Source organism: Kogia breviceps, chromosome 1 (genome assembly GCF_026419965.1).
Source record: "Kogia breviceps isolate mKogBre1 chromosome 1, mKogBre1 haplotype 1, whole genome shotgun sequence".
NCBI classification, from domain to species: Eukaryota; Metazoa; Chordata; class Mammalia; order Artiodactyla; family Physeteridae; genus Kogia; species Kogia breviceps.
In genome coordinates, this window is record NC_081310.1 from 56,739,891 (window position 1) to 56,810,734 (window position 70,844).

Sequence of the window (70,844 nt, forward strand, 5' to 3'; positions counted from 1 at the left end):
ACGTCAGTCCTAGTGAGAGAAGTAACCACTTTCTCGGCCTAAGGCCCTGGCACAGCCTATTTATCCTCTGATGCCCTTTGTGACCTATCACTGTCACATAGCCCTTTGCCTCATCCCCCAGCTGCCCCGCCCCGCCCGCCCAGTGCAGGGCCCCCATCCTCTCCCAAACGCGCCATTGCCCCCGCGGAGGACAGGCCCATCCTGCCAGTGACTGAGGTGGCTACTAGAATAAAAATGTCTTCAACTGGGAAAATTTTGTGTGGGTCCTTTTTCTTTTCCTCCCCCAGATTTAGCTACTGGATGAAATCTATAGGAATGTATGATGATGGGCTAAATTTGAACCATTTAAGCCCATGGTTTAATTGTATTGAATAACGTAGAGCTGGCAGTGGCGATCCTTAGTCTGTCCTTTCATAAAATCTCAGTAAACGTCGATGGTGATTTTTAATAATAACATTAAAAATTGGTAGGAGGAGGCAAGGAAAGATAGAGACAGACAGAAGACTACATTAACTATTTAGGGGTTCTGGCTGCTAAGATCAGGAAAGGAACCTCAGATCCAGAACTGCCCTCCAAGCCCAGAAACCGTGAGGTCTCACCAAAGATTTCTCTTCTTGTTTTTTTGTTTTTTTTTTTTTTTTTTTCCCACTGCATTGGGTCTTTGTTGATGCACGAAGGCTTTTTCTAGTTGCGGCAAGCGGGGGCTACCCTTCGTTGTGGTGTGCAGGCTTCTCATTGTGGTGGCTTCTCTTGTGGCAGAGCACGGGCTCTAGGTGTGCATGCTTCAGTAGTTGCAGCACGCGGGTTCTAGGGTAGGTGGGCTTCAGTCATTGTGGCGCGTGGGCTCAGTAGTTGTGGCTCCTGGGCTCTAGAGCGCAGGCTCAGTAGGTGTGGTGCACGGGCTGAGTTGCTCCACGGCGTGTGGGATCTTCCCCGACCAGGGATCGAACCCCATGTCCCCTGCATTGGCGGGTGGGTTCTTAATCACTGTGCCACCAGGGAAGTCCTCACCAGAGATTTCTATGAGACTTCTCTCCTGGACAGCTGCACGTACAAGCCCCTTACCTGACTGAGTGAGATGGGTTGTAGTTTTTTATGCTCAGCAAAGCCTAAGTAAATCAATGCCCACGTGGGAAGTCCTCAGTCATCTTTCAACTGCCCGTTCAAATGGTACCTCCTTTGAGGAGCCTCCCCTGAATTACCTAATCGAACCTATTCTTCCTTCCTCTGTGCTATTGTAGAATCTCATATGTGTCTCTTTTACAGCATTAATCTTATTTTATTCAATTTTAGATTTACTGTATTATTTTTAAAATTTCATATTAATTTAGAATTATCTTGTCATTGTCTAGAAACCACAGTTGTCTTCAAATGTGGTTGCATTAAATTTATAGGTCAATTTGGGGAGAATTGACATTTGATAATGTTAAACCTTCTAATCCATGCGGGTGATACTATCTAGTCTTTTATTTAAACATTTTAAATATCTCTCGGCTTATACAATGTATTATAAAAATTCACTGTAGATGTGTTGCACATCTTCCAGTAAATTTATCCCTAAATATTTGATGCTTTCTGATATTATTGTCAATGGGATTTGTAAGATTGTAATTTTCCAGTTGTTCGTGCTGGTTTATTGGTTTTTGTGTGTTGATCATGTGTCCTTTCACCTTGCTAAATTCACTTACTAATTCTAGTTTTGGTGTTTTTTTGTTTGTTTTTTTTTAAGGATTTCTTGGAATCTTCTCTGTAGACAATGATGCTGCCTGTAAAGAAAGTTTTACTTTTTCCTTTCCAAACTGTGTGACTTTTATTTCATGTTCTTGCTTTATGCATTAGCTAAAGGCTCCAGCCTAGAATTTAATAGATGGGTTAAGAGCAGTTATCTTTTCATTGTTCCCTCTCTCAGGGGAAATCTTCAATCTTTCACCATAAAGTATGTTGTTAGCTGTAGTTTTATTTCAGAATTGCCTTTTGTCAAGTTTAAGAAATTCACTTCTAGTTTTAGTTTTCTGGGCATTTTTATCGTGCAGGATTATTGGTGTTTTTCAAATGCTTTTTCTGCATCTATTGAGCTGAATACTTGATTTTTTTTTTATTTTTTTTTTTTTTTTTCGGTACGCGGGCCTCTCACCGCTGCGGCCTCTCCTATTGTGGAGCACAGGCTCCGGACGCGCAGGCTCAGCGGCCATCGCCCACGGGCCCCGCCACTTCGCGGCATGTGGGATCTTCCCGGACCGGGACACGAACCCGCGTCCCCTGCATCGGCAGGCGTACTCTCAACCACTGCGCCACCAGGGACGCCCTGATTACTTGATTTTTAATCCTTCATTCTGTTAATGTGGTCAAGTACACTGATTGTTGTTTAGATGCTGAGTTGGCCATTCACTCCTGGGAAACCCCATGTGGTCGTGGTGCATTATTTGAACATATTGCTGGATTCAACTGGCCAGAATTTTGTCAAGAATTTTTGTATCTGTATTTATGAACGATGTCGGTCTGTGATGTTTTTCTTGAACTGTTTTTGCCAGAATTGATATAAAAGCTTGTTTTTAATTAAAATTTATTTTTTAATCAAACATATACATAATTTAAAATCATCAGATAGTGCTAGAAGGCTGATGGAGTAAGTAGCATTAGTTTCAACTACAGATAATTTGGAATGCCAAATATTTGCACTTAAACAAGATATATATGTATTCTCATTTAAAAGCAGTCTGAAAGGAAGGGAGTCAAGCTGGTATGGCAGCTCCACTGTGTCATCAGAGACCTAGGCTCATTGTCTTTTCCTGGTTATCCTTAGGGTCACTTCATATTCCAAGATGGCTGCTGGAGCCCCATTCATCAAGTCCATATTCCAGGCCATCAGCAAGAGAAAGGGGAAGGAAAGAGAAAGGTGGTCTGCCTCTCACTTTTACAGAGCCTTCCAGAAGTCCCACATGACCCTTCTAGTTATGTTTCTTTGGCCATCATTGTATCATATGACCACATCTAGTTGCAAGGAATGCAGGGAAGTGTAATCTTTTAGCTAGGTACATTGTCCAGGATTTACTGAGGAAGAAGAGGAGGATGGATACAAACATTATGCTGAGGCAAAAAGGCCAAGACACAAAAAGGGTACACACTGTATGATTCCATTTATCAGAAACTCTGGAAAAGCCAAATCTAATTTCTAGTGACATTACTGATTGCAGGTCAGGACAGAATGGGATGGGGCAAAAAGAAACTTTGGGGAATGATGGAAATGTTCTGTAACTTGATTACATGGGTGTATGAATTTGTCAAAATTCATCCAAATGTATACTTAAAATGGGTGCGTTTTTGTGTATATACTTCAATAAAGTTAATTTTTATAAGGTTGGAAAATCTCAGCAACCATAAGAAAACTACTCTTAAAGTTTGTTCATGTCCGTCATGTCTTCATTCGTTTGCTTACCTTTGCATGACTGAAATCAGAACGTACCTAATGACTTTGAATCTTGCTTTTTTCATTTAACATTACATCATAAAATTTTCCATATTGCTTCATTAATTTTCATAATCACCATTTTAAATGACTCTATAATCTTTTGGGAATTGAAAATGTAATCTATACTTACAGTTAAAAAAAAAAAAAAAAAAACACAAACAAACTTCGGAGACCCCCTACACAGTAAGAGCTAACTCTTCCCCTGAACTCTGACCTTTAAGGCCCCTTACTTAGAAGTAGTGGACAATCCAGTTTCTAGTATGTACATTCAGAAATATTCTATGCATATAAAGACAAGATGTGAACGTCTTTCCCTCTCCTTTTAGACATAACTAAGACAATACAAGATGCTTGCTTTTGCCCATAATACAGCTTGGTTACCATCTCATGTTCATACATCAAAAGGGGCCTTGTTCTTTTTAACCACTACATGTATTCTACAGTGTACTGAACCAATATTGATAAGCACTTAGGGTTTTCCCAGGTTTTTTTTTCTGTTTCCCATACCACAAGGTATAATGTTAAAGTTTTGACTCAGCTATCAATTTACAGTAGATGCCACTTTCCAAAGGCAGTGCTAGCCTGTATGCAAAATGTACCACAAAAGTAGCTGAGAGCTTGTCACATGATCATTGAAACCTCTCAGCTAAGCTGAGGATATAAAAGGGTGGAGAGGGAAGAGATTGTGAAGGGATTTGGGAGGGCTTCCTCCACCCGTTAAGGTCAAGAAAGACTTTCTTCAACAGGTAACTCAAAGGGCTCAGTATACGTCCCTACAGTCAGGGGTCTGACTTCTGTCTAGGAAACACCGAGGAGGAAAGAAATACTAGAATGATCTCTTAAGGGTATAAAGTGGTGTGGCTCCTGCTGTGCTCATCCTGTGGGCTCAGGATTTTTCCAGAGAAAATTACACAAGTTTTCCCGTGCAGCAGTTGGCTCTAAGTCGGTGCCATCTACACCCCCCTCCCCCTCCCACTGGCTTCCTCTGGTCTGTCAGCTGGAGGCAAGGCCAGCTTTGACCTCTTTGCCCATGAATCACAACCTGTTTCTCTCATATGCTCAGCACAAGTCAGGGGCGGACAGGCCAGGACATCTGGATAAGGTCTGGGTCCAGTTCTCAGGCTGGCTCCTTGCCTTTGACCATTCTTCGGCCCCTAGCCCACCTACCCTGTGGGCTGGGCTGAAATAGAGACCCCGTGGGTCACTGTGCTGAGCCTGAAGGGCTTCTCTCTTCCTTCCTCCCACCTGCATCAAGACAGGTGCTTCTTCTCACCCCGCTGCTGCCCTCCCGGGAGAGCCTGCTTTCTGGGCTTCTTTCCCCTCATTTGCTCCTCTTGATCTAGAGGCCAGTTGCCAAGGTCATGACATGCACACACTCCCTACGTGATCTGTCCTTGCAGTCCTTGGGTTGTTCTCTCTCTGCTCCTCCCGCCCTCAACTCTGCCCAGGGCTGGCTGTCCCCAGAACAAGGCATACGCTCAGAGAAGACGAGCCCCTGTTAGCATCCTTGGGAGCAAAGCAAAATTCTGCAAGGAAAGTCACTGCCCATGAAGATAATATCCAACAAGGTGCTTCTCAAACTTTAATTTGCATTGGAAGCATCAGAGGATCTTGCTGAACCGCAGACCCTGACCCAGGATATCTGGATGATGAAAGTGTGCATCTCTAACAAGCTCCCACGTGATGCCAGTGCTGCTAGTCTGTGGACCAGACTTTGAGTGGCAAAGACTTAGGACATTCCAAAGCCAAAGTGACTTTTAAAAAGTCATTCTTTGGGGTCATCTCATAGGTAGAGAGAGCAAACAGAATTAAAAATAAATTACTGGGACTGCCCTGGTGGTCCAGTGGTTGAGAATCCGCCTTCCAATGCAGGGGACGCACGTTTGATCCCTGATTTGGGAACTAAAGATCCCACGTGCCGCGGGGCGACTAAGCCCGCACGCCACAACTAGTGAGACCGCGTGTTGCAACTACAGGGCCCATGTGCTCTGGAGCCCGCACACCATAACTAGAGAGAAGTCCACACGCCGTAACCAAAGATCCCGTGTGCTGCAACTAAGACCCGATGCAGCCAAAAATACATAAATAAGTAAATAAATATTTTTAAAAGATACATCCTCAAAAATAAATAAAATTAAAAATAAATTATTTAAATATTGTAAAGCACAAGGGCTTTTATTTCTTTCAAGGATACGTATTATCATGGAGTGGAGTGACAGAGGGCTAAAAAAGAGGGTCCTGTGAATCTGCCGCAACAAAGAGGGAAGCACTAAGATTCACAGGTCTGTTTTCCTGCTACATGTGAGGGCTTCGAAACAGCTTGAAAATGCCTGATTCTCACCCATAGACCAGGGTGCTATGACGGATTCTCTTATCCATTTTTTTTTTTCTTGGCCATTTTTAGGGCGTTTTCTAACCCTCCTTGAGTGTGTTCTTATCTATGCATTGAACAAATGAACAAAGAATTGGATTAGTTTGCTAAGAAATTAGTTTCCTCACTGTACAAAAGTAAACTCTGGTCCCATCACTATGTTGTCACAAAGTCTGTGCACTGTTCAAGTTAATGATGCTTTCCCCAAACCTAAGCCAGGCTCACGCCTGTTTCCTTCTATCGCCGCTGCTTGCCCAGGGGTTGCTCGGGGTTACATGAATGTGTTTTCCTGAGCAAGGCTGGGCAGTCACTGTTGCTGTCCTGCAAGGACAGCCAGAAACAGCTCTTCTGTGATCACCTCTCCCCGCCTGTGCCGGGTCGGGGTGGGGATGCAGGAGGATTGGCAGGGAAGCTAAGAGGCTGCTTTGAGAGGCTGCCAAGTAAAGTACTGCATGGTTCTCTGAGTCATCAGGGCAGGGACGAGCTTGGAGGAGTGGGGTTTTCCTGCCAGTATTGTGGTGTCTCTGGGTATGAGCAGATGCAATTGGCTGTGTGGACTGGCAACCAGCCCCGTGGCTACTGCCTCATTTGCATCATGATTTACATGGTTGGGTCTTAGACACTCATGGGTAGGCGTTTTTCTGAAAGGTTTAGACAGACACATGCTTTATGCCTATCTAGGCAAGTGAAGAGTTCTTTGGAGTGAAGAGCAGATTTTTGGCTGTTTCTTAATTTGTGCATTTCTACCAGTGGTGCCAGCTGCTAATGCAGTGATAGCTGCATTAGAAGCTGGAGCATCTCACTAGGGTCCACCTTATGAAAAGCTTCACGTGGGGCCCTTGGCGTTAGAGAGGAGAGGCCATAAAGAGAACTGGTAAATACAGCCCTGGTTTTTGAGGAACTGACAGTCTGAGGCAGGTGGAGAAGCAAAGAAAGATCCTGAGAAATCATGAAGGAACTTCTGTGCAAATGGGTTTAGGAAGCACAAGGGCACGGGGCGGTGACCGCGGAGAGAGCAGAGGTGCTGCAGCCCTAGGGGGCGGGGGGAAGCAGAGGGGAATTCGCTGTGTCCTCTAGGGAGTTACTTAACCTCTCTAGGCTTTAATTCCCACCCCCATCCCCACATCCCACAGCGAAATCCCACAGCAACTGCCAGCTCAGTTGCTTGGAGGATTAAATGACAGAATGCATATAAGATGTCTGGAGCAGCACCTGCTGTCAGTGGCATCTGTCACAATTATTATTGTCAATAGGATGGAACCGCGGACCAACCATGATGCTGTCTTTCACATTTAGCCTTCCACTGTGAGGAAGGCCTGCCCTGAGCTCCCTCACTCCCTCAAACCTTGGGTTTTCCTTGGAATCGACAGCACCAGTGAATGGCTGGACAGAGGGCAAAGTGCCATCTGTGGCCACCAAACAGGACAGAACAGAATGAGGCTGAGAGGTCCACTTGAGGGTAAACGTCAGAAGTGCAACCTCAGGGACAGAGAGCATCACTCACTTTCTACCCCCAGCCAGCTGGCTGGAACGGGTTGGCAGACTGAGAGGTTGCATGATGAGTAGTTACGAGCATAGGGCCAAACCGGGTTCAAATCTCAGCACTGTCACCATTCATATCCCCTTGGGAAAGTGACCTTAACCTCGCTGCATCTCTGTTCCTTGATCTGTCAGATGGAAATAATCATAGTGTTGTTGTGAGAATCAGAGAAGTTAACACATACAAAGGGGTCAGAACAGTGTCTGGCATGGAGTCAACACACTATTCTTTAAAAAAAAATGAAAAATTATTTATTTATTTTGGCTGCACCGCATCGGTATCTTTGTTGTGGCACGCGGGATCTTTAGTTGCGGCGCGTGGACTTTTAGCTGCAGCACGCATGTGGGATCAAGTTCCCCGACCGGGGATCGAACCACGGCCCCCTGCATTGGGAGCGCGGAGTCTTTTACCCACTGGATCACCGGGGAAGTCCCTGCTATTCTTATTTAGCAGAGATCCTTGGGTATGACGTTCTGGGTTTTGTCCCTCTGCGATAATTTTTGGGGAGGTGGCTGGCCTGTGTATGGTAGTGTGAGGGGGGGCTGTGGCGGCAGAGGACTGAAGACACCCAGGTGGGCAGGCAGAGCCCTGCCTTTGCCCTGGTCTGTGGGTTGTCAGGGAAGGGGAGGATAAGGCTGCTTGCCAGGAGGGAGGAGGATGTGCTTGTCCAGGGTCTTAAAGTTCCTTTAAAGGACTCTAACGAATTTTCTAGGAACATCCATGAGGAGCTCGGGGCCCTGCCCAAGGTGTCATCTCCTCTTGCAGGTGGAGAGTGGCTGTGTCTCCATGACCCTTCTGGGGCACCATGCCCACCAGCTGCAGCCTCTGCTTCCCAACCCGCCAGCAGCCCCTCAGCCCAGGCACTGGTGCCTAAACCTTACCCTGGCAACATCTGACTTTTCCCACCACTACTTTCCCCTCTTTCGTGTTCCTTCTTTACTGAAACAAAACAAACAAACAAACAAACAAGCAAAAAACCCTTGTTGTGTCATATCTAGTCTTGTAAGTCACTTTAGGTTGCTCTTGGAATAGGCAGAGTATAAATAAATAAACTTGTTCCTGGAGTTCTCGTTTACCTTTCTTCAAGTTTTTACAGCAGTGATTTTCAAACATTTTTTTCAGAGAAATCCCCCCTCCTCCGCTTTTTTTTTTTTTTTTTTTTTTGATGTGGACCTTTTTCTAAAAGAAGATGTTGGGTGTAGGAGTTTATTAATTTATTTTATTTATTTTTGCTGTGTTGGGTCTTCGTTTCTGTGCGAGGGCTTTCTCTAGTTTGGCAAGCGGGGGCCACTCTTCATCGCGGTGCGCGGGCCTCTCACTATCGCGGCGTCTCCTGTTGCGGAGCACAGGCTCCAGACGCGCAGGCTCAGTAATTGTGGCTCACGGGCCCAGCCGCTCCGCGGCATGCGGGATCCTCCCAGACTGGGGCTCGAACCCCTGTCCCCTGCATTAGCAGGCGATTCTCAACCACTGCGCCATCAGGGAAACCCGATGTGGGCCGTTTTTAAAGTCTTTATTGAATCTGTGACAATATTGCTTCTGCTTTATGTTTTGGTTTTTTGGCCATGACGCACGTGGGATCTTAGCTCCCCCACCAGGGATCAAACCCACACTCCCTGCGCTGGAAGGCAAAGTCTTAACCACTGGACTGCCAGGGAAGTTCCGAGAAATCCTTTAGAAAAATTATTTTTTTAAATTTTTGGCTGCATTGAGTCTTCACTGCTGCTCACGGGCTTTCTCTAGTTGCGGCGAGCGGGGGCTCCTCTTTGTTGTGGTGCGCAGGCTTCTCATTGTGGTGGCTTCTCTTGTTGCGGAGCATGGGTTCTAGGCGTTTGGGCTTCAGAAGTTGTGGCGCACGGGCTTAGCTGCTCCACGGCATGTGGGGTCTTCCTGAACCAGGGCTCGGACCCGTGTCCCCTGCATCTGCAGGCGGATTGTTAACCACTGAGCCACCACGGAAGCCCCCGAGAAATCCTTTTTCAAAAATGAAATATTTCGGGCTTCCCTGGTAGCGCAGTGGTTGAGAGTCCGCCTGCCGATGCAGGGGACACGGGTTCGTGCCCCGGTCCGGGAAGATCCCACATGCCGCGGAGCGGCTGGGCCCGTGAGCCATGGTCGCTGAGCCAGCACGTCCGGAGCCTGTGCTCCGCAACGGGAGAGGCCACGGCAGTGAGAGGCCCGCGTACCGCACACACACACAAAAATAAATAAATTAAAAAAGAAAGAAATATTTCATAGAAGCTCTACATATATTATATATACCTCGGGTATTGTGGGCTTGGTTCCAGATCACCACAATAAGGTGAATATTGCAATAAATCGAGTCTCACAATTTTGGGGGTTCCCCAGTGTATAGAAAAGTTATGTTTACACTGTACTGCAGTCTATTAAGCCAAAGTAGTATGTCTAAAAAAATGTATTAAAAATATATAAGGGGCTTCCCTGGTGGTGCAATAGTTAAGAATCCGCCTGCAAATGCAGGGAACACGGGTTCGAGCCCTGGTCCAGGAAGATCCCACATGCTGCTGAGCAACTGAGCCCGTGTGCCACAACAACTGAGCCTGTGCTCTAGAGCCCGCGAGCCACAACTACTGAGTCCACGTGCCACAAGTACTGAAACCCACGCGCCTAGAGTCCGTGCTCCGCAACAAGAGAAGCCACCGCAATGAGAAGCCTGCCCGCCGCAATGAAGAGTAGCCCCTGCTCGCCGCAACTAGAGAAAGCCCGCAAGCAGCAAAGAAGACCCAATGCAGCCATAAGTAAATAAACAAATTTATTTAAAAATAGAGAGAGAGAGAAAATAAAAATTTATTAAAAATATTTTATCACTAAAAAGTGCCAAAATAATTACAATAGTAACATCAAAGATCACTGATCACAGATCACCATAGTGTAATAATAACAAAAAAGTTTGAAATATTACAAGAATTACCAAAATGTGACACAGAGACATGAAGCGAGCAAATGCTATTGGAAAAATGGCACCAATAGACTTGCTTGATGCCAGGTTGCCACAAACCTTCAGTTTGTAAAAAACACAATATCTGTGAAGCGCAATAAAGTGAAGTGCAATAAAAACTAAAATGATATATATATATACGTGTATATATATATATATACATATGTATGTATATATACATATATACATCCATATATATGTGTATATATATATCTTGCTCAGTTAAAGCAGGAGAAGGACCCCGAGCACCCAGGCCCTGGCCGTTCCCTTTTTTTGAGGCATCCTTACCAAGCCTTAGCTCTGGGGATCCCTGTTTGTAAACCACCAGTCTGCTCCATGGAAAACATGCTGCAATACTTAGTATGTCATTTTGATGCAAAAAATAAGGAAGTGAGATGGTTTCTTATGACCTTTTGGACAATTTGCTAACTAGTGGTGGAATGCTAAAGAATGAAATGCTAAAGAATTCACTAGTATCTAACAGAAAAGAACTGTGAACGAAAACAAGTCTTGGGGTTTGCCTGGTGGCGCAGTGGTTGAGAATCCGCCTGCCGATGCAGGGGACACGGGTTCGTGCCCCGGTCCCGGAAGAGTCCACATGACGCGGAGCGGCTGGGCTTGTGAGCCATGGCCGCTGAACCTGCGCGTCCAGAGCCTGTGCTCCGTGACGGGAGAGGCCACAACAGTGAGAGGCCCGTGTACCAAAAAAAAAAAAAAAAAAAAAAAAAAAAGTCTTGTTGACTCTTCTATTATAAAAGATAATCATTGTGAGTTTAAGTAACAATTTGGTCTTAAATATTACTGATGGAATGTCACAGTTAAATGTGGGTCCTTCATGTGAAATGTAGAAGAAAAAACTTCAGAAGTCATGATGGAACAGAGTTTTAACTGATAACTGACACAACATCTCTATCAGCTGCCTCTGTCTTCCCCATACCAGTGAATTCCCCATTCCTCAAAATGCCTCCACTTTCCGGTCTCCCTCCTTAAAGAGGGTTTAACCCTCTTTCTTCTCAACTCCCAACTCCATGAAGCCTTTTGTAACCTACCTAGTCCAAACCTTGTAGCACTATGTCAAGCACAGGCTGCTCTGAGTTAGGATGCGGGCCTGGCTCCCCCAGGGAGGGGATAACGTGGTGTCTGAATCACTTTGCACTTAATGGTCAGCCTACACTAGGGCAGTGGCACCAAATAACTGCCACCGTTATGCTCTAATTCTGCCTGGTACCTAACACAGTGCCAGCTTCTAAAATAATTCAAAGTTTTACGGCCGTGTTGGTATAAGTCAAATATATTAATATCATATGTCAAAACATCTTCTTCAGACCTAAAATTAATTTTTTTCTTCTGATTAAAAAAAATTGCAGCATTTTTTTAAGTCCCCCCAAATTCTGTAGTACTTGGTACTCGGCAGGTATATAAGACTGCTGCTTGCTAGCTATGTGGACTGGGCAATTTACTTAACTTCTCTGGGTTTAGTTTTCTCATTTGTAAAATGAGGATAATAATAGGACCCAATTTGCCAAATTAAATGTTATCTATCACTTGTTTTGCACAGTTAAAAACTGGGAAGCACAAAGGAGAAAATCTTAATTTCTTCTTGTGCTCTGATCCAACCTCAAATCTAGTGTTTCACTGTACTCTTGGCAAAAACAGACTTCCTATTTCAAAGGAAAAGCACCACAAAAAACAAATGAAACCAAACCAAAAGCCCTTTCTGAGACATCCAAGGACTCTTGCCAAGCACCAGCTTGATGAGTTCATAGTAAATGAATCAGAGACACACGCTTTAGATTTCCCTCTCAAAGTCCCAGGAGAGAAACAGGAAGGTGAGGATTTGAGAGAGCTCCTGGCTGTGCCAGCCCCACTCCACCAGCTGAGCTAGAGATCAGAGTGTCCAAGAGCCCCTCAGACATCCTTCCCCTGGGCTCAACTCACATTTCTCATTTGAATGTGTCCTGTCCCAGAGAGTAGATGCCATCGAGGGGCCCTGACAAGAAACCAGATAGTAAACACGGCACCCCAAACCCACTATTTGGTTATTGCTTAATCCTCCATCTCTATTCCGTTCATTTCTAGCTGCAGACAGGTAGGATTTCTAAGAAAGATCTGGGGGGTGGAGGTGGTGGATTGGCTCTCTGTGGGTGATGTTCTCCAGGAAACTCAGCTAGCTTCCTGAAAGATGTCATACACTGGAATGTTCTCAGGGGCTGGCAGGGGAACCCTGGAATGACTCAAGTGAGGACCTGAACCAGGAAAGGGTGGGTTATGGCCTAAAACCACACTCTCCTCTCACTTTGTCAAACTGCGTCCATTTTACTCACAGCTTCATCTCCTACCCCAATAACCAGGAAGACTTCCTAGATGAACTAGAAGCCATTTCCACCCCAGGTCCCGCTCACACCTCCAACACCCTCATTTGCATATGCCGTTAGATTTTATTGACAGCTGAGTGATCTGTGAATAGCTTCAGCAGGGTCCACTAATGGAATGCAATGAGTTGGATCGCAGCTTTTAAAAAGATCTGCTCGATATCCAGTTTGGTTGAGCCCCCCCCCCCCCACCAGAGCCAATTTGTCAGAAAGTCAGTCAATACACGTGGAGTGATCGTGCACTGCTAGCAAGTCCTTTTGCCAAGCACTGGTTAGTGCAAGACCGAGACAGATGTTAAAGAAAGACCTGACCCTGACTCCTAGAGATGGAGAAGTCAGGAAAAATATAAACGGAAGCCACAAAGAACTCCAGACGCAAACATCTACAACCTGACTTGTTAACCTGTGTGGTCATGCCCAGCAGAGGTAAGTGTTCCCCACTGTCTTAATCTGGCTAAGGGTCTAGAGGCGGCTTCTTCCTCTCTGCCCAAGCAGGCCTTTATATGGAGCACACAGTATCTCCAATCCTAAGTGGAAACAAAACAAGTTTGGCACTACCGCTCACCCGCTCTAGGCATCCCTCCAGCCCCAGGAAGCAGGAGGGGCTTCCTGCCTAGAGGAGAGTAAAAGGCTCTCATCACTCAAAACTGGGCACCACGCATCCCACAGCAGAGAAGGGGAGCACTCAGCAGTTGCATCAGCAGATCTGTGTAAGAACCCACCACCTGGAGAAGACAACATGAATGCAGAATTGTAGCTGGAGGCTGTGGTTTGCGGTGACCACTGTGACCCACTGTAATTATCATGCACCAGGAGAGGGCCTGTGCTGGGCGTTTTGGAGCACAGAGATATAGAAGACAGCTCTCTGGCCTTGGGACATCCTATATGAAGAGTCAACCAAAAGCACAAGGCTGTCTGCATTCAATGCCAAATGGCTGATGTGCGCAGTGTATCAGAGGAAAAGAAATAATAATGGTAACATTTATTGAGCGCTTCCCAGTGTCAGAGCGCTATTCTAAATGGTTTATATATACTTAATTTTTCCAACAACCCGTAAGGGGGGTACTAGTAGTATTCTCATTTTATTGATGAGAAAAGTGAGGCTCAAGGAGGTTAAAGAATTCACTTGGTGTCACATGATTTTTAATGGTAGATCCAGGATTTGAACTCAAAATTCCACTTCCACAAGCGTGTTTTTCTTAAGAGATGGGAAAGGACTCTGGGAATGAGAGGTAACAGAAGGCACAGGACTCTGACTCTTTTTTTTTTCTTTTTCTTTTTTTTTTTTTTCTGTGTGTGTGTCTGTGTGTGTGTGTGTGTGTGGTACGCAGGCCTCTCACTGCCGTGGCCTCTCCCGTTGCGGAGCACAGGCTCCGGACGCTCAGGCCCAGCGGCCATGGCTCACGAGCCCAGCCGCTCCGCGGCATGTGGGATCTTCCCGGACCGGGGCACGAACCCGTGTCCCCTGCATCGGCAGGCGGACTCTCAACCACTGCGCCACCAGGGAAGCCCTGACTCCTATTTCTGTTACTTATTTTTGATATAGACAGGGAAATTCAATGGCTGAGTTTTAAAGTAGGAGCATGCCTTAACAGTCGAGAGATCGTTTCTGATGTTTAGTTTTGCAATATTTAAAATCCTCAACTTGTGAGCATGGTTTTAAATTATATATTCAGTATCTTGTAATAATTCTCTCTATATATATGAATCACTTTGCCGTACACCTGAAACAAACACGATATTTAAAATCAACTATATTTCAATTATAAAAAAATTATACAGTGCGAGATCAGTGGGCTGGGACTGGCTGGCTGGCTGGGAAGGGGAGGAGCTGAGGGGCAAAGAGGAAGGGAGGGCCGTGAGGGAGAAGCAGCTCTCCTGGGGGCTGCCTGCGTGTCGCTGCGGAGTCCCAGGCTTGCCTCTGCATCCTGGGCTCCCTGATGCGGCCTCCGTGTCACAGGCGGGAAGGAGGACGGAGGGGAGGGGCATCCCGGTCGGGTGGGCGTGGGAGAGCGTCCTCAACAACCTCTTTCTTCCTCCTTGGGGTCGAGTCGTTCGCGAGGCAGCTCTCTTATCCTGGTGGGTCCCGTCCCGCAAGGGTCCCGGGTCCTGACCCTCGGTCCTCGGAGACCGTGTCAGGCAGGACCCAGAGTCTCCTGAACCACAGCGCCATCGTGTGGCCGCTGACAGGTGCCTCTGGGGCTCCTCTGGCTCCGCTCTCCCGCGCTCTACCCACCTGTGCTGGTGGGTTTCAGTTGGCTGTCTTCTGGGGCAGGGAGGCGAGAGGGAAAGTGGGCCTGCCTGCCGAGGCCGGGAGCAGATTTGCCTGGCTCTGAGAACTGGCTTCTCAGAGCGTAGCATATTGGAAGGAATGATCATTAGAGCTGGGCGGGCCAGAGCCCTGCCCCCTTGCTTAGGAGCTTTTGTCCCTGAGCCTCTTGGGGCCTCAGTTTTCCCATCTGTTAAAGGGGCATAATCATACCTGGTGGAAGATAAATCGCGAAGCCTCTAGAAGCCTCCACCTCCTGCAAGCGGTGGGAGCTCAACGTGTCATTGATGGTGCCATAATCCTCAGTCACCCCAACAGGTCTCAATGCTGCTGAGACTCAGGCTTGGCAGACGGCAGGTGTTCGGGGTGCAAACCACTAGGAATGCCTTCTTAGTGCCAGCTTAATAGTGGGATAGCCCCAGGGCTAAATATTTGCCTATTCTCATAAAAGATAACAGTCCAGTTGGTCTTGCAAACCACATAGGAACAGCTGGCTAATCTGTTCACCAGCCCAGGGGAATGCTCCGTCTTCACCATTTACTTCTGCCTCCCACGTCTGCCCGAGGGAAGCCCTCTGGGAACAAACACATCCCACTTCTGAGAGGCACTGCAGTTGCAGTGGTGAGGGGGAGGCAATAATGCAGGGGATCCCGCAGACCCAGAGTTCACTTGCCAGGTGAGGACCTGGGGCAAGTCACTAACTTCTCCAAACCCCTGTCTCTCACCTGTGAGTCAGACATCTTAGCTCCCAATTCCTTAGGCTTTGTGGAATTAAATGAGGTATTCATGTGAAACGCTTAGTACACTGGATTTAGTATGTATTAACAACACCAGAGAACTTATTAAAATACTAGTAACCGGGCTCCACCCTGAGTTTCTGAATCAGTATATCTGGGGTGCGGCTCAAGAGTGTGCATTTCTAATTTGCATTTCACGAGATGCTGCTACAGTCTGTCCCAGGACCAAACTTTGAGAAGGACTAATCTCGCATATACTAGACCTGCAATTCATGTTCACGGGGACTCCCCAGCCATCCAAGTACAAATCAAAAGGGAGAATGACAAGATATGGGGGAATGTGAACCCAAACCCTATCAAGCAAAAGCTGCAAGCCCAACATCCAGCTAGTAGTAAGAAGAGTTCCATTTAACAAACGTAAATTGAATGTCTTCTCTCCATTGCTTCCATATGCTCCGTTGGACAGTGCTTTGCTCACATGCACCGTCTCATTTGATACTCATCCTAGCCTTCTGAAGTGTGTGACGATCAGGAGGAAGGGGCTCTCGGAGAGGTCCAGTGATTGCTGAGGGCACAGAGCTCTGGAAGGCAGAGCACAGGCAGCTGGAGCCGGCTGACTATGATGGGGGCCCTTTCAAGCTGCCTCTCAGACACCTGAGCATGCTTGGCCGAGACTGGGTGGGCCCCTGTGAACCTGCCTCGGGCCCTGCCCTCTGACGGCTTCTGTCCCGTCTGAATTCCCATCGCGAGCACACTCTCTTAGCCAGCTGAGTCTGCTCTGGGGCCAAGGGCCGAATCACCTCGCCCTTGCCAGGCTCATTGGCTCTGCCTCTCTTCTCACCCACAGGACACTTTGTCCTTCTAAGAGTGTGGCATGTGTCCTCACCTCTGGCTGTTTGCTCTGGGCTCCAAGGCTCCCAGCAAAAGGAGGAGGTCCTCAGGGTTTGGGGTAGAACCAGTAGGCCGTCCCTTGGCAAGCAGCACATACCAGGCCCTGCAGGTCTCAGAGGGAGTCCTCCCTTCCCTATCTTGGGCATCTGAGAGGCTGCAGAGACCCAGCCATAGCAACACCCCAGGAGCGAGCCACCTCGAGAGGCTCAGATGGAGGTGCTGCTCTCCCCCACTCAGCCTGGGTCGGGGAGGGAAGGGGCACTAACTGCACGGACTTCAGGATGCCAGGGTTCCCTCCTCCAGGCCCAAGATCCATTTGTTTTTATGGTTGCTGGAGGGAACAGGGGCTTGAGAGCAAAAGGCCGTCATCTGAAGCAACGCTGGGTCTCTGCTACCGAAATAGCTGTGTGGTCTAAGGAAGTCGCAACGTCTTCGCCTGCATTTGTTTCCTCCTTTGCAAAGAGCTGAGGAGGACCCGCCTCCTAGGGCCGCTGGGCGGGCTGAATGACATGGGTGTGTTCGAGCTGCTGGCACCTAATGAGCAGTGAATAACCCCATCTTCCTTCCTTTGGTGAGCCTGTTCCTGAAGGTACACAGGCCGTGAGACAAAGACCCCACCTGCTAGGAGCTTCTACCCCACAGTCTTGCCCAAACAGGGCAATGGCAGGAGGTCTGAGACTGGACCCGGCTGGGGGCATTGGGTTCAGGAGGTTGAGGCTGCTGGTCCAAGGGATGGGCACCCAGTGTGTGAGCTCTGCAGCTGGGTGACTGAAGCCTGCTCCGTGCCAGCTGGGCTTGAATCAGAGCTAATGGCCTGCTAATGGTTTTCAGAGCTTTGCCTTGGAGGTGTGGAGAGCCGTGTGACTCACTGAGAGCCCCGTGTGGCTCACTGCCGTGGCAGCCGGTGCGACTGGAGGCTCTTCCATCCAGCAGCCTCTGCTCTCAGCACCTTTCGTTTCATGTTCCTTCATTTATATTTATTCATTCTGCAAACACTAGTCAGGAACCCAGAATGTGCTTGGCCCTGGGAGCACAGGCCCGGCTGAGGAAGACAGACTTGAAGGGGGGAAGGACTGAAGGTGGGTGACCTCCCACCCATCACCCCCTCTCCTCATCAGGCTCTGAGTGGCGGGGGGTGGATGAGTCAGAGCTTTCCTCCAGGCTCCCGAGGCTCACCCCCTTTCTCATGGGGTCACAGGAAAGGCCTGATGAAGGAGAAGTGTTTGAGGTTAATTGTGCTGAACTTGGCTCCTGAAGGGATGTGGGATGGGGAAGGAGGAAGCATGGAAGATAGTGCCCGGGGGACCAAGAGAAGGTACCACTGACAGCTGCGGCCATAGAACTGCCTTGGAAGGGGAGAAGATCAACTTGGTTTCAGTTTGTTTTCTTGAGTTTCTTTTCTTTTAGAAGATGAAAAGGGAGTCAAGAAGCCCAGTGTGAGGATCCTGGGGGATAAAAGTGAGGACGGAGAAAGGGTAAATGAAATGCTTCCTTGGCCCCAGCTCCCTCGAGCCTTCCTTCCCGGTTTCTCTGTCTCCAGCATCTCCCCACTTCCTCTGGCCATCCTCTCTACCCTCTTGTGTCTTCAGTGCCTCTCCATCCCAGACTACCTCTGAAGCTCCCGAGGAATAACTGAAAAGTACAGCGACCGCCAAAATTGCTTCCCCGGCCCTGGCTCCACCTCTGCATCTGCTGTCCAGATTTTGCTTCAAAGTTCTGCCCGCCACTCACAACCAGAAAAGAAGTACTGATTAGAAAAGAAAAAGAAGTTGGGAATTTGAGTTGGAAAGTGGAAGGAGCAAGGGATCTCTTTCATATTCAGCTAATGGCACTGTGGCTAGTGAGCTGTAGTGGGACATCAATACCAACTCCAAACCCCACTCACATCCTGCTGAACTGAGGTCTGAGTAAAGGCTAACTGATGGATGGTGACAGTGAAGTGACTTGTCTAAGGGTATTCGATAAAGACTAGTTCTTCTCTCCCTCTCCTCCTCCAAATTTCCTGGAGGTCCCAGGACATTCCTAAGACCCTCCCCCCCCATCTTCTCTGTGGCCTTTAACTAGCTTCTAACCTCTTGTCCAATTGCCGGAGCCTAGAGGCGGTTGGGAGCTTTGGAGTAACGAGCCTGGGCTCTTAGTAGCTGTGGGAACTTGGGAAGTACGTAACTTCTCAGAGTCTCAGTTTCCTCATCTTAAAAAGGGGGGCAATAATATCTACCCAATGGGATGCTGTGAGGATTCAATGAGATCATGAGTTTGAAGGGCTTAACATGGTACCCAGAAGGGAGTATGTTCTCAATATGTGTCAGTCAATAATGATTCCAATAAAATCTCTACTTGGATGACCTACGAGTACCTTACACTCAGTATTTCTTGCCCACAAACCAGCTCCCTGGCCTCACTTTCTAGTTCCCTTACTGGAGTTAGCATTCCTCCTACATGTCCTCGGTGGTCTGGTCACCTGGATTCTATTCTGTTCTTTCCTCGTGTGAACTTTCTACCATCTCCTCATGCCCGAGTTCAGCCTTTCGTTATGTTTTCCCTGGGCCCCCTGACATCAGCGCTCCTGTTCAATCCCTCTCCACAGAGCCACCAGATTTAGCTTTTGGATTATGTCACTCTCTTCCTCAGGAACCTCCGGTGACTCCCCAGTGACCACTACTAATGTAACTACACACTCCTCACCCTGACGGTTCAGGTCCTCCACACTATGGCCTGATGCACCCCACCCCCCTCCTCCCTGTCCTTTCCCTCTCCCAACTCTTCCCCTCGGATGGGACATCACTGTCCCCACCACCCTCTTGCTCCCCAGGGTATGCTCTGTCAACAGAACAGATTGTAGAGACTATCCTAGGCAAAAAATAAAATAAAATAAAGGAATCTTTTGATGCTACCCTCAACCCACCAATACACTGGTCTACTCAGTCAAGGTTCTCCAGAGGAACAGATTTATATATAGAATGTATGTATATATACATGAATTGGCTCATGCAATTATGGAAGCTGGCAACTCAGAAATCTGCTGAGCTGGCAGGCTGAAGACCCAGGAGCACCAATGCTGGATCCATCCTGAAGGACATCTGCTGTAGAATCAGGATAAGCCAATGCTGCAGATGAATTCCAAAGGCCGTCAGTTGGAGAATTCTCTCTTACTTGAGAGAGGCTGGTCTTTTGCTCTATTCAGGCCTTCAACTGATTGGATGAGGCCCACCCACATTATGAAGGGCAATCTGCTTTGCTCAAAGTCTACCAATTAATATGTTCAACTCAGTAAAACAACACCCTCACAGAAACACCCAGAATAATGTTTGATCAGATATCTGGGCATCGTGTGGCTGAGCCAAGTTGACTCATAAAATTAACCATCACCCCACTCATACTCCTCTCAATGTCTGCCCTCTTGAAAGGATCATAAAAAAGTCATCCACCTTGAAGACTTCAATGGGGCATTTTGCGTCCCAGAAATATTTACACTGTATCTCTAATTGTGGAATTTCAGCACTGATTTCCTATGCAAAGGAAATATGATTTTGAGTGGGGTGTAGGGGTCCAGATTCCTGAAGCCTGTGAAGAAATCACAGCACACTGGCATTTCAGCCAGCTGGCTGCTGTCCCTGCCTGACATTCCTGCTAGGCTTGGTTCACTCTTTTGCAGCTTTGCAGACAGTATGTACAAAAGTTAATTTCTAGCCTTTCTTCAAGCTCTCTTTGGTCCCAGCACAGCCGTAAGAAAAATTGTGAAGTAGAGCAAAATACAGGGCATGAAACCAACCAGAAACCACCAAGAGTACTCATCCGTGAGAGGAAGAGGACCTCATTGCCAGGCCAGTGGGGAAACAAGAGACCCCTGGGCTCCAGGAGCTGAGAAGTGGAGCCCAGGGTGAAGGGGTGTGTGTGTGTGTGTGGTGTGTATGTGTGTGTGTGTGTGTGGGGGTGCCTGTGAGTGTGTGTGTATGGGTGCCTGTGAAAGTTTGTGTGTATGTGTATGCATGGGTGCCTCTGTGTGTGTGTATGCATGGGTGCCTGTGAGTGTATGTCTGTGTGTGAGTGTGTGTGTGTGTATGTGTGTGTGCATGGGTGCCTGTGAGTATATGTGTGTGTGTGAGTGTGTGTGTGTGTGTGTGTGTGTGTTTGTGTGTGTGTATGAACCCTGACAGAAAGAGCTGGACACACATCTTGCCCTTCCTCAGGCTCTGGTGTTTCAGGTGTCTCTGGCCACAGCCCTGCTCAAGCTTAGTCCACTCTGCCCTTCTTTTTTGCCCCTTGGCCCATGACTCTCAGATGCCAGGATCCAGGCTCTGAGCCCTGGTTCCTCACCATTGCCCTGCCCAGGATGCTCAGTCTCCTCAGGGTGTTGGGGAATCTGCTATGGGGCAAGACCCAGGAGGCCAGGCTTCTCCTTTTGGTTCTGTCTCTACATCTGCCAAGGGTTCTTCTATCACAAAGTGACTCAAAGCTAGTTGATCTGCCAGCTTCTCTTCTAGCTCCAACAATGTGTGAGTAATTATTTTGGAAAACAGTGAAGTTTAATGAATCACTATATCAGGATGTTTCAGCTGCAAATAACAAAACACTTGGAATAAAGAACTAAATGACCGGGCTGATTAATCACAGCAAACCTGCAGGTCAGAGACAGGTGATGCCAGGATTGGTGTGGAATCTCTGAGAGATCATCAAGGACTCAGGCCCTTCCACCTTCTCTCTCTGCCTTCTTCACGGCTGCCGCGGTCTTCCCTCATGGCGGCAAGATGGCTGCAGTGGCTCCAAGCTTCCATTCTCATGTAGCAGCTTCTCAAGTAGGAAGAAAAGGGGTAAGGGTGAAATCAGTGAGGAAAAGCTTTCTCAGAGCTCTAGTAGCTTCTTTCTGGGTCTCTGGTCAGAACTGGGTCACAGGTCTAATCTTAAACCAATCACTGGACAAAGGGATGGGACGGACCAATCATGATACATCTACCTGGGCCTGATGGATGTACGAACAATTGAAAACTTGGGATTCTGTTAGCAAGAAAGGTTTGGAGCAGCTGTTTGGTGGGTTACACTGTTTCTTTCAGGAGAAAGAAACAGTGTCTGGCTGTTGTAGCCAAAAAGGGAATTTATTGGGAAGAAAATATAGGGTGGGGCCTGGAGGAAATAGGCAAAAAACAGCAGGAGCTTTTGAAATAAAAGCTTTTCAGCCAGAATGGCCTGGTACAGACCCCTCATCACTGGGAAAGAATTCTAGTGCCTCTGTGCCTTGCATCACTTGTTCAAGACAAGTCTTGGCAGAAGTATCGTATTGAATCAGGCTGGGGTTCAGGTCTATGACTTGGACAGCTGGGTGCAGAGAGGAGCACCTGGCCTGTTTAGTGTCCCAAGTAGGCACCTACCAAGACCTTATCCAATGGGAGATTCTCATCCAGTAGGAAAGAGGAGTTGGAAGCTGCACAGACAACACAAAGCCAGACAGCACAGCTAATATCCAGGAATTAGAAAAGCCTCTATGAAGCCTGTGGCTTGGGAGATGCAGTCCTTGGGAAGCAGTGGTTGGCCTTATTTATTTCCACCATGATTAATTACCAGGAAACAAAGTAATGACTATATGCTCCATATCATTTTGCAAATCTTATTAACTGTTGGGTAAGTTCAATTTATTTACAACACTAATATCTGTTTATGTCAGCCAAGTTGGCAGTGTGGTTAGCCGTTGGCAACTTCAAGGAATTAGAATATGGTTAAAACAAACAACAAACATTAGAAGGAACATCGTCTCTGAGGAGGCTGGGCTGGGGAGGAGTTTCATCTCAGGGCCTTAACTGCAGCTGCTTCTCCCTTGGGTCTTTTCTGCAGCTCCGTGCCCCCACCCCCGCCACTACCCTCCCCCACCCCGCCCAGGTAAGACATTGATAGGAGCAGAGGCTCCTGAGGGGCCCAGGTTACATCTCCAGTGACTTGGCGATGGGTTGAGTTGGTTAGGAGAAGAGAAGCAGGTGGTCTTGCATTTTACAAGTTCTATTGAATTGAGGCAAAATTTCTGGTCATCTGTAGGACCTTCAATTAAAATGAGGTGAATACAAGTTAACACAGCCCTGTTTCATCAGCCCTGAATGCAGGGACCTGGGTCTGGGATGGAGGAAAGGATGGGGCAAGAGTGCGGACAGGGCCTTCCCTGGTGGCACAGTGGTTGAGAGTCCGCCTGCCGATGCAGGGGACACGGGTTCGTGCCCCGGTCCGGGAAGATCCCACATGCCGCGGAGCGGCTGGGCCTGTGAGCCATGGCCTCTGAGCCTGCGCATCCGGAGCCAGGCTCAGGAGAGAGGCTCAGGGAGAGGCCACAACAGTGAGAGGCCCGCGTACCGCAAAAAGAAAAAAAGAAAAAAGAGGGCGGACAGCCAGTGATGCGCGTGCGCACAGTCACCGCTGCCCAGAACGGCGGAAACCGTGTGCGTGGGCGGTTGGTCCAGTCGGCGCCGGCCTCCTGCGATGTTCGTTGAAGTGAAATTGGGTCCTGGTGCCAGTCTAGTCAGCCTTGAGACTCCTGTGCCGGCTGTTCCTTCTTCTGGAGAGGATGAAGCCACGGAGTCTGCTGAGGTAATGGCCTGGAGTTTTTTTTTTTTTTTTTTTGGTGGTACGCGGGCCTTCCACCATTGTGGCGTCTCCCGTTGCGGAGCACAGCACAGCCTTGCCCAGGTGGAGCCATGGCTGTGTGTGACAGCTCAGTTTCCATCTACCCACCAAACCCAACCTTCTCAATGACCCCTTGAAGTCCTGCTTTCTTCGAAGACTCCTTTCCAGACTGTCCTGCCCCTCCTAGACCTCGCACCCCAAACTCACTCTCTCCCCCACCATCGTTAAGGCAAAGGCGTTTATTTCCCCACAACACTGAGAGGCCCGCGTACTGCAAAAAAATAAAATAAAATAAAATAACAAAGGAAACTTTCTATCGCTACCAAACTCAGAAAAATCTAGAATCCCTTGCCATGTAATACACCAGAAATAATTTTAGTGAAAACCAAGTACTGTGAATAATTTCTGGATCCAAACTGTTGCTTGCCTGAGTTTGCTCTGCATTAGAAAAGGGAACTGGAAAGTCTCAAAGAGGAGCTCAAGACCAGCTCCAAACAAGACCTTCTCCTTGGTGTCAGGAGAAGAAAGAGACCTAAAAAGATAAGAACACTCCTGCTGTGGAAGTCTGCAGTCGTTAATTTCTTGTGCGTGCGTGTTGGTTTGAAAACTGGCCCCAATAGACGGTAGGCTTGGAGAGACAGAAGAAAGAGGCAGCCACTCCAGACTGGTAGGAGGCAGGGTTAACGCGCAAGAGAACTTACATATGAGGCTTGTCTTGAGTGCCGCAATATGAGTAGATCTCTGCACTTGCCCACCAGAATCTCAACAGTTTACAGAGAGGCCTTAACAGGGTTCAGACACATATACGCCGTCCAGATGGTATAACACTTAACTGCTGCATCCTTGAAGTAGCTCCTAGTGTGAGAACAGTGGGTGGAATGTACATTCCAAGGACAGGGGAGGGAGGAGCCTCAGATTGCCTGGGTCCAGGTCACAGGTCCACAAGTGGTCACATCCTCTCGGTGACCTCTTCCAACAATGCACCCACTAGAGTCATCTCATATACCAGTCCCAAGCACTGGGAAACACTATTATTTTAAGGTGAGAAAATTGAGGTCCATTGCTGGGCAGTGAGTGATTTGCCCAAGGTCACAGGGCTGAAAAGTAGTGACTTTTATTTGACAAATCCTGTGCCCCGAGCCAGGATGTGAGGATCCAGAAGAGGGAGAATCAAGGCAAGTACTTTCTTTGCCCCTGTGGAGCTTACTGTCCAGTGGAGGAGAAAGACTAAATAAATAATCAGACTGAAAAATTAAATAATGATAATTGCAGCAAGCATTATAAAGAAAAAGCTCAGGAAACTAGAGGATCTTGCAGTGGGAGAATCTACCTGGACTTGGGTGTGTGGGGGGTCATCAAGTGGGCTCTTAAGGAAATCACATGTAGGCTAGAGGTGAAGGACAAGTAAGAAGTGGCAGGGAATAAGTTTTAAGCAGAGTGACGTGCGTGTGCAAAGGTCCCAAGGCCAGGTGGCTGGCGCAGTGACTGAGGAGGAGAATGGGTACATTTAAAGCTGAGGGAGGAAGGAGTTCAGGTTTCCTCCACAGCAATAGTTTTCTTCAACTCAGGACTTCTGACTCCTAGGGAGGTTTATTTCCCCTGTCACATGTCACCCTTTGGTTAAGTCACTTAATCTCTCTGAGCCTCTGTTTTCTTTCTTTTCTGTAAAATGGATCAATAGTAATCTACTGTATAGGCTCACATGAGAATTAAATGAGATGTTCTTTGTAGACCAAGAAGTGCCCTCCAGTGTTAGCGCAGTTAGGTAAATTGCTTTCCTTGTGCCGAGGGGCCAGCAGAGGTGCAGAGAGGTGAAGTGACTTACTAGGGTCACACAGCTACCAAGCCAAGACCCTTCAGGGATGGACACAGGAGGAGCTTGCTCTGGTGATCCTCTTTTACAGGTTAGTTTGGAGGGGCTACTGGATGGAAGCCGCTGGGACCAAAAGACCTCTGGTCGCTTGGGAGAGAAAACTCCTCAGAAGAACTTGTTTCCCAGCTTGAAAAGGAATGGACAAGGAACCGCAGCGCAGCCCAGCGGTGAGTGTGTGGAAGATGGGCGCTCAGCCCAAAGCTGGGTCAGCAAATCACTGGACCCCAAATACAACCACGCCCCTACTCCAGGCTCCACCGCCACAGTCCCCTCCCTGTCAGCTGACCTCACTAAGCATTAGCAGGTCGGGCTCAAGATGCTTTTCCTCCCAGATGCTTTGCAGGTTCCAAAAGGATATTGACAGAGGGGGAACCTCTCCAGGCTCCCAGAAGGAAGCTCGGATGGTGGGATGGAGGCAGGGAACAGAAGGACTATTTTAAGACTGGGGGTGGAGAGGTAGGTATGGTCCATAACATGCAGGCAACTACTCACTTACTACTTAACCTGAGTGATTAGTTTCCTGGCTTTTAGTTTTCTTATCTGTTCAAGGGGTGGGGGGGCGGGGGGGATGCCATTAGCCCTAGCTCCTCATAGCTTGTGTGAGATGAGAAAAAAAATAGATTTATAGAAAAGAACTTAGCGAATTTCTTAAAAATGGTAAAATTTCCAGCAATATCGGTTATCCAGAGGATTTCAATCTCTTTCTAGTCTTGCCCACTTGACTCACTCTTGCCCTCTCTGGCATCTCTGGAAACTTCTGTGAAGTGCTCAGAGCCTGAGGAACCTGGTTTGTGAAACTTTGGTCTAGAGAAATAAGCTCTCTAATAGGATTAATTAAACCCGGGTTAAACATAGCCCTGCCATCGAGTAGTTGATGACCTTGGACAAGTCGCTTGACCTCCCCGGGGCCAGGTGTTTCAGGGCACAGACAAAAGTAGCTCTGTGGAAAGTTACAGGGTTCCCCTGCATACTCTATTATTTTGTGGTGATTGTTATAGGTGGCTAAATCCCACAAATTAGAAGGAGCCAGAGAGAGACCGAGTCTGCTGGCTCCCATAGCTGAGAAGGTAGGTCTGGCCTCAGGTGTGGCTGGATCCAGGACTTGAATGACGTCCAAATTCTTTCCCTCCATCTCTCAGCTCAGCTGTTGTCTGGGCACTGGTCTCTCTATAAACGCCTGTCCTGTATCATGCCAACTCAGCAACCCCTACTACCATCCACATAGACAATCCCAAGGAAGGCCTTTTATTAGCTGGCTTGAATCCTGTGCCTCTCAGGGGCCATTCCCATGGCTGGAGAGCAGGCCCCATAATTGGTGGTCCCTTCAGAGCCACACAGGGAGGGGAAGAGCTGCTCCCCAAAGGAAGGGAGTATGTTTTGCAAAAGGGGTAAGTAATATGAGCAAATCAAAAGAGCAGCTCTCGCTCTCACCCCGGGCATATCTTGCTGTACGGTGAGTTTAAGTACAGCTGAAGTGACTTTTGAGTGGCAGAATTAATTCCAAAGGACCCTGGAGGTCTTGTCCACCCTCTCCCAGCTCTGGCCTCCCCTGCCAGCCTGGGAATGATAGTCACCCAGTGTTAGAGCTAGCACATAGAAACACTCTCCAGAACAGTTTGAGAATCCGTGAACAACTGACAGAAAGAGAGGAGGATGGCAGGGTTGTAGAGAGATCTGGTTCAGGCATTTTCTAAGCTGACTCATTACACACCAAGAGAACTTTGGTTTTATTTCTAAACTATTTTGCAGCCTTTGGGGGAAGGGAGAAGATGTCATCTTAAGAGGTCACAGACCAATCTGTCTGCTGGCCAAGTCAGGGTCACAGGTGTGTTTGGCCAGCACGGTGTCTTGTTGTTTAAGGTTTTTTTCTTTGTTTTGTTTTTGGAGAAGTCACCAACATTTAAAATGTTGGAGATGTCACAGGAAAATGTGGAATTTTGGCCTCTCTTAAAGTAGAATGGCAGTACGGGCCACATCCCTGCATGGCAACAGGAGGGTGGATCTGGGTAGCAGCTTCCCCATTGAACAGGGCATGTGAGCTGCAGTCGCCACCACTCCCTTTGATATCCCCCAGCTTGCACCTGGCCACTCACTCACGCCCCCTGCCTTGGCCTGTGGTCATTTTTGGGTCCTGCACTAAATGGCTTTGGGGCCACAGACCAAAGACCAGCCACCAGTCTAGAGACCTTCCCTGATGGAAAGTGAGACCAGCTAGAAAGGAAGAAGTTTGTTCCCAAGCCTGCAGGCTGAACACAGTGACTCAGAATTTTGGTGTGAGCAGCTAGAACAGAACAGAGCAAAACATCCAGCGGGAAAGAGGCTTTCACAGTGGCCTCTTCACCCACCCCATTTTATGGATGGGAACACCGAGGCTCAGAGGGAAGGGCATTTGGACCTCGGTTTTCCTGCTCAAAGGCCAGGTTCTATCAACCAAACCAAATCATTTCCTTCCTTCCTTTGCTTCCTTCCACAAATCTTTATTAATAGCAAGCAGTAGGCCCTTTGCACACATCACTCCCTCTGTTTTTTCCCATTCACTGGACAAGTATTTATTGAGCCACTTATGCATTCAGGTGCTGAACTCGGTGCTGGGGGAAATACGAGTAAAAAGAAAATACAAGCAGGAAGCCTACCCACCTGGGTCCCACTTTAGGCGGGGCCGGAGGCGGCGGGGGCGGGGCGGGGCGGGGCGGGGCGGCGGGGTTGGCCCTGGTTAGCACTTGCCCAGCCCAGTGGGTGTGCAGCAGCAGCTGAGCCAGGACCAGCACCCAACATCGGGCATCGAGGCACGGTGCGGACGCCGCGCTGGCCTTGCCTCCGACCCGGACCGACCCCAGGCAAATTGTGGGTGCCAAGGAGAGGCCACATCTCAGGGCTACGGAGGTGACAAGGGAGAGAGGTGAGCGCAGGGTTAGAAAAATGGCTGAATTGCAAATCCCGGAAGGGGAGGTTGGGGGGTGGGGGTAGGCTTCAAGACAGGGGTAGAAAGTTAACATTTGCTTATTTCTTAGCAAACCGGGTGGTAAAGACTGGTTCCTTATAGCCTCTTGTGCTAAAAATACCACTTTTCCTTTGGACTGCCTGCTGAGATTTGTCCCTCCCCTCCATCCTGAGGAGATGCTGAGAGGATTCTTGAGGGGAAGGGAGGGAGGGACTGGACGTCTGGCTTGTGGTGGAGGGGTATTCACACTGCTGGCTGGGCCTTGGGGGTAAAAAGGCTGACTTCCGGGGTCTCAACCCACCTCTCTGAAAAAGGAGGCCCAGGCACATCACCGATCCTTCAGCTAGTTCAGGTGGAGTGGGACTAGGCGGTTTGCTTTGCTGGACAACAGGAAACTTGTATCTGTTTAAACTGGGCCAAGAGACTAGTTGCACCTGGTCCTAGTGAAAGCAACCAACAGGTTAAGTCCAGTGTCACGAGGAGATCTTGAAAAGTTCAGTCTATTCCCAGGTAGTGAGTGCTTGATTCAGTGCCTGATCTGTGCCAGGCCCTGTTCTGATGCTGGGGATACAGCAGTAAACAAGACAGCCGTGGCCTCTTGTTCCAGAAAGCTGATTTTTGGTGGAGAAGACAGATAATTGCAAGTTGAAGTAAATGCTGGGACAAAAAACAAGGGACTGGGATAGAGGACCAGAGCTCCTTTAGTTGTAGCCTGCAGGGAAAGTGTCTTTGAGGAGGTGATGTTGAAATTGAAGTCAAGCCTTGGGAAGAGCGGGGCAGAGACATTCCAGACCATGGAGAGTCTGTGCTGAAGTCCTGAGAAAGGTAAGTTGTGGATGTGTCAAGGAGCTGAAAGAAAACCAGAGAGGGACTTCCCTGGTGGTGCAGTGGTTAAGAATCCGCCCGCCAATGCAGGGGACACGGGTTCGAGCCCTGGTCTGGGAAGATCCCACATGCCGCAGAGCAACTAAGCCTGTGTGCCACAACTACCGAGCCCGAGTGCCCCAACTTCTGAAGCCCGTGCTCCTAGAGCCCTGCTCCGCAACAAGAGAAGCCACCGCAATGAGAAGCCTGCGCACCGCAACGAAGACAACGCAGCCAAAAATAAATAAATAAATAAATTTAAAAACAGAGAAAGAAAAAAGAAAACCAGAGAGGACCAGGATGAAGTGGGGAGGTGGGCAGGGGCCAGGCCATGCAAGACTGTGTCTAGGAATGGAGAGTTTTTATTAAACCATTGAAGGGTTTTATGGGAGGAGGGAAAAAAAAAAAAAAAAAGTCGCGCATGCGCACAGTCACCGCTGCCCACAAGGGCGCAAGCCGTGTGCGTGGGCGGTTGGTCCAGTCGGCGCCGGCCTCCTGCGATGTTCGTTGAAGTGAAATTGGGTCCTGGTGCCAGTCTAGTCAGCCTTGAGACTCCTGTGCTGGCTGTTCCTTCTTCTGGAGAGGATGAAGCCACGGAGTCTGCTGAGGTAATGGCCTGGATTTTTTTTTTTTTGGTGGTACGCGGGCCTTCCACCATTGTGGCGTCTCCCGTTGCGGAGCACAGGCTCCGGACGCACAGGCTCAGCGGCCATGGCTCACGGGCCCAGCTGCCCCGCAGCATGTGGGATCTTCCCGGACCGGGGCACGAACCCGTGTCCCCTGCATCGGCAGGCGGATTCTCAACCACTGCGCCACCAGGGAAGCCCTGGCCTGGATTTTAATTGGTGCTAAGTGACCTCTTTGCGGGAGGCTTCCGGGTTCGATTCATGCTTACACTTAGGGACAGACGAGGTTCCCTCTTCTTGGGGGCCCACGGGGGTGGGGACCGTCAGCTTAGGGCACGTCAGATGTCCTTTGCTACATCCACTACAATTTAGACGCTTCAGATATTTAGTATCTTTCCTCACGGTGCACACTCAACCTTGGCGGAGAAACTCAACAGTGGTGGTGGTCACATCATTTAAAAAGAAACATTCTCTTATCAATAAACCTCCTGACTAGAATATTCAAATCGAATCACTATGCAACTTTAATCATCTTCTTTAAACCCCGCCCCCCGGCCCGCCGCTTATCAGGCCCACTAAGTAGCCTCCTGAGGGACCATCACAAAGTCTCTTACCAGGAGCTCCATGGGAGGAGGGATTGATCCCCGTGCTCACATCACCAGGCCTGAGGCGACCCTGCACAGCCAAAGAGGAGTGAGAGAGGGGAGAAGGGGAGCCCACCCTCCTTCTGCCACCTGGATTCCTCTGGGACTCAGGAACCCAGCTGAAGTTGTCTCTCTGCCCTCACATACCCCTCACACACTCAGATTTCCTCCTCAGAGCCTCTTCCTTGCCCAGGTGGAGCCATGGCTGTGTGTGACAGCTCAGTTTCCATCTACCCACCAAACCCAACCTTCTCAATGACCCCGTGAAGGCCTGCTTTCTTCGAAGACTCCTTTCCTGACTGTCCTGCCCCTCCTAGACCTCGCACCCCAAACTCACTCTCTCCCCCACCATCGTTAAGGCAAAGGCGTTTATTTCCCCACAACACTGAGAGGCCCGCGTACCGCAAAAAAATAAAATAACATAAAATAAAATAACAAAGGAAACTTTCTATCGCTACCAAAATCAGAAAAATCTAGAACCCCTTGCCATGTAGAACACCAGAAATAATTTTAGTGAAAACCAAGTACTGTGAATAATTTCTGGATCCAAACTGTTGCTTGCCTGAGTTTGCTCTGCATTAGAAAAGGGAACTGGAAAGTCTCAAAGAGGAGCTCAAGACCAGCTCCAAACCAGACCTTCTCCTTGGTGTCAGGAGAAGAAAGAGACCTAAAAAGATAAGAACACTCCTGCTGTGGAAGTCTGCAGTCGTTAATTTCTTGTGCGTGCGTGTTGGTTTGAAAACTGGCCCCAATAGACGGTAGGCTTGGAGAGACGGAAGAAAGAGGCAGCCACTCCAGACTGGTAGGAGGCAGGGTTAACGCGCAAGAGAACTTACATATGAGGCTTGTCTTGAGTGCCGCAATATGAGTAGATCTCTGCACTTGCCCACCAGAATCTCAACAGTTTACAGAGAGGCCTTAACAGGGTTCAGACACATATACGCCGTCCAGATGGTATAACACTTAACTGCTGCATCCTTGAAGTAGCTCCTAGTGTGAGAACAGTGGGTGGAATGTACATTCCAAGGACAGGGGAGGGAGGAGCCTCAGATTGCCTGGGTCCAGGTCACAGGTCCACAAGTGGTCACATCCTCTCGGTGACCTCTTCCAACAATGCACCCACTAGAGTCATCTCATATACCAGTCCCAAGCACTGGGAAACACTATTATTTTAAGGTGAGAAAATTGAGGTCCATTGCTGGGCAGTGAGTGACTTGCCCAAGGTCACAGGGCTGAAAAGTAATGACTTCTATTTGACAAATCCTGTGCCCCGAGCCAGGATGTGAGGATCCAGAAGAGGGAGAATCAAGGCAAGTACTTTCTTTGCCCCTATGGAGCTTACTGTCCAGTGGAGGAGAAAGACTAAATAAATAATCAGACTGAAAAATTAAATAATGATAATTGCAGCAAGCATTATAAAGAAAAAGCTCAGGAAACTAGAGGATCTTGCAATGGGAGAATCTACCTGGACTTGGGTGTGGGGGGGTCATCAAGTGGGCTCTTAAGGAAATCACATGTAGGCTAGAGGTGAAGGGCAAGTAAGAAGTGGCAGGGAAAAAGTTTTAAGCAGAGTGACGTGCATGTGCAAAGGTCCCGAGGCCAGGTGGCTGGCGCAGTGACTGAGGAGGAGAATGGGTACATTTAAAGCTGAGGGAGGAAGGAGTTCAGCTTTCCTCCACAGCAATAGTTTTCTTCAACTCTGGACTTCTGACTCCTAGGGAGGTTTATTTCCCCTGTCACATGTCACCCTTTGGTTAAGTCACTTAATCTCTCTGAGCCTCTGTTTTCTTTCTTTTCTGTAAAATGGATCAATAGTAATCTACTGTATAGGCTCACATGAGAATTAAATGAGATGTTCTTTGTAGACCAAGAAGTGCCCTCCAGTGTTAGCGCAGTTAGGTAAATTGCTTTCCTTGTGCCGAGGGGCCAGCAGAGGTGCAGAGAGGTGAAGTGACTTACTAGGGTCACACAGCTACCAAGCCAAGACCCTTCAGGGATGGACACAGGAGAGGAGCTTGCTCTGGTGATCCTCTTTTACAGGTTAGTTTGGAGGGTCTACTGGATGGAAGCCGCTGGGACCAAAAGACCTCTGGTCGCTTGGGAGAGAAAACTCCTCAGAAGAACTTGTTTCCCAGCTTGAAAAGGAATGGACAAGGAACCGCAGCGCAGCCCAGCGGTGAGTGTGTGGAAGATGGGCGCTCAGCCCAAAGCTGGGTCAGCAAATCACTGGACCCCAAATACAACCACGCCCCTACTCCAGGCTCCACCGCCACAGTCCCCTCCCTGTCAGCTGACCTCACTAAGCATTAGCAGGTCGGGCTCAAGATGCTTTTCCTCCCAGATGCTTTGCAGGTTCCAAAAGGATATTGACAGAGGGGGAACCTCTCCAGGCTCCCAGAAGGAAGCTCGGATGGTGGGATGGAGGCAGGGAACAGAAGGACTATTTTAAGACTGGGGGTGGAGAGGTAGGTATGGTCCATAACATGCAGGCAACTACTCACTTACTACTTGACCTGAGTGATTAGTTTCCTGGCTTTTAGTTTTCTTATCTGTTCAAGGTGGGGGGGTGCGGGGGATGCCATTAGCCCTAGCTCCTCATAGCTTGTGTGAGATGAGAAAAAAAAAAGATTTATAGAAAAGAACTTAGCGAATTTCTTAAAAATGGTAAAATTTCCAGCAATATCAGTTATCCAGAGGATTTCAATCTCTTTCTAGTCCTGCCCACTTGCCTCACTCTTGCCCTCTCTGGCATCTCTGGAAACTTCTGTGAAGTGCTCAGAGCCTGAGGAACCTGGTTTGTGAAACTTTGGTCTAGAGAAATAAGCTCTCTAAGAGGATTAATTAAACCCGGGTTAAACATAGCCCTGCCATCGAGTAGTTGATGACCTTGGACAAGTCGCTTGACCTCCCCGGGGCCAGGTGTTTCAGGGCACAGACAAAAGTAGCTCTGTGGAAAGTTACAGGGTTCCCCTGCATACTCTATTATTTTGTGGTGATTGTTATAGGTGGCTAAATCCCACAAATTAGAAGGAGCCAGAGAGAGACAGAGTCTTCTGGCTCACGTAGCTGAGAAGGTAGGTGTGGCCTCAGGTGTGGCTGGATCCAGGACTTGAATGACGTCCAAATTCTTTCCCTCCATCTCTCAGCTCAGCTGTTGTCTGGGCACTGGTCTCTCTATAAACGCCTGTCCTGTATCATGCCAACTCAGCAACCCCTACTACCATCCACATAGACAATCCCAAGGAAGGCCTTTTATTAGCTGGCTTGAATCCTGTGCCTCTCAGGGGCCAATTCCATGGCTGGAGAGCAGGCCCCATAATTGGTGGTCCCTTCAGAGCCACACAGGGAGGGGAAGAGCTGCTCCCCAAAGGAAGGGAGTATGTTTTGCAAAAGGGGTAAGTAATATGAGCAAATCAAAAGAGCAGCTCTCGCTCTCACCCCGGGCATATCTTGCTGTACGGTGAGTTTAAGTACAGCTGAAGTGACTTTTGAGTGGCAGAATTAATTCAAAAGGACCCTGGAGGTCTTGTCCACCCTCTCCCAGCTCTGGCCTCCCCTGCCAGCCTGGGAATGATAGTCACCCAGTGTTAGAGCTAGCACATAGAAACACTCTCCAGAACAGTTTGAGAATCCGTGAACAACTGACAGAAAGAGAGGAGGATGGCAGGGTTGTAGAGAGATCTGGTTCAGGCATTTTCTAAGCTGACTCATTACACACCAAGAGAACTTTGGTTTTATTTCTAAACTATTTTGCAGCCTTTGGGGGAAGGGAGAAGATGTCATCTTAAGAGGTCACAGAGCAATCTGTCTGCTGGCCAAGTCAGGGTCACAGGTGTGTTTGGCCAGCATGGTGTCTTGTTGTTTAAGGTTTTTTTCTTTGTTTTGTTTTTGGAGAAGTCACCAACATTTAAAATGTTGGAGATGTCACAGGAAAATGTGGAATTTTGGCCTCTCTTAAAGTAGAATGGCAGTACTGGGCCACATCCCTGCATGGCAACAGGAGGGTGGATCTAGGTAGCAGCTTCCCCATTGAACAGGGCATGTGAGCTGCAGTCGCCACCACTCCCTTTGATATCCCCCAGCTTACACCTGGCCACTCACTCACGCCCCCTGCCTTGGCCTGTGGTCATTTTTGGGTCCTGCACTAAATGGCTTTGGGGCCACAGACCAAAGACCAGCCACCAGTCTAGAGACCTTCCCTGATGGAAAGTGAGACCAGCTAGAAAGGAAGAAGTTTGTTCCCAAGCCTGCAGGCCGAACACAGTGACTCAGAAGTTTGGTGTGAGCAGCTAGAACAGAACAGAGCAAAACATCCAGCGGGAAAGAGGCTTTCACAGTGGCCTCTTCACCCACCCCATTTTATGGATGGGAACACCGAGGCTCAGAGGGAAGGGCATTTGGACCTCGGTTTTCCTGCTCAAAGGCCAGGTTCTATCAACCAAACCAAATCATTTCCTTCCTTCCTTTGCTTCCTTCCACAAATCTTTATTAATAGCAAGCAGTAGGCCCTTTGCACACATCACTCCCTCTGTTTTTTCCCATTCACTGGACAAGTATTTATTGAGCCACTTATGCATTCGGGTGCTGAACTAGGTGCTGGGGAAATACGAGTAAAAAGAAAATACAAGCAGGAAGCCTACCCACCTGGGTCCCACTTTAGGCGGGGCCGGAGGCGGCGGGGGCGGGGCGGGGCGGGGCGGCGGGGTTGGCCCTGGTTGGCACTTGCCCAGCCCAGTGGGTGTGCAGCAGCAGCTGAGTCAGGACCAGCACCCAACATCGGGCATCGAGGCACGGCGCGGACGCCGCGCCGGCCTTGCCTCCGACCCGGACCGACCCCAGGCAAATTGTGGGTGCCAAGGAGAGGCCACATCTCAGGGCTACGGAGGTGACAAGGGAGAGAGGTGAGCGCAGGGTTAGAAAAATGGCTGAATTGCAAATCCCGGAAGGGGAGGCTGGGGGGTGGGGGTAGGCTTCAAGACAGGGGTAGAAAGTTAACATTTGCTTATTTCTTAGCAAACCGGGTGGTAAAGACTGGTTCCTTATAGCCTCTTGTGCTAAAAATACCACTTTTCCTTTGGACTGCCTGCTGAGATTTGTCCCTCCCCTCCATCCTGAGGAGATGCTGAGAGGATTCTTGAGGGGAAGGGAGGGAGGGACTGGACGTCTGGCTTGTGGTGGAGGGGTATTCACACTGCTGGCTGGGCCTTGGGGGTAAAAAGGCTGACTTCCGGGGTCTCAACCCACCTCTCTGAAAAAGGAGGCCCAGGCACACCACCGATCGATCCTTCAGCTAGTTCAGGTGGAGTGGGACTAGGCGGTTTGCTTTGCTGGACAACAGGAAACTTGTATCTGTTTAAACTGGGCCAAGAGACTAGTTGCACCTGGTCCTAGTGAAAGCAACCAACAGGTTAAGTCCAGTGTCACGAGGAGATCTTGAAAAGTTCAGTCTATTCCCAGGTAGTGAGTGCTTGATTCAGTGCCTGATCTGTGCCAGGCCCTGTTCTGATGCTGGGGATACAGCAGTAAACAAGACAGCCGTGGCCTCTTGTTCCAGAAAGCTGATTTTTGGTGGAGAAGACAGATAATTGCAAGTTGAAGTAAATGCTGGGACAAAAAACAAGGGACTGGGATAGAGGACCAGAGCTCCTTTAGTTGTAGCCTGCAGGGAAAGTGTCTTTGAGGAGGTGATGTTGAAATTGAAGTCAAGCCTTGGGAAGAGCGGGGCAGAGACATTCCAGACCATGGAGAGTCTGTGCTGAAGTCCTGAGAAAGGTAAGTTGTGGATGTGTCAAGGAGCTGAAAGAAAACCAGAGAGGGACTTCCCTGGTGGTGCAGTGGTTAAGAATCCGCCCGCCAATGCAGGGGACACGGGTTCGAGCCCTGGTCTGGGAAGATCCCACATGCCGCAGAGCAACTAAGCCTGTGTGCCACAACTACCGAGCCCGAGTGCCCCAACTTCTGAAGCCCGTGCTCCTAGAGCCCGTGCTCCGCAACAAGAGAAGCCACCGCAATGAGAAGCCTGCGCACCGCAACGAAGACAACGCAGCCAAAAATAAATAAATAAATAAATAAATTTAAAAACAGGGAAAGAAAAAAGAAAACCAGAGAGGACCAGGATGAAGTGGGGAGGTGGGCAGGGGCCAGGCCGTGCAAGACTGTGTCTAGGAATGGAGAGTTTTTATAAAACCATTGAAGGGTTTTATGGGAGAAGAAAAAAAAAAAAGTCCACCCACCTGGAGGTCTAACAGAACAGATAAGAAAAGGAGAGAGTTGGAGACAGTGAACATGGCTATGAAGGCAATGAATTAAATGGTGTGCTACGATGGGGAGGGGTGGTCAGGGGTAGCGTTTATAAGAAGGTAGCATCCTTTTGGCATTCAAGACCCAAATAGCAAGACGTGAGCGGCAGGCATGCCCAGCTCACGATGGAGGCCAAGTCACAACTCTCCAGAGATGCCAAACTAAACAACAAGCTGGGTCCAGGGGTGAGGGGCAAGACCTTGACCTTGTTAATTAGGGTCTGGGTACCTGCACTCATCAAGGGTTTTTTTTTTCCTTTTTCCTTTCTTTTTAATTTTTGGGTGGGGGGCGTGGGGCTCACAAAGAGGCTCTCTGTGAATCGTGAGTCAAGATGTGGGCTTAAATCCCTGCTCCGTCCTCTATGTGTGACCTCGGGCACCTGTCACACCTCTCAGAGCCTCAGTCTCCTCCAAGGTAAAATGGGGACCCCATGACACCCATGGGGCAGGGAGGTTGAGAGGAGTTGATGAGCTTGTGTGTGTAAAGGGCTGATCCCAGTGCCTGGCCCTGGGTCCCAGCTCTGAAAACAGCACTGAAATTCTGATAACCCTGTAAGTTGTCAGAGCTGGAAGGGACTCAGAGAGTGGGGCCAGCCCCATCCTTTTGCATATGAAGACAGAGAGGGGAGCAGCCTGCCCAAGGCCACACAGCAACTGCACTGTCAGTAGCTGCATCACTGCCAGCCTCTCCCTATGGCCTAGAACCAGCCTGCTTCCAGAAAGGCCCTCTGGCTTCCTCCCCTCCCTCCTTCCCCCTTCCTCTCCCTGTGGCCTCTGATGATGATCATGGGCCAGGGAGGGATCTTAGGCATCATGGCTGCCTGAGCTTCCATCTGTGGTTTCACTCAGACCAGGTGTGCCAGGCCCACAGACCTCATCTGTGATTCTAAACCCATTCTGAACCAGTTCTAAACTACCTCAGGGCTGGCTGGTTGTGGAAGAAGGGGAGGGCTGCGTAAGGGATCAAAAAGTTCTGGGCTCTGAAGGTTGGGATCAAATCCCAGTTCTTACACTTCTCAGCTGTGTGCCCTTGGACAAGTTGACCTTCTGAACCTCAGTTTCCTCATGTATGAAATGGGGTTACACCTGAGGGCACTTCTCCAGGGTTTTTCTTATAGGGGCACTGATCCCATTCCTGGGGGCTGCACCTGCATGACCTAATCACCTCCCAAAGTTCTCACCTCCTAATACCATCACACTGGCGATTAGTTTCAACATGAATTTGGGTGGTGATGGTGGGGGTGGGGTGGGGGAGACCCAAACATTCAATCTTTTACAAGGACCCAGAGCTGATTTCTCCTCTCCCCTAAGGCACACCAAGGCGACACCATTTAAAAGGAAAGGAAACCACGGTGCGGAGACCCCAGAGACGGAGACCCTCCTGCAGCAACAAGGGGGCAAGAGGGGCCCACTGCTGAGGGCCATCTGGCACGTGGGCCGCTCCACCTTCCTCCTGGGGACCCTCAGCCTCATCATCAGTGACGTCTTCAGGTTCACGGTGCCCAAGCTCCTCAGGTGGGTCCAGGCCTTGGGTGCCTCGCTGAGGCTGGTGGTCCCATTAACGGCGTCCTTCCAGGACCAGGGGACCTTCAGCCCTCCTCCTGCCTCTGCCTAGACCTCTGGTGCTCAGGGCACTGAGGGTGGGTGAAAAGGATACTCAGGAAGGACCAATTAAACAAGAAAGTGAGTGACCTTGGGGAGGGAAAACGAGTGAATTCTAGCCTGACTCTATCCGTTTGCTTTTGCTATACAACAAAGCCCCTCAAAAGTGAGGGGCTTAGGGCTTCCCTGGTGGCGCAGTGGTTGAGAGTCCGCCTGCCGATGCAGGGGACATGGGTTCGTGCCCCGGTCCAGGAAGATCCTACATGCCGCGGAGCGGCTGGGCCCGTGAGCCGTGGCCACTGAGCCTGCGCGTCCGGAGCCTGTGCTCTGCAACGGGAGAGGCCACAGCAGTGAGAGGCCTGCATATCTCAAAAAAAAAAAAAAGTGAGGGACTTAAAGCCACTTCTTTAGCTCATGATCCTGTGGGTCAGCAATTCAAGCTGGCTTCAGCTGGGTGATTCTTCTTTTCTTGGCTGGGTTCACTCATCTGTCTGCAGTCACCTGTGGGGCTGGCTGGGGACTGGCTGGTCCAAGACAGTCCCAGCTGGGATATCTTGTCTCTGCTCCGGTGGTCTCTCATCCTCAAAAGGCTAAATCCGGCTTGTTCACAGGGCCATTTGGCAGGATTCCAAGACAAAGCAAAAGTTGCATTTTCTCGTGAGGCCAAAGCTGGTTGCACAGCCAGCCCAGATTCAAGAGGTGGCATGTTAATGTGTTAGGGCTGCCATAACAAAGCACTACAAACTGGGTGACTTTAAACAACAGAAATTTTTTTCTGGTGCTTATCTTTTCTACTGTTCTTTCTTTTCTTTTTTAATTGAAGTACAGTTGATTTACAATGTTGTGTCAGTTTCAGGTATACAGCAAAGCGATTCAGTTATATTGTACATACATATGTCAATATATTCTTTTTCAGGTTCTTTTCCCTTATAGCTTATTACAAAATATTGAGTAAAGTTCCCTGTGCTATACAGTAGGTCCTTGTTGGTTATCTATTTTATAATAGTAGTGTATATATGTTAATCCCAAACTCCTAATTTATCCCCACCCCTTTTCTCTTTGGTAACCATGAGTTTCTCTTCTATGTCTATGGGTCTATTTCTGTTTTGTATATAAGTTCATTTGTATCATTTTTTTTAGATTTCACATATAAGTGACATCATATGATATTTGTCTTTCTCTGACTTACTTCATTTAGTATGATAATATCTAGGTCCATCCATGTTGCTGCAAATGGCACTATTTCATTCTTTTTTATGGCTGAGTAATATTCCATTGTATACCTATACCACATCTTCTTTATCCATTCAGTGGACCTGGAGGTTGCTTCCATGTCTTGGCTATTATTGTAAATAGAGCTGCAGTAAACACTGGGATGCACGTTTCTTTTCAAACTAGAGTTTTCTCCAGATATATGCCCAGGAGTGGGATTGCTGGATCATAGGTCAACTCCATTTTTAGTTGTTTAAGGAACCTCCGTATACTGTTCTCCATAGTGGCTGCCCCCATTTACATTTCCACCAACAGTGTAGGAGGGTTCCCTTTTCTCCACACCCTCTCCAGCATTTATTATTTGTAGACTTTCTGATGATGGCTATTCTGACCGGTGTGAGGTGATACCTCATTACAGTTTTGATTTGCATTCCTCTACTAATTAGCGATATTGAGCATCTTTTCATGTGCGTTTTGGCCATCTGTATGTCTTCTTTGAAGAAATGTCTATTTAGGTCTCTGCCCATTTTTCAATTGGGTTGTTTTTTTGATATTGAGCTGTATGAGCTGTTTGTATGTTTTGGAGATTAATCCCTTCTCGGTCACATCGTTTGCAAATATTTTCTCCCATTCTGTAGGTTGTCTTTTCGTTGTGTTTATGGTTTCCTTTGCTGTGCAAAAGATTTTAAGTTTAATTAGGTCCCATTTAAACAACAGAAGTTTTTGTCCTCACGTTACTGGAGGCTAGATGTCCAAGATCAGTGTTGTTTCTTCTGAGGCCTCTCTCCTTGCCCAGACAGCTGCCTTGTCGCTGTGTCCTCACGTGGTTTTTCCTCTGAGCACATGCACCCCTGGTGTCTCCTTATGTGTCCAAATTTCCTCTTCTTACAGGGACACCAGTTGTATTGGATTAAGGCCCATCCTAACGGCCTCATTTTAACTGAATCACCTCTTTAAAGGTCCTATTTTCAAATACACAGTCGTATTCTGAGGTACTGGGGGTTTGGACTTTAACATATAAATTTTGTGACGACACAGTTCAGCCCATAACAGGTGGCGGTAAAAACTTCACCTGTTGATTGGTGGAGACGCAAGTCACGCTGAAAATGAGTGTGGACAGTGGGGGAAATGATTGCAACCATTTGTGTAGAAAACAAAAAAGAACCCCATACTGTCTGGTCCTCCAGACCTGGCCAGGCTTAGGCAGAGGCAATAGCCATGGGTGCCCTTTCTCACCAGCCTCTTCCTGGAGTTTATTGGTGACCCCAAGACCCCAGCCTGGAAGGGCTGTCTTCTCGCCATGCTGATGTTCCTCTCTGCCTGCCTGCAAACACTGTTCGAGCAGCATCACATGTACAGACTCAAGGTGCTACAGATGAGGCTGCGAATGGCCATCATGGGCCTGGTGTACAGAAAGGTGAGCCGCAGGGGAGAGGCGTGGCCTTTCCTCTCTCTCCATCCTGTCCCAATTCACAGACAAATGTTCCAGCCAAGAAGTGGAATGTTCCTGAACCGTTACTGTCATCAGTGCCTAAAACCACACTCATTCATCACTTTACTCATGTTTGCCCACACCACACCTTCACCTTCTTGGCTATTTCTGTAAGGCTTGCGTGATCTGACCCTGGCACCTCTTCTAGCTGATTACGTCACACACTTCCTTCACACTTCTTTCACTTTCCTCCGGCCCCACAGGTCTTCTTTCATTTCCTCAAGCACGCCAAACAATCTCCCACCTCAGGGCCTTTGCACTTGCTGTTCCCACTGCCTGGGCACCCTTTCCACAACTCTTCATGTAGTGAACACTCACCCCCCTGAGGATAAAGGGCTAACCTACGGGCTCTGTGGAAACTGGATAAAGGTGGACTGTCAGCTATTTTACCCGGTAACACTGCTTACAATTAAAATGAGCCCTGACCCCTTGGTAAATTGCATCTGGGCTGAAAGTTCTGCCAATGAACTATGATACCCGGAGGTAAGCCATAGCATTGGGCTTGGGCTTCTCTCTGCAGTGATTCTTGTCCCCTTGGGGGACCTTGGAACCGAAACCTGTGAGGCTGCTGCTCTAAGAGATGTTGGCCCCTCTGGGGTCTGGAGCATCTGAGCAAGGCAGTCCTGTGTAAGCCCCTTTCTGTCACACCTGAGCTGTCACTTGGGAAAGAAGGGGGCAAAGGGATCAGCTCCTGGGTGGCCGTGTAGCTCCTGAATTTCAGGCCACATCCCCCTGAGCACACTGGAGCTGGTGTGGCCTGTCCGGTCTCGGGAGTCCACACATGGAGCTGAGGCTGCAGGAAGATGACCCGAAGGCTTTGCTCTTCCCATCCCCACCCTTGGGGCAGCCGCCTTCATCACCTGATGAGGTCATACCCCTCCACTCTGCCCTCTGGGCTGCTTCTGTTTTAACTGTGTCTTCTTACTTTCTGTATCTGGTGCTTTGACATCTGGGGTCTTGCTGACCCTGGAGGGACTGCCCCTCTGTCCCTCCCAGGATCAGCCAGTTCCCAGAGATGCTAAGAGACTCATCTGAAAGCATCTCTTTCACATGCAAGCCAACCAATCCAGAGCTCACACCCCAACTGCCTCCTTTTTGGGCCCTAACACTCTAGGCCACTATCCCCTGCCTTAATCGCCCCGGGGCAGGGTACCAGACAATGAGGCCCAGCTCCTATGCCTAGAGCCCGGTGGAATTATTCAAACTAGCCAATCCTAAACCTGCTTACCCTGCCTGACCTTCCCATGAAAACCACAACAAGCTCTTGCCTGTGGTCCCCCCAACCCTGCAGCATCCTGGTGCTTCCCCAGTGGCCCCCTCATAGCATGGGGTGCCCCCTCCTCTTGAGATCTGTGAGTATAATAAACCCTCTTGTCAAGGGCAGTCTTCTCTGATCTGTGGGCTTGCCATGCCTGAATAATGATAAAAACCTATATTTGAAAACACTTCTTCATGGCACTCATCATAATTACTATTAAAGGATGAACTATGTACATCTTTATTTAATTTTGTCCCCCAGCTCAAACTCCACTCCGAAGAGAGCAAGTGCCCTGCCTCTGTTGATCACAGTACTCACCTCAGAGTGAGGCCCAGAGCAGGTGCTCGGTAAAGATTTGAAGATTTTTTTTTCAGATTTCTACACTCAATCATTGCCAGCTCACCACTTCACCCCCTCACTTCTTCCCTGACACACTCAGCAGAGAGAGAGAGAGGGGACTGCAAGTAGAACGTAGCATTCAACAGGTTGGAAGGGGTCCACTGTGACCCCAGAGTTAGGGCAAATTTGGGGCTGCCAGAAAACCAGCTTGGTGTCTGAGAGGCACACTGAATGCCTGCAGGGGTCAGTCTAACACCCTGTCTAGCCCATGTCGTGCCTCTGTCATCCTGGATTCCAATCCTGGCCCAGTCACTTAGGAGCCCTCTGGCTTTGGGCAAATTGGTCAATTTCTCTGTGCCTCAGTTTCCTTAGCTGTGAAATGGGGTTAATAATTCTGCATCTCACTGATTCTAGTCTCACGTTTTTTTCTCTTTTTAACTTCTGAAATCAAGATGTTTTAATTTAGTTGGCATTGATGTTTTTTCCCATAGTGATACAAAAGTAGAGAGTACTTTATCCACAGTGTTTTAGATTGAATGAAATATGGCAGTACCTGCTCCATACAGTTGTCTGATGTGCCCCATCACGGAAAATGGTGAAACTGTTAGTTTATTGAGCACAGTGCCTAGGCTGTAGCGCTCAGCAGATGACCACCATTATCAGCATTATCACCATTATCAACTATTGCTTTCACCACTCGCTAGTAGTATGTTATTAATTGTTATTAGTCCAGTGCTTTAGGGGTTTCAGGGTATTTTCATTTTTGTCTTCTCCCTGGAGTCTCACAATGGGAGGTTAGCTGAGGAGATTTTATTAGCCCACTTTGCAGATGAGTGAACTGAGGCTCAGATGGTAAAGAAATCTGCCTCAGCCAGCAGGGGCAGCACAGCTTAGACCCCGGCCTGCTGGGTGGCTGTTCTCTTGCTCAGTCCAAGCCGTGGGCCTCCCTCCCTCCTGGGCCCTTCCTCCCTCGTGGTCCTCCCTAACTGCCCCTCACCCCCTCCTTCCCTCCCTCCTGATTCAGGTCTCCATCTTCTGCCCCTCCCAGGTCCTGGCTCTGTCCAGCAGCTCCAGAAAGGCCAGCGCAGTGGGGGACGTGGTCAACCTGGTGTCTGTGGATGTGCAGCGGCTGACTGAGAGCATCACCTACCTCAACGGGCTGTGGCTGCCGCTCATCTGGATCATCATCTGCTTTCTCTACCTCTGGCAGGTGTTCTGGGGCAGAGAGAGCTGGGATTTGAGTTGAATCCTCCTCACCCCCCCTCCACCTCCTCCTCCTCCTCCTCATCCTCCTCCTTCCTCTCCTCCTCCCACTCCTCCTCCCACTCCTCCTCCTCAATCCTATCTCCATCTGCACACTGCGGGCTGATGTAATGGGCAAAGTCTTAGACGAGGATGACCTTCACTTCACCTTGGGCTGGATGCTCACCTCTCAGGGCCTCAGTTTCCTCATCTGTATGATGATGATGGTGATGACATTGGCACTTTTTGGGTGTGATATCGGGGTAACAAGTGAGCAGATTAGGCATGTTTTGAAGTTACCAGTAATGGTAGGGCACCATCACCACCACCACTACCAACAACAAAAAAAAGGGAAAGAAAATTTAGGGGAAAGAATTTACTACTTGGTTTTCAAAAAGCATTAAGTAGCCAACCAGGCCAAAAAAAAAAAAAATCAGAACTTTTTCTAACTTTCTTATATCTGTTTTGTGGTGCAGGATTTTCTTTTTTCTTTTTAATTAAAATCACAGACTTTGTAGTGGGACTGCCTGGGTTCGAAACCTGCTTTCAGCACTTGCTAGTTGTAAAACCTTCCAGTAAGTAACTTAGCCTCTCCGTGCGTCATTTCCTCATTGGCAAAGTGAGGACTGTAATTAACCGAAGTGCCCCAGCCCTTGAGTTGCTGAGGAATTAAATGAGCTAATACCTGTGAAGCACTTAGATAGCATCTGGGACACAGCTATACCCTATAGGTGTTTAATTGTCTTGTTGGTTATGCATGGGGGTGGGGCAGTTCATTTGAAGATCTTCTTCAGCTCTGCTCCATGAGGGCTGGTTCCAGGCTCACAGACTTTTCTGTAAAGGAGCAGATTGTAGATATTTTAGACGTTAGGGACCATAGGGTCTCTCTCAAAACTATTTAACTCTTCCCTTCTAGTGCACAAGCAGCCACAGGCAATACTAATCAAACAGGCCTGGTGGTGTTCCAATAAAATTGCTTATGGACACTGAAGTTTGAATTTCATGTAATTTACACATATCATGAAATCATCTTCGTTTGATTTTCTTCAATCATTTTAAAATGTAAGAACGATAAACAATCTTTGTATGGCTTGAGGTCGGCATATAAACAGGTGGAGAGATCTGGCCCATGTGCTGTGTTTCACAGGCCCCTGGGTGAGTGTATCAACGGCATATTGATTGTGAGTGAGTGTGGAATGCTCCAGAATACCAGCTGTGTGTTATCATCATTATTGTACCTCTGCTACTGCTCCAGTGTCCCCACAATAAGGGCTTGGGGCCTGGACACTTTTGGACTTGCTACCTTGCAGTCTAGGACCTAGCATACAGAGGGTGCTCAGCAAGTGCATAACTGTTGGCTGTTATTATTAGAGAGAAAGGGAGGAAGGACACTGGGGAAAATGCAGGGCAGTTAAACAGGCCGACCCGTGACTCAAGTGAAACTGCAGACAACACACCCATCACTTTCCCTGACTCTTGGCAGGTGGTCCTAACATCAGAAAGTCACCATGAGACCCTGGTAAAGGGGGAGCGGTAGGAATTGGGGTTGCTACCGTTAGCATTTGTAGCATTTTTGCCAGAGAGAGTGTATTTAATCTTCTGTTCACATTCCTTTGACTATTCTCCCAGCCCCGGCTGTAGGCAGGTGTTTGCCTTCTGGGCACCTGTCCATTTGGCCACTGGGAGGCGCAGTTGCTGCATAAATGAAACACTGGCTTGCTAGGGTGTCAAGATTAGAAACTAAACATTCTTAGGGGCTGAGAGCTGAAAATGAGGCCCACAGACTGAAGAGTGGGGTGGGGCTCGTCTAGAGAATGGACCCAAATGACCTCAGGAGGAATCTCACATTACAGCCACTTAAAAATCATTTACCCTACTCTCCAGCTCCACATTTTCCAGATAGAGAGATGAAAGAGGGAGGGAAGATAACTGTCCCAAGTCACAGAGCTGGGGGGTAGGGCTGCCAGACAAAATACAGGATGTCCAGTTAAAGATGAATTTCAGATAAACAGAAGAATTTTTATTATAAGTATATCCCAAACATGACATGGGATATACTTATACTAAAAACTTATTTGCTGTTTATCTGAAATGAAAATGTCACTGGGCAGGCAGTTTAATATATTTATTTGCTAAATCTGGCAACCCTTGTCAGGGGATAATCATTGATTGTATGACACCAGCACTCACTACAGGCAGAGTGGGAATAGCTCCATTTCCATTTAATGTGAGCAACTGCAGCTTAGGGAGGGTCAGTAACTTGCCCAAGGCCACACCAGTGTGTGTAAAGTCAGCATTTGAACCCAGATCCCGATTCCAGAGTCTGTCTTCACCGTTCTAGCCAGCCGCTGCCCATCTACGTGCATGACCCGTCTTGACTGTGACCCTGCCCCCATTCCATTTTGTGAGGTGCATCATTCCCCCTCTCTCCCATCCCTAACGAAGATGGACTCCATCTTCCACAGGTATTTCCATCTAAGGAGCCCATGAGTCCTGGTCTCTATAACCTGGTAGCTGCCCTCATTGGACTCTCTGACACCTCCCTGCCTTAGGGCCCAAGTCTGAGCCTCCCCCCACCCCCGTAATGACAGCTGGGCTTCTGGAATTGTCTCGTGACATCCTGCCCTTTGTCTCCAGCTTCTAGGACCCTCGGCCCTCACCGCCATCGCTATCGTCCTGAGCCTTCTCCCTCTGAATTTCTTAATCACCAAGAAGAGGAACCACCATCAGATTTGGTATGGAGAAACCCTTCTGAGTAGGGCATTCCAAAGTTTAATTAGTGGCTGCAGGAGGACTGGACGCTGGGTGTTCCAGGAGTGAAGGCTGGAATTCCAGGTGGGAGCCTGTTTATGGCTGCAGCGCGGGTCATGCCAGAGGCTAGAGGTAGAAGCCAGGGAGCCAGACGCAGCTCAGGGGTGGTCTGGATGCTCTCGAGAGAAGGCCAGCTAAGAGCTGTGAGCTCACTGAAGTCCGATAACCGGCTCCCAGCCCCCACCCCTCCCTCCGCTCAGTCTAGTAAAATTGATGCTCATCTCTGTAGTTTTGGAACATGATGGTAAGAATGCTGGTGCCTCGGGTTCTTGTGCCGGTCCTATCTCAGGCTTGTTTGCTTGCCTCCTTCCCGTGCCCCGGACAGAGCTTTGCGTAAAGAAATGGGCTGGTGGATGACTTTTCTGCAAAGATCCCATGTGCGACTGGATCAGGTTACCTTCTCTGAACCTCAGTGTTCTTATCTGGAAAGTAGGCATATCGTTCCTTCTTTTCCTAATAACCAAACCAGCGTTCTTGTACTTTACCTTAAATAAGTGTAATTTAAAGATGCCAAACCTTTCGGACATCACCTTTGTGCATAAAGAAAAGTGAAAAATAGAGAAAGGCATTGGCAATAACTTCATCACAAGTGCCGCGATGCTGATTTCAGAGTTAGTAAAATGTGAAAAATACACCACCTGTGTACCTACCATCTTGCCTAAGAGACGGAGCGATTCCCAGCAGCACTGACAGCCTTGTGTCAACCTCCTTGACCTAGCCTTTCCACCCTAGAGAAAACTGTCCCGAATTTTGTGTTTACTCTTCCCTCACGTTTAGCTACAGTTGTTTTTAAAATATGTACCCTATGCAATGCATTGTTTGAGCTTGTTTCAGAATGGTTCCGTGAGTGGAATTGTATCCCATTCTTTTGATGTTTTTAAAAATCAGGAGAAGTTGATCTATGCTAATGTGTGTAGCTCATTTATTTTTCACTATTGAATATTGCACTCACTTCATAGTCTGCTGTATTAATTCTGTTGATGGAAATGTGGGCTGTTTCCTGTGTTTTGCTGTTAAGTTATTTTTGCTATACACATTCTCACAGTTGTTCCTTAGAACATGTGTGTTTCTCCAGGGTATATACCTGGGAAGGGAACGGCTAAGTCTAGGTGAGAGTGCTTGCTGTTCTGATTGCTAGCCACTACTGCTGCCCTTATTTCTGTCCACTGAATAGCCCGAGGGGACATGCGTCCCTGTTCTTGCTTTGTTTACAGGCCTTCAGAGGGAATAAGAGTTTATAAAAAACAATACGGGCATAGTGAAGGAGAGCTTCCCAGGCCATAGTCTGACTTTCCACCATGGCTGTTGTGGGGGGCAAAGCCAGAAAGGAGTGGAGGCCAGATGGAGCACCGCTGTTGGCGCTGAGCATGTGTGTGAGGTGGGGCTGCGCTTGACTGGACACTGTGTCTCAGACTGTGGCGCAGCTGACCTCCCAGAATCCACTGTGAGGCTCCGTCTGGGCTTCGGGACCTAGAAAGTCAGACAGAACACGGCATGCATTCTCAGATTTTTATTTCAATTTCCGTAGGAAGCTGCAATGGGCTCTCCAGGGGTATTTCCCTGAGCCCTGGTTCCCTTTGCAGCTCCCAGCTCTAGGTCCTTCAACGGTCGCTGGCTCCGTGGTCTCAGATGTCACACCACCAGTGATTTCCAGGCCCTGGCCACTCTCTGCTGTCTCTGTGATGGCCTCCATTCGGGTCCCTTCCACTGCCTTCGGCGGGATGCTCACATATTCCTCGCGTGATGAGGCCACACTGTCTTTGTCGTAAGCTTGGCTCTGACATTCCTGAAGAAAGAGCCGATCCTGCTGAGTCTCTTGGTGATAGAACCTGAACTTGCTGTAGGTAAGCTCCTGCCCGATTTGTGCGAGGTCCTGGACTCGTTGGTGATAGGAGCACGGCTGATGGCTTTGTGAGCAGTGCCCTGCTTGGTGTCCCCCGGGCTGCCGTGGCCTTTCTCCTTTTGGTCGTCTCTAGTGGCTCTCCGGCTGCCTGAGCCCGGGCCGGCTGCTTTTTGGATGGTCTTGTTCCCCGCAGTGCCCCCAGTGGCTGTGTTGGTTTTACTTGCTCCTGGACCCTTGCTGGCTGTGGCTGCTATGGCCGCGCTCTGCTCTTCGGGGGCAGGAGACTGGATCTCTGCCACGCTCAAAGCACCCGCTGCGGTGCCGCCTGCCACCCCTGCTGTCTCCACCTTTGTCGTTGCCCGCGATGCTGACACTTTGTCAAGCACTGTAGGTTTTGCTTTGGCAGTGGCCACATCGGACATGGTATCGGGCTTGTGGGAGTCCAGTTGGATCCCCTCCCCGCCAGCAAAAGCTGCAGACCCGACCGCGGCCACCTCAGAGGGCGTGTGGAGGCTCCTGATGCTCACCTGGTCCTCATCCCACTCTCCTTGGAAATCCTCCAGTGCCGGGCTCCTCCCGTCCTCCTCCTCCTCCTCGAACAGAGTCCTGCAGATCATGTCCCCGGCTGGAACGGCGTAGGTGCGGCTGTGACCGTCCAATGGTGGTCGCAGGAGGTAAATCAGCTCTTCCCAGTAGGCGAAGAGGTCTTCCTGCGCGTCCAGAGGGGCACACAGCTGCAGGTAGAAGGAGCGGCCAGTGGCAAACTTTACGCGCAGCTGTCGTTTGTCACGATCGTGTGTGGAGATCCTTACAAACTTCAAGGGAAGGAGCCTGGTGAGCTCTAAGGTTTTGGAAACCTTGTGGCTCTTCCCCTTGGTGGGCTGGCTGTGCTCAGCGTGCTGTTCACAGCCGGTGGCCCGTCGGGCCAGCAGCATGATGTCTGGGAGTGGGAGGACGGGGCTGGTGGATGCGATGCCCACGGTCACCGTGCAGACACAGTTGTGCATGTCAATCACGTGTCCCCTCTTCGTGATCTGGATAAAGTCGCTCTCGAATATCGGCGCGTACTTGAATATGTCGTATTCGCCATTGTGCAGTTGCTGCTGCAGCTCCCCCATGGTGCTTTTGAACAGGCCCAGCCCGGTGCTGCTCTGGGCCGTGTGATACGGGAGCAGAGAGTCCCCACTCATAGCTGTCTTCGATCACTGCCAGGCAGCGTGGTTAAGGCGGGCCCCTGGCTCTTCCCTCCCTCGGCCTAATGGGCCGAAGAGCAGAGCGAGCTGCGGTGCTCCTGTGTCACGCAGGCGGCCTTATGGCAGGTCTTCCAAGCCCAGCCCACAGGCCCCCACCTTTGCCTCAGGGTCTCCCAGAGGCAGGGGTGTGGGTAGGGGCACCGATGGTCACAGCGGGGACTCTGTAGGGCGGCTGGACCCCAGGCTGAATCTCTTCAAGTGTGTAGAGAGGTATGGTAGGCTCCCCCTCGGCCTCAGCTCACTTCCGCTTCTGGGTTTTTATCTCCCCAAGCGGCTGTGAACGTCAGTCCTAGTGAGAGAAGTAACCACTTTCTCGGCCTAAGGCCCTGGCACAGCCTATTTATCCTCTGATGCCCTTTGTGACCTATCACTGTCACATAGCCCTTTGCCTCATCCCCCAGCTGCCCCGCCCCGCCCGCCCAGTGCAGGGCCCCCATCCTCTCCCAAACGTGCCATTGCCCCCGCGGAGGACAGGCCCATGCTGCCAGCGACTGACGTGGCTACTAGAATAAAAATGTCTTCAACTGGGAAAATTTTTTGTGGGTCCTTTTTCTTTTCCTCCCCCAGATTTAGCTACTGGATGAAATCTATAGGAATGTATGATGATGGGCTAAATTTGAACCATTTAAGCCCATGGTTTAATTGTATCGAATAACGTAGAGCTGGCGGTGGCGATCCTTAGTCTGTCCTTTCATAAAATCTCAGTAAACATCGATGGTGATTTTTAATAATAACATTAAAAATTGGTAGGAGGAGGCAAGAAAAGATAGAGACAGACAGAAGACTACATTAACTATTTAGGGGTTCTGGCTGCTAAGATCAGGAAAGGAACCTCAGATCCAGAACTGCCCTCCAAGCCCAGAAACCGTGAGGTCTCACCAAAGATTTCTCTTCTTGTTTTTTTGGTTTTTTTTTTTTTTTTTTTTTTTTTCCACTGCGTTGGGTCTTTGTTGATGCACGAAGGCTTTTTCTAGTTGCGGCAAGCGGGGGCTACCCTTCGTTGTGGTGTGCAGGCTTCTCATTGTGGTGGCTTCTCTTGTGGCAGAGCACGGGCTCTAGGTGTGCATGCTTCAGTAGTTGCAGCACGCGGGTTCTCGGGTAGGTGGGCTTCAGTCATTGTGGCGCGTGGGCTCAGTAGTTGTGGCTCCTGGGCTCTAGAGCGCAGGCTCAGTAGGTGTGGTGCACGGGCTGAGTTGCTCCACGGCGTGTGGGATCTTCCCCGACCAGGGATCGAACCCCATGTCCCCTGCATTGGCGGGTGGGTTCTTAATCACTGTGCCACCAGGGAAGTCCTCACCAGAGATTTCTATGAGACTTCTCTCCTGGACAGTTGCACGTGCAAGCCCCTTACCTGACTGAGTGAGATGGGTTGTAGTTTTTGATGATCAGCAAAGCCTAAGTAAATCAATGCCCACGTGGGAAGTCCTCAGTCATCTTTCAACTGCCCGTTCAAATGGTACCTCCTTTGAGGAGCCTCCCCTGAATTACCTAATCGAACCTATTCTTCCTTCCTCTGTGCTATTGTAGAATCTCATATGTGTCTCTTTTACAGCATTAATCTTATTTTATTCAATTTTAGATTTACTGTATTATTTTTAAAATTTCATATTAATTTAGAATTATCTTGTCATTGTCTAGAAACCACAGTTGTCTTCAAATGTGGTTGCATTAAATTTATAGGTCAATTTGGAGAGAATTGACATTTGATAATCTTAAACCTTCTAATCCATGCGGGTGATACTATCTAGTCTTTTATTTAAACATTTTAAATATCTCTCGGCTTATACAATGTATTATAAAAATTCACTGTAGATGTGTTGCACATCTTCCAGTAAATTTATCCCTAAATATTTGATGCTTTCTGATATTATTGTCAATGGGATTTGTAAGATTGTAATTTTCCAGTTGTTCGTGCTGGTTTATTGGTTTTTGTGTGTTGATCATGTGTCCTTTCACCTTGCTAAATTCACTTACTAATTCTAGTTTTGGTGTTTTTTTGTTTGTTTTTTTTAAGGATTTCTTGGAATCTTCTCTGTAGACAATGATGCTGCCTGTAAAGAAAGTTTTACTTTTTCCTTTCCAAACTGTGTGACTTTTATTTCATGTTCTTGCTTTATGCATTAGCTAAAGGCTCCAGCCTAGAATTGAATAGATGGGTTAAGAGCAGTTATCTTTTCATTGTTCCCTCTCTCAGGGGAAATCTTCAATCTTTCACCATAAAGTATGTTGTTAGCTGTAGTTTTATTTCAGAGTTGCCTTTTGTCAAGTTTAAGAAATTCACTTCTAGTTTTAGTTTTCTGGGCATTTTTATCGTGCAGGATTATTGGTGTTTTTCAAATGCTTTTTCTGCATCTATTGAGCTGAATACTTGATTTTTTTTTTTTTTTTTTTTTTCCGGTACGCGGGCCTCTCACCACTGTGGCCTCTCCTATTGCGGAGCACAGGCTCTGGACGCGCAGGCTCAGCGGCCATGGCCCACGGGCCCAGCCGCTTCGCGGCATGTGGGATCTTCCCGGACCGGGACACGAACCCGCGTCCCCTGCATCGGCAGGCGTACTCTCAACCACTGCGCCACCAGGGACACCCTGATTACTTGATTTTTAATCCTTCATTCCGTTAATGTGGTCAAGTACACTGATTGTTGTTTAGATGCTGAGTTGGCCATTCACTCCTGGGAAACCCCATGTGGTCGTGGTGCATTATTTGAACATATTGCTGGATTCAACTGGCCAGAATTTTGTCAAGAATTTTTGTATCTGTATTTATGAACGATGTCGGTCTGTGATGTTTTTCTTGAACTGTTTTTGCCAGAATTGATATAAAAGCTTGTTTTTAATTAAAATTTATTTTATAATCAAACATATACATAATTTAAAATCATCAGATAGTGCTAGAAGGCTGATGGAGTAAGTAGCATTAGTTTCAACTACAGATAATTTGGAACGCCAAATATTTGCACTTAAACAAGATATATATGTAGTCTCATTTAAAAGCAGTCTGAAAGGAAGGGAGTCAAGCTGGTATGGCAGCTCCACTGTGTCATCAGAGACCTAGGCTCATTGTCTTTTCCTGGTTATCCTTAGGGTCACTTCATATTCCAAGATGGCTGCTGGAGCCCCATTCATCAAGTCCATATTCCAGGCCATCAGCAAGAGAAAGGGGAAGGAAAGAGAAAGGTGGTCTGCCTCTCACTTTTACAGAGCCTTCCAGAAGTCCCACATGACCCTTCTAGTTATGTTTCTTTGGCCATCATTTTATCATATGACCACATCTAGTTGCAAGGAATGCAGGGAAGTGTAATCTTTTAGCTAGGTACATTGCCCAGGATTTACTGAGGAAGAAGAGGAGGATGGATACAAACATTATGCTGAGGCAAAAAGGCCAAGACACAAAAAGGGTACACACTGTATGATTCCATTTATCGGAAACTCTGGAAAAGCCAAATCTAATTTCTAGTGACATTACTGATTGCAGGTCAGGACTGAATGGGATGGGGCAAAAAGAAACTTTGGGGAATGATGGAAATGTTCTGTAACTTGATTACATGGGTGTATGAATTTGTCAGAATTCATCCAAATGTATACTTAAAATGGGTGCGTTTTTGTGTATATACTTCAATAAAGTTAATTTTTATAAGTTTGGAAAATCTCAGCAACCATAACAAAACTACTCTTATATTTTGTTCATGTCCGTCATGTCTTCATTCGTTTGCTTACCTTTGCATGACTGAAATCAGAACGTACCTAATGACTTTGAATCTTGCTTTTTTCATTTAACATTACATCATAAAATTTTCCATATTGCTTCATTAATTTTCATAATCACCATTTTAAATGACTCTATAATCTTTTGGGAATTGAAAATGTAATCTATACTTACAGTAAAAAAAAAAAAAAAAGAAAAAAACACAAACAAACTTCGGAGACCCCCTACACAGTAAGAGCTAACTCTTCCCCTGAACTCTGACCTTTAAGGCCCCTTACTTAGAAGTAGTGGACAATCCAGTTTCTAGTATGTACATTCAGAAATATTCTATGCATATAAAGACAAGATGTGAACGTCTTTCCCTCTCCTTTTAGACATAACTAAGACAATACAAGATGCTTGCTTTTGCCCATAATACAGCTTGGTTACCATCTCATGTTCATACATCAAAAGGGGCCTTGTTCTTTTTAACCACTGCATGTATTCTACAGTGTACTGAACCAATATTGATAAGCACTTAGGGTTTTCCCAGGTTTTTTTTTTTTCTGTTTCCCATACCACAAGATATAATGTTAAAGTTTTGACTCAGCTATCAATTTACAGTAGATGCCACATTCCAAAGGCAGTGGTAGCCTGTATGCAAAATGTACCACAAAAGTAGCTGAGAGCTTGTCACATGATCATTGAAACCTCTCAGCTAAGCTGAGGATATAAAAGGGTGGAGAGGGAAGAGATTGTGAAGGGATATGGGAGGGCTTCCTCCACCCGTTAAGGTCAAGAAAGACTTTCTTCAACAGGTAACTCAAAGGGCTCAGTATACGTCCCTACAGTCAGGGGTCTGACTTCTGTCTAGGAAACACCGAGGAGGAAAGAAATACTAGAATGATCTCTTAAGGGTATAAAGTGGTGTGGCTCCTGCTGTGCTCATCCTGTGGGCTCAGGACTTTTCCAGAGAAAATTACACAAGTATTCCCGTGCAGCAGTTGGCTCTAAGTCGGTGCCATCTACACTCCCCTCCCCCTCCCACTGGCTTCCTCTGGTCTGTCAGCTGGAGGCAAGGCCAGCTTTGATCTCTGCCCATGAATCACAACCTGTTTCTCTCATATGCTCAGCACAAGTCAGGGGCGGACAGGCCAGGACATCTGGATAAGGTCTGGGTCCAGTTCTCAGGCTGGCTCCTTGCCCTTTGACCATTCTTCGGCCCCTAGCCCACCTACCCTGTGGGCTGGGCTGAAATAGAGACCCCGTGGGTCACTGTGCTGAGCCTGAAGGGCTTCTCTCTTCCTTCCTCCCACCTGCATCAAGACAGGTGCTTCTTCTCACCCCGCTGCTGCCCTCCCGGGAGAGCCTGCTTTCTGGGCTTCTTTCCCCTCATTTGCTCCTCTTGATCTAGAGGCCAGTTGCCAAGGTCATGACATGCACACACTCCCTACGTGATCTGTCCTTGCAGTCCTTGGGTTGTTCTCTCTCTGCTCCTCCCGCCCTCAACTCTGCCCAAGGCTGGCTGTCCCCAGAACAAGGCATACGCTCAGAGAAGACGAGCCCCTGTTAGCATCCTTGGGAGCAAAGCAATATTCTGCAAGGAAAGTCACTGCCCATGAAGATAATATCCAACAAGGTGCTTCTCAAACTTTAATTTGCATTGGAAGCATCAGAGGATCTTGCTGAACCGCAGACCCTGACCCAGGATATCTGGATGATGAAAGTGTGCATCTCTAACAAGCTCCCACGTGATGCCAGTGCTGCTAGTCTGTGGACCAAACTTTGAGTGGCAAAGACTTAGGACATTCCAAAGCCAAAGTGATTTTTAAAAAGTCATTCTTTGGGGTCATCTCATAGGTAGAGAGAGCAAACAGAATTAAAAATAAATTACTGGGACTGCCCTGGTGGTCCAGTGGTTGAGAATCCGCCTTCCAATGCAGGGGACGCACGTTTGATCCCTGATTTGGGAACTAAAGATCCCACGTGCCGCGGGGCGACTAAGCCCGCACGCCACAACTAGTGAGACCGCGTGTTGCAACTACAGGGCCCATGTGCTCTGGAGCCCGCACACCATAACTAGAGAGAAGTCCACACGCCGTAACCAAAGATCCCGTGTGCTGCAACTAAGACCCGATGCAGCCAAAAATACATAAATAAGTAAATAAATATTTTTAAAAGATACATCCTCAAAAATAAATAAAATTAAAAATAAATTATTTAAATATTGTAAAGCACAAGGGCTTTTATTTCTTTCAAGGATACGTATTATCATGGAGTGGAGTGACAGAGGGCTAAAAAAGAGGGTCCTGTGACTCTGCCGCAACAAAGAGGGAAGCACTAAGATTCACAGGTCTGTTTTCCTGCTACATGTGAGGGCTTCGAAACAGCTTGAAAATGCCTGATTCTCACCCATAGACCAGGGTGCTATGACGGATTCTCTTATCCATTTTTTTTTTTCTTGGCCATTTTTAGGGCGTTTTCTAACCCTCCTTGAGTGTGTTCTTATCTATGCATTGAACAAATGAACAAAGAATTGGATTAGTTTGCTAAGAAATTAGTTTCCTCACTGTACAAAAGTAAACTCTGGTCCCATCACTACGTTGTCACAAAGTCTGTGCACTGTTCAAGTTAATGATGCTTTCCCCAAACCTAAGCCAGGCTCACGCCTGTTTCCTTCTATCGCCGCTGCTTGCCCAGGGGTTGCTCGGGGTTACATGAATGTGTTTTCCTGAGCAAGGCTGGGCAGTCACTGTTGCTGTCCTGCAAGGACAGCCAGAAACAGCTCTTCTGTGATCACCTCTCCCCGCCTGTGCCGGGTCGGGGTGGGGATGCAGGAGGATTGGCAGGGAAGCTAAGAGGCTGCTTTGAGAGGCTGCCAAGTAAAGTGCTGCACGGTTATCTCTGAGTCATCAGGGCAGGGACGAGCTTGGAGGAGTGGGGTTTTCCTGCCAGTATTGTGGTGTCTCTGGGTATGAGCAGATGCAATTGGCTGTGTGGACTGGCAACCAGCCCCGTGGCTACTGCCTCATTTGCATCATGACTTACATGGTTGGGTCTTAGACACTCATGGGTCGGCGTTTTTCTGAAAGGTTTAGACAGACACATGCTTTATGCCTATCTAGGCAAGTGAAGAGTTCTTTGGAGTGATGAGCAGATTTTTGGCTGTTTCTTAATTTGTGCATTTCTACCAGTGGTGCCAGCTGCTAATGCAGTGATAGCTGCATTAGAAGCTGGAGCACCTCACTAGGGTCCACCTTATGAAAAGCTTCACGTGGGGCCCTTGGCGTTGGAGAGGAGAGGCCATAAAGAGAACTGGTAAATACAGCCCTGGTTTTTGAGGAACTGACAGTCTGAGGCAGGAGGAGAAGCAAAGAAAGATCCTGAGAAATCATGAAGGAACTTCTGTGCAAATGGGTTTAGGAAGCACAAGGGCACGGGGCGGTGACCGTGGAGAGAGCAGAGGTGCTGCAGCCCTAGGGGGCGGGGGGAAGCAGAGGGGAATTCGCTGTGTCCTCTAGGGAGTTACTTAACCTCTCTAGGCTTTAATTCCCACCCCCATCCCCACATCCCACAGCGAAATCCCACAGCAACTGCCAGCTCAGTTGCTTGGAGGATTAAATGACAGAATGCATATAAGATGTCTGGAGCAGCACCTGCTGTCAGTGGCACCTGTCACAATTATTATTGTCAATAGGATGGAACCGCGGACCAACCATGATGCTGTCTTTCACATTTAGCCTTCCACTGTGAGGAAGGCCTGCCCTGAGCTCCCTCACTCCCTCAAACCTTGGGTTTTCCTTGGAATCGACAGCACCAGTGAATGGCTGGACAGAGGGCAAAGTGCCATCTGTGGCCACCAAACAGGATAGAACAGAATGAGGCTGAGAGGTCCACTTGAGGGTAAACGTCAGAAGTGCAACCTCGGGGACAGAGAGCATCACTCACTTTCTACCCCCAGCCAGCTGGCTGGAACGGGTTGGCAGACTGAGAGGTTGCATGATGAGTAGTTACGAGCATAGGGCCAAACCGGGTTCAAATCTCAGCACTGTCACCATTCATATCCCCTTGGGAAAGTGACCTTAACCTCGCTGCATCTCTGTTCCTTGATCTGTCAGATGGAAATAATCATAGTGTTGTTGTGAGAATCAGAGAAGTTAACACATACAAAGGGGTCAGAACAGTGTCTGGCATGGAGTCAACACACTATTCTTTAAAAAAAAATAAAAAATTATTTATTTATTTTGGCTGCACCGCGTCGGTATCTTTGTTGTGGCACGCGGGATCTTTAGTTGCGGCACGTGGACTTTTAGCTGCAGCACGCATGTGGGATCAAGTTCCCCGACCGGGGATCGAACCTCGGCCCCCTGCATTGGGAGCGCGGAGTCTTTTACCCACTGGATCACCGGGAAAGTCCCTGCTATTCTTATTTAGCAGAGATCCTTGGGTATGACGTTCTGGGTTTTGTCCCTCTGCGATAATTTTTGGGGAGGTGGCTGGCCTGTGTATGGTAGTGTGAGGGGGGGCTGTGGCGGCAGAGGACTGAAGACACCCAGGTGGGCAGGCAGAGCCCTGCCTTTGCCCTGGTCTGTGGGTTGTCAGGGAAGGGGAGGATAAGGCTGCTTGCCAGGAGGGAGGAGGATGTGCTTGTCCAGGGTCTTAAAGTTCCTTTAAAGGACTCTAACGAATTTTCTAGGAACATCCATGAGGAGCTCGGGGCCCTGCCCAAGGTGTCATCTCCTCTTGCAGGTGGAGAATGGCTGTGTCTCCATGACCCTTCTGGGGCACCATGCCCACCAGCTGCAGCCTCTGCTTCCCAACCCGCCAGCAGCCCCTCAGCCCCGGCACTGGTGCCTAAACCTTACCCTGGCAACATCTGACTTTTCCCACCACTACTTTCCCCTCTTTCGTGTTCCTTCTTTACTGAAACAAAACAAACAAACAAACAAACAAGCAAAAAACCCTTGTTGTGTCATATCTAGTCTTGTAAGTCACTTTAGGTTGCTCTTGGAATAGGCAGAGTATAAATAAATAAACTTGTTCCTGGAATTCTCGTTTACCTTTCTTCAAGTTTTTACAGCAGTGATTTTCAAACATTTTTTTCAGAGAAATCCCCCCTCCTCCGCTTTTTTTTTTTTTTTTTTTTTTTTTTTTGATGTGGACCTTTTTCTTAAAGAAGATGTTGGGTGTAGGAGTTTATTAATTTATTTTATTTATTTTTGCTGTGTTGGGTCTTCGTTTCTGTGCGAGGGCTTTCTCTAGTTTGGCAAGCGGGGGCCACTCTTCATCGCGGTGCGCGGTCCTCTCACTATCGCGGCGTCTCCTGTTGCGGAGCACAGGCTCCAGACGCGCAGGCTCAGTAATTGTGGCTCACGGGCCCAGCCGCTCCGCGGCATGCGGGATCCTCCCAGACTGGGGCTCGAACCCGTGTCCCCTGCATTAGCAGGCGATTCTCAACCACTGCGCCATCAGGGAAACCCGATGTGGGCCGTTTTTAAAGTCTTTATTGAATCTGTGACAATATTGCTTCTGCTTTATGTTTTGGATTTTTGGCCATGACGCATGTGGGATCTTAGCTCCCCGACCAGGGATCAAACCCACACCCCCTGCACTGGAAGGCAAAGTCTTAACCACTGCACTGCCAGGGAAGTTCCGAGAAATCCTTTAGAAATTTTTTTTTTTTAATTTTTGGCTTCATTGAGTCTTCACTGCTGCTCACAGGCTCTCTCTAGTTGCGGCCAGCGGGGGCTCCTCTTTGTTGTGGTGCACAGGCTTCTCATTGTGGTGGCTTCTCTTGTTGCGGAGCATGGGTTCTAGGCGTTTGGGCTTCAGAAGTTGTTGCGCACGGGCTTAGCTGCTCCACGGCATGTGGGGTCTTCCTGAACCAGGGCTCGGACCCGTGTCCCCTGCATCGGCAGGCGGATTGTTAACCACTGAGCCACCACGGAAGCCCCCGAGAAATCCTTTTTCAAAAATGAAATATTTCGGGCTTACCTGGTAGCGCAGTGGTTGAGAGTCCGCCTGCCGATGCAGGGGACACGGGTTCGTGCCCCGGTCCGGGAAGATCCCACATGCCGCGGAGCGGCTGGGCCCGTGAGCCATGGCCAATGAGCTTGCGCGTCCAGAGCCTGTGCTCCGCAACGGGAGAGGCCACGGCAGTGAGAGGCCCGCGTACCGCACACACACACAAAAATAAATAAATTAAAAAAGAAAGAAAGATTTCATAGAAGCTCTACATATATTATATATACCTAGGGTATTGTGGGCTCGGTTCCAGATCACCACAATAAGGTGAATATTGCAATAAATCGAGTCTCACAATTTTGGGCGTTCCCCAGTGTATATAAAAGTTATGTTTACACTGTACTGCAGTCTATTAAGCCAAAGTAGTATGTCTAAAAAAATGTATTAAAAATATATAAGGGGCTTCCCTGGTGGTGCAATAATTAAGAATCCGCCTGCAAATGCAGGGAACACGGGTTCGAGCCCTGGTCCAGGAAGATCCCACATGCCGCTGAGCAACTGAGCCCGTGTGCCACAACAACTGAGCCTGTGCTCTAGAGCCCGCGAGCCACAACTACTGAGTCCACGTGCCACAAGTACTGAAACCCACGCGCCTAGAGTCCGTGCTCCGCAACAAGAGAAGCCACCGCAATGAGAAGCCTGCCCGCCGCAATGAAGAGTAGCCCATGCTCGCCGCAACTAGAGAAAGCCCGCAAGCAGCAAAGAAGACCCAATGCAGCCATAAGTAAATAAACAAATTTATTTAAAAATAGAGAGAGAGAGAAAATAAAAATTTATTAAAAATATTTTATCACTAAAAAGAGCCAAAATAATTACAATAGTAACATCAAAGATCACTGATCACAGATCACCATAGTGTAATAATAACAAAAAAGTTTGAAATATTACAAGAATTACCAAAATGTGACACAGAGACATGAAGCGAGCAAATGCTATTGGAAAAATGGCACCAATAGACTTGCTTGATGCCAGGTTGCCACAAACCTTCAGTTTGTAAAAAACACAATATCTGTGAAGTGCAATAAAAAATAAAATGATATATAATATACGTGTATATATATATATATATACATATACATATGTATGTATATATACATATATACATCCATATATATGTGTATATATATATCTTGCTCAGTTAAAGCAGGAGAAGGACCCCGAGCACCCAGGCCCTGGCCGTTCCCTTTTTTTGAGGCATCCTTACCAAGCCTTAGCTCTGGGGATCCCTGTTTGTAAACCACCAGTCTGCTCCATGGAAAACATGCTGCAATACTTAGTATGTCATTTTGATGCAAAAAATAAGGAAGTGAGATGGTTTCTTATGACCTTTTGGACAATTTGCTAACTAGTGGTGGAATGCTAAAGAATGAAATGCTAAAGAATTCTCTAGTATCTAACAGAAAAGAACTGTGAACGAAAACAAGTCTTGGGGTTTGCCTGGTGGCGCAGTGGTTGAGAATCCGCCTGCCGATGCAGGGGACACGGGTTCGTGCCCCGGTCCCGGAAGAGTCCACATGACGCGGAGCGGCTGGGCTTGTGAGCCATGGCCGCTGAACCTGCGCGTCCAGAGCTTGTGCTCCGTGACAGGAGAGGCCACAACAGTGAGAGGCCCGTGTACCAAAAAAAAAAAAAAAAAAAAAAAAAAAAGTCTTATTGACTCTTCTATTATAAAAGATAATCATTGTGAGTTTAAGTAACAATTTGGTCTTAAATATTACTGATGGAATGTCACAGTTAAATGTGGCTCCTTCATGTGAAATGTAGAAGAAAAAACTTCAGAAGTCATGATGGAACAGAGTTTTAACTGATAACTGACACAACATCTCTATCAGCTGCCTCTGTCTTCCCCATACCAGTGAATTCCCCATTCCTCAAAATGCCTCCACTTTCCGGTCTCCCTCCTTAAAGAGGGTTTAACCCTCTTTCTTCTCAACTCCCAACTCCATGAAGCCTCTTGTAACCTACCTAGTCCAAACCTTGTAGCACTATGTCAAGCACGGGCTGCTCTGAGTTAGGATGCGGGCCTGGCTCCCCCAGGGAGGGGATAACGTGGTGTCTGAATCACTTTGCACTTAATGGTCAGCCTACACTAGGGCAGTGGCACCAAATAACTGCCACCGTTATGCTCTAATTCTGCCTGGTACCTAACACAGTGCCAGCTTCTAAAATAATTCAAACTTTTACGGCCGTGTTGGTATAAGTCAAATATATTAATATCATATGTCAAAACATCTTCTTCAGACCTAACATTAATTTTTTTTCTTCTGATTAAAAAGAAATTGCAGCAGTTTTGTAAGTCTCCCAAAATTCTGTAGTACTTGGTACTCGGCAGGTATATAAGACTGCTGCTTGCTAGCTATGTGGACTGGGCAATTTACTTAACTTCTCTGGGTTTAGTTTTCTCATTTGTAAAATGAGGATAATAATAGGACCCAATTTGCCAAATTAAACGTTATCTATCACTTGTTTTGCACAGTTAAAAACTGGGAAGCACAAAGGAGAAAATCTTAATTTCTTCTTGTGCTCTGATCCAACCTCAAATCTAGTGTTTCACTGTACTCTTGGCAAAAACAGACTTCCTATTTCAAAGGAAAAGCACCACAAAAAACAAATGAAACCAAACCAAAAGCCCTTTCTGAGACATCCAAGGACTCTTGCCAAGCACCAGCTTGATGAGTTCATAGTAAATGAATCAGAGACACACGCTTTAGATTTCTCTCTCAAAGTCCCAAGAGAGAAACAGGAAGGTGAGGATTTGAGGAGCTCCTGGCTGTGCCAGCCCCACTCCACCAGCTGAGCGAGAGATCAGAGTGTCCAAGAGCCCCTCAGACATCCTTCCCCTGGGCTCAACTCACATTTCTCATTTGAATGTGTCCTGTCCCAGAGAGTAGATGCCATCGAGGGGCCCTGACAAGAAACCAGATAGTAAACACGGCACCCCAAGCCCACTATTTGGTTATTGCTTAATCCTCCACCTCTATTCCGTCCATTTCTAGCTGCAGACAGGTAGGATTTCTAAGAAAGATCTGGGGGGTAGAGGTGGTGGACTGGCTCTCTGTGGGTGATGTTCTCCAGGAAACTCAGCTAGCTTCCTGAAAGATGTCATACACTGGAATGTTCTCAGGGGCTGGCAGGGGAACCCTGGAATGACTCAAGTGAGGACCTGAACCAGGAAAGGGTGGGTTATGGCCTAAAACCACACTCTCCTCTCACTTTGTCAAACTGCCTCCATTTTACTCACAGCTTTATCTCCTACCCCAATAACCAGGAAGACTTCCTAGATGAACTAGAAGCCATTTCCACCCCAGGTCCCGCTCACACCTCCAACACCCTCATTTGCATATGCCATTAGATTTTATTGACAGCTGAGTGATCTGTGAATAGCTTCAGCAGGGTCCACGAATGGAATGCAATGAGTTGGATTGCAGCTTTTAAAAAGATCTGCTCGACATCCAGTTTGGTTGAGCCCCCCCCCCAGAGCCAATTTGTCAGAAAGTCAGTCAATACACGTGGAGTGATCGTGCACTGCTAGCAAGTCCTTTTGCCAAGCACTGGTTAGTGCAAGACCGAGACAGATGTTAAATAAAGACCTGACCCTGACTCCTAGAGATGGAGAAGTCAGGAAAAATATAAACGGAAGCCACAAAGAACTCCAGACGCAAACATCTGCAACCTGACTTGTTAACCTGTGTGGTCATGCCCAGCAGAGGTAAGTGTTCCCCACTGTCTTAATCTGGCTAAGGGTCTAGAGGCGGCTTCTTCCTCTCTGCCCAAGCAGGCCTTTATATGGAGCACACAGTATCTCCAATCCTAAGTGGAAACAAAACAAGTTTGGCACTACCGCTCACCCGCTCTAGGCATCCCCCCAGCCCCAGGAAGCAGGAGGGGCTTCCTGCCTAGAGGAGAGTAAAAGGCTCTCATCACTCAAAACTGGGCACCACGCATCCCACAGCAGAGAAGGGGAGCACTCAGCAGTTGCATCAGCAGATCTGTGTAAGAACCCACCACCTGGAGAAGACAACATGAATGCAGAATTGTAGCTGGAGGCTGTGGTTTGCGGTGACCACTGTGACCCACTGTAATTATCAAGCACCAGGAGAGGGCCTGTGCTGGGCGTTTTGGAGCACAGAGATATAGAAGACAGCTCTCTGGCCTTGGGACATCCTATATGAAGAGTCAACCAAAAGCACAAGGCTGTCTGCATTCAATGCCAAATGGCTGATGTGCGCAGTGTATCAGAGGAAAAGAAATAATAATGGTAACATTTATTGAGCGCTTCCCATGTGTCAGAGCGCTATTCTAAATGGTTTATATATACTTAATTTTTCCAACAACCCGTAAGGTGGGTACTAGTAGTATTCTCATTTTATTGATGAGAAAAGTGAGGCTCAAGGAGATTAAAGAATTCACTTGGTGTCACATGATTTTTAATGGTAGATCCAGGATTTGAACTCAAAATATCACTCCCACAAGCGTGTTTTTCTTAAGGGATGGGAAAGGACTCTGGGAAGGAGAGGTAACAGAAGGCACAGGACTCTGACTCTTTTTTTTTTCTTTTTCTTTTTTTTTTTTTTTTCTGTGTGTGTGTGTGTGTGTGTGTGTGTGTGTGTGTGTGTGTGTGTGTGTGTGTGTGTGTGTGTGTGGTACGCAGGCCTCTCACTGCCGTGGCCTCTCCCGTTGCGGAGCACAGGCTCCGGACGCTCAGGCCCAGCGGCCATGGCTCACGAGCCCAGCCGCTCCGCGGCATGTGGGATCTTCCCGGACCGGGGCACGAACCCGTGTCCCATGCATCGGCAGGCGGACTCTCAACCACTGCGCCACCAGGGAAGCCCTGACTCCCATTTCTGTTACTTATTTTTGATATAGACAGGGAAATTCAATGGCTGAGTTTTAAAGTAGGAGCATGCCTTAACAGTCGAGAGATCGTTTCTGATGTTTAGTTTTGCAATATTTAAAATCCTCAACTTGTGAGCATGGTTTTAAATTATATATTCAGTATCTTGTAATAATTCTCTCTCTATATATGAATCACTTTGCCGTACACCTGAAACAAACACGATATTTAAAATCAACTATATTTCAATTATAAAAAAATTATAAAGTGCGAGAGCAGTGGGCTGGGACTGGCTGGCTGGCTGGGAAGGGGAGGAGCTGAGGGGCAAAGAGGAAGGGAGGGCCGGGAGGGAGAAGCAGCTCTCCTGGGGGCTGCCTGCGTGTCGCTGCGGAGTCCCAGGCTTGCCTCTGCATCCTGCGCTCCCTGATGCGGCCTCCGTGTCACAGGCGGGAAGGAGGACGGAGGGGAGGGGCATCCCGGTCGGGTGGGCGTGGGAGAGCGTCCTCAACAACCTCTTTCTTCCTCCTTGGGGTCGAGTCGTTCGCGAGGCAGCTCTCTTATCCTGGTGGGTCCCGTCCCGCAAGGGTCCCGGGTCCTGACCCTCGGTCCTCGGAGACCATGTCAGGCAGGACCCAGAGTCTCCTGAACCACAGCGCCATCGTGTGGCCGCTGACAGGTGCCTCTGGGGCTCCTCTGGCTCCGCTATCCCGCGCTCTACCCACCTGTGCTGGTGGGTTTCAGTTGGCTGTCTTCTGGGGCAGGGAGCCGAGAGGGAAAGTGGGCCTGCCTGCCGAGGCCGGGACCAGATTTGCTTGGCTCTGAGAACTGGCTTCTCAGAGCGTAGCATATTGGAAGGAATGATCATTAGAGCTGGGCGGGCCAGAGCCCTGCCCCCTTGCTTAGGAGCTTTTGTCCCTGAGCCTCTTGGGGCCTCAGTTTTCCCATCTGTTAAAGGGGCATAATCATACCTGGTGGAAGATAAATCGCGAAGCCTCTAGAAGCCTCCACCTCCTGCAAGCGGTGGGAGCTCAACGTGTCATTGATGGTGCCATAATCCTCAGTCACCCCAACAGGTCTCAATGCTGCTGAGACTCAGCCTTGGCAGACGGCAGGTGTTCGGGGTGCAAACCACTAGGAATGCCTTCTTAGTGCCAGCTTAATAGTGGGATAGCCCCAGGGCTAAATATTTGCCTATTCTCATAAAAGATAACAGTCCAGTTGGTCTTGCAAACCACATAGGAACAGCTGGCTAATCTGTTCACCAGCCCAGGGGAATGCTCCGTCTTCACCATTTACTTCTGCCTCCCACGTCTGCCCGAGGGAAGCCCTCTGGGAACAAACACATCCCACTTCTGAGAGGCACTGCAGTTGCAGTGGTGAGGGGGAGGCAATAATGCAGGGGATCCCGCAGACCCAGAGTTCACTTGCCAGGTGAGGACCTGGGGCAAGTCACTAACTTCTCCAAACCCCTGTCTCTCACCTGTAAGTCAGACATCTTAGCTCCCAATTCCTTAGGCTTTGTGGAATTAAATGAGGTATTCATGTGAAACGCTTAGTACACTGGATTTAGTATGTATTAACAACACCAGAGAACTTATTAAAATACTAGTAACCGGGCTCCACCCTGAGTTTCTGAATCAGTATATCTGGGGTGCGGCTCAAGAGTGTGCATTTCTAATTTGCATTTCACGAGATGCTGCTACAGTCTGTCCCAGGACCAAACTTTGAGAAGGACTAATCTCGCATATACTAGACCTGCAATTCATGTTCACGGGGACTCCCCAGCCATCCAAGTACAAATCAAAAGGGAGAATGACAAGATATGGGGGAATGTGAACCCAAACCCTATCAAGCAAAAGCTGCAAGCCCAACATCCAGCTAGTAGTAAGAAGAGTTCCATTTAACAAACGTAAATTGAATGTCTTCTCTCCATTGCTTCCATATGCTCCGTTGGACAGTGCTTTGCTCACATGCACCGTCTCATTTGATACTCATCCTAGCCTTCTGAAGTGTGTGACGATCAGGAGGAAGGGGCTCTCGGAGAGGTCCAGTGATTGCTGAGGGCACAGAGCTCTGGAAGGCAGAGTACAGGCAGCTGGTGCCGGCTGACTATGATGGGGGCCCTTTCAAGCTGCCTCTCAGACACCTGAGCATGCTTGGCCGAGACTGGGTGGGCCCCTGTGAACCTGCCTCGGGCCCTGCCCTCTGACGGCTTCTGTCCCGTCTGAATTCCCATCGCGAGCACACTCTCTTAGCCAGCTGAGTCTGCTCTGGGCTCAAAGGCCGAATCATCTCGCCCTTGCCAGGCTCATTGGCTCTGCCTCTCTTCTCACCCACAGGACACTTTGTCCTTCTAAGAGTGTGGCATGTGTCCTCACCTCTGGCTGTTTGCTCTGGGCTCCAAGGTTCCCAGCAAAAGGAGGAGGTCCTCAGGGTTTGGGGTAGAACCAGTAGGCCGTCCCTTGGCAAGCAGCACATACCAGGCCCTGCAGGTCTCAGAAGGAGTCCTCCCTTCCCTATCTTGGGCATCTGAGAGGCTGCAGAGACCCAGCCATAGCAACACCCCAGTAGCGAGCCATCTCGACAGGCTCAGATGGAGGTGCTGCTCTCACCCACTCAGCCTGGGTCGGGGAGGGAAGGGGCACTAACTGCACGGACTTCAGGATGCCAGGGTTCCCTCCTCCAGGCCCAAGATCCATTTGTTTTTATGGTTGCTGGAGGGAACAGGGGCTTGAGAGCAAAAGGCCGTCATCTGAAGCAACGCTGGGTCTCTGCTACCGAAATAGCTGTGTGGTCTAAGGAAGTCGCAATGTCTTCGCCTGCATTTGTTTCCTCCTTTGCAAAGAGCTGAGGAGGACCCGCCTCCTAGGGCTGCTGGGCGGGCTGAATGACATGGGTGTGTTCGAGCTGCTGGCACCTAATGAGCAGTGAATAACCCCATCTTCCTTCCTTTGGTGAGCCTGTTCCTGAAGGTACACAGGCCGTGAGACAAAGACCCCACCTGCTAGGAGCTTCTACCCCACAGTCTTGCCCAAACGGGTCAATGGCAGGAGATCTGAGACTGGACCCGGCTGGGGGCATTGGGTTCAGGAGGTGAGGCTGCTGTTCCAAGGGATGGGCACCCAGTGTGTGAGCTCTGCAGCTGGGTGACTGAAGCCTGCTCCGTGCCAGCTGGGCTTGAATCAGAGCTAATGGCCTGCTAATGGTTTTCAGAGCTTTGCCTTGGAGGTGTGGAGAGCCGTGTGACTCACTGAGAGCCCCGTGTGGCTCACTGCCGTGGCAGCCGGTGCGACTGGAGGCTCTTCCATCCAGCAGCCTCTGCTCTCAGCACCTTTCGTTTCATGTTCCTTCATTTATATTTATTCATTCTGCAAACACTAGTCAGGAACCCAGAATGTGCTTGGCCCTGGGAGCACAGGCCCGACTGAGGAAGACAGACTTGAAGGGGGGAAGGACTGAAGGTGGGTGACCTCCCACCCATCACCCCCTCTCCTCATCAGGCTCTGAGTGGCGGGGGGTGGATGAGTCAGAGCTTTCCTCCAGGCTCCCGAGGCTCACCCCCTTTCTCATGGGGTCACAGGAAAGGCCTGATGAAGGAGAAGTGTTTGAGGTTAATTGTGCTGAACTTGGCTCCTGAAGGGATGTGGGATGGGGAAGGAGGAAGCATGGAAGATAGTGCCCGGGGGACCAAGAGAAGGTACCACTGACAGCTGCGGCCATAGAACTGCCTTGGGAGGGGAGAAGATCAACTTGGTTTCAGTTTGTTTTCTTGAGTTTCTTTTCTTTTAGAAGATGAAAAGGGAGTCAAGAAGCCCAGTGTGAGGATCCTGGGGGATAAAAGTGAGGACGGAGAAAGGGTAAATGAAATGCTTCCTTGGCCCCAGCTCCCTCGAGCCTTCCTTCCCGGTTTCTCTGTCTCCAGCATCTCCCCTCTTCCTCTGGCCATCCTCTCTACCCTCTTGTCTCTTCAGTGCCTCTCCATCCCAGACTACCTCTGAAGCTCCCGAGGAATAACTGAAAAGTACAGCGACCGCCAAAATTGCTTCCCCGGCCCTGGCTCCACCTCTGCATCTGCTGTCCAGATTTTGCTTCAAAGTTCTGCCCGCCACTCACAACCAGAAAAGAAGTATTGATTAGAAAAGAAAAAGAAGTTGGGAATTTGAGTTGGAAAGTGGAAGGAGCAAGGGATCTCTTTCACATTCAGCTAATGGCACTGTGGCTAGTGAGCTGTAGTGGGACATCAATACCAACTCCAAACCCCACTCACATCCTGCTGAACTGAGGTCTGAGTAAAGGCTAACTGATGGATGGTGACAGTGAAGTGACTTGTCTAAGGGTATTCGATAAAGACTAGTTCTTCTCTCCCTCTCCTCCTCCAAATTTCCTGGAGGTCCCAGGACATTCCTAAGACCCTCCCCCCCCATCATCTCTGTGGCCGTAAACTAGCTTCTAACCTCTTGTCCAATTGCCGGAGCCTAGAGGCGGTTGGGAGCTTTGGAGTAACGAGCCTGGCCTCTTACTAGCTGTGGGAACTTGGGAAGTACTTAACTTCTCAGAGTCTCAGTTTCCTCATCTTAAAAAGGGGGGTAATAATATCTACCCAATGGGATGCTGTGAGGATTCAATGAGATCATGAGTTTGAAGGGCTTAACATGGTACCCAGAAGGGAGTATGTTCTCAATATGTGTCAGTCAATAATAATTCCAATAAAATCTCTACTTTGACGACCTACGAGTACCTTACACTCAGTATTTCTTGCCCACAAACCAGCTCCCTGGCCTCACTTTCTAGTTCCCTTACTGGAGTTAGCATTCCTCCTACATGTCCTCGGTGGTCTGGTCACCTGGATTCTATTCTGTTCTTTCCTCGTGTGAACTTTCTACCATCTCCTCATGCCCGAGTTCAGCCTTTCGTTATGTTTTCCCTGGGCCCCCTGACATCAGCGCTCCTGTTCAATCCCTCTCCACAGAGCCACCAGATTTAGCTTTTGGATTATGTCACTCTCTTCCTCAGGAACCTCCGGTGACTCCCCAGTGACCACTACTAATGTAACTACACACTCCTCACCCTGACGGTTCAGGTCCTCCACACTATGGCCTGATGCACCCCACCCCCCTCCTCCCTGTCCTTTCCCTCTCCCAACTCTTCCCCTCGGATGGGACATCACTGTCCCCACCACCCTCTTGCTCCCCAGGGTATGCTCTGTCAACAGAACAGATTGTAGAGACTATCCTAGGCAAAAAATAAAATAAAATAAAGGAATCTTTTGATGCTACCCTCAACCCACCAATACACTGGTCTACTCAGTCAAGGTTCTCCAGCGGAACAGATTTATATATAGAATGTATGTATATATACATGAATTGGCTCATGCAATTATGGAAGCTGGCAACTCAGAAATCTGCTGAGCTGGCAGGCTGAAGACCCAGGAGCACCAATGCTGGATCCATTCTGAAGGCCATCTGCTGTAGAATCAGGATAAGCCAATGCTGCAGATGAATTCCAAAGGCCGTCAGTTGGAGAATTCTCTCTTACTTGAGAGAGGCTGGTCTTTTGCTCTATTCAGGCCTTCAACTGATTGGATGAGGCCCACCCACATTATGAAGGGCAATCTGCTTTGCTCAAAGTCTACCAATTAATATGTTCAACTCAGTAAAACAACACCCTCACAGAAACACCCAGAATAATGTTTGATCAGATATCTGGGCATCGTGTGGCTGAGCCAAGTTGACTCATAAAATTAACCATCACCCCACTCATACTCCTCTCAATGTCTGCCCTCTTGAAAGGATCATAAAAAAGTCATCCACCTTGAAGACTTCAATGGGGCATTTTGCGTCCCAGAAATATTTACACTGTATCTCTAATTGTGGAATTTCAGCACTGATTTCCTATGCAAAGGAAATATGATTTTGAGTGGGGTGTAGGGGTCCAGATTCCTGAAGCCTGTGAAGAAATCACAGCACACTGGCATTTCAGCCAGCTGGCTGCTGTCCCTGCCTGACATTCCTGCTAGGCTTGGTTCACTCTTTTCCAGCTTTGCAGACAGTATGTACAAAAGTTACTTTCTAGCCTTTCTTCAAGCTCTCTTTGGTCCCAGCACAGCCGTAAGAAAAATTGTGAAGTAGAGCAAAATACAGGGCATGAAACCAACCAGAAACCACCAAGAGTACTCATCCGTGAGAGGAAGAGGACCTCATTGCCAGGCCAGTGGGGAAACAAGAGACCCCTGGGCTCCAGGAGCTGAGAAGTGGAGCCCAGGGTGAAGGGGTGTGTGTGTGTGTGTGGTGTGTATGTGTGTGTGTGGGGGGGGGGGGTGCCTGTGAGTGTGTGTGTATGGGTGCCTGTGAAAGTTTGTGTGTATGTGTATGCATGGGTGCCTCTGTGTGTGTGTATGCATGGGTGCCTGTGAGTGTATGTCTGTGTGTGAGTGTGTGTGTGTGTATGTGTGTGTGCATGGGTGCCTGTGAGTATATGTGTGTGTGTGAGTGTGTGTGTGTGTGTGTGTGTGTGTTTGTGTGTGTGTATGAACCCTGACAGAAAGAGCTGGACACACATCTTGCCCTTCCTCAGGCTCTGGTGTTTCAGGTGTCTCTGGCCACAGCCCTGCTCAAGCTTAGTCCACTCTGCCCTTCTTTTTTGCCCCTTGGCCCATGACTCTCAGATGCCAGGATCCAGGCTCTGAGCCCTGGTTCCTCACCATTGCCCTGCCCAGGATGCTCAGTCTCCTCAGGGTGTTGGGGAATCTGCTATGGGGCAAGACCCAGGAGGCCAGGCTTCTCCTTTTGGTTC

General features: G+C 48.6%; 2 protein-coding genes across 2 annotated transcripts; one reads left to right on the forward strand and one right to left on the reverse strand.

The window, feature by feature from the left end:
- Positions 1–32,205: 32,205 nt before the first annotated feature.
- LOC131753336 (ATP-binding cassette sub-family C member 6-like) lies at positions 32,206–46,954 on the forward strand. Its single transcript, XM_067031984.1, has 5 exons — positions 32,206–32,335; positions 37,770–37,973; positions 40,512–40,689; positions 43,410–43,571; positions 46,241–46,954. Exons 3-5 carry the CDS (start codon positions 40,573–40,575, stop codon positions 46,421–46,423), a joined length of 462 nt encoding a protein of 153 aa, XP_066888085.1. The 5' UTR covers positions 32,206–32,335; positions 37,770–37,973; positions 40,512–40,572; the 3' UTR covers positions 46,424–46,954.
- A 1,518-nt stretch (positions 46,955–48,472) lies between these two features.
- On the reverse strand, positions 48,473–49,447 carry LOC131761844 (Golgi-associated RAB2 interactor protein 4-like; the record flags this gene model as incomplete). The annotated part of the gene is made up of 1 exon (XM_059073065.1): positions 48,473–49,447. A coding segment is annotated over exon 1 (975 nt), but the record flags the coding sequence as incomplete, so codon positions are not given.
- Between the last annotated feature and the right edge of the window lie 21,397 nt (positions 49,448–70,844).

Coding starts and splice junctions, on each gene's coding strand:
- LOC131753336 (XM_067031984.1), top strand. CDS start 40,573: ATGCTGATGTTCCTCTCTGCCTGCCTGCAAACACTGTTCGAGCAGCAT. Junction 40,690..43,409: donor TGGGCCTGGTGTACAGAAAG/GTGAGCCGCAGG, acceptor TGCCCCTCCCAG/GTCCTGGCTCTGTCCAGCAG. Junction 43,572..46,240: donor GCTTTCTCTACCTCTGGCAG/GTGTTCTGGGGC, acceptor CTTTGTCTCCAG/CTTCTAGGACCCTCGGCCCT.